This window comes from Symsagittifera roscoffensis, chromosome 5, assembly GCF_963678635.1.
Source record: "Symsagittifera roscoffensis chromosome 5, txSymRosc1.1, whole genome shotgun sequence".
Taxonomy (NCBI): Eukaryota; Metazoa; Xenacoelomorpha; order Acoela; family Convolutidae; genus Symsagittifera; species Symsagittifera roscoffensis.
This window is the reverse complement of record NC_087066.1, coordinates 51,953,836-52,025,287: the sequence shown is the minus strand read 5'-3', so window position 1 is coordinate 52,025,287 and position 71,452 is coordinate 51,953,836. Positions and strand designations below refer to the sequence as shown.

The 71,452-nt window shown below is 37.5% G+C and overlaps 3 protein-coding genes across 5 annotated transcripts in view; all 3 read right to left on the bottom strand.

The window, feature by feature from the left end:
- Positions 1–13,916: 13,916 nt before the first annotated feature.
- LOC134846457 (calpain-9-like) lies at positions 13,917–17,537 on the bottom strand. Its single transcript, XM_063863818.1, has 4 exons — positions 17,397–17,537; positions 16,766–16,977; positions 16,019–16,217; positions 13,917–15,623 (listed from the first exon to the last, which is right to left on the bottom strand). Exons 1-4 carry the CDS (start codon positions 17,411–17,413, stop codon positions 14,069–14,071), a joined length of 1,983 nt encoding a protein of 660 aa, XP_063719888.1. The 5' UTR covers positions 17,414–17,537; the 3' UTR covers positions 13,917–14,068.
- Positions 17,538–26,251: 8,714 nt separating this feature from the next.
- LOC134845572 (uncharacterized) lies at positions 26,252–66,682 on the bottom strand. Of its 3 annotated transcripts, none has more exons than XM_063862519.1 (20): positions 65,824–66,682; positions 61,547–61,684; positions 61,055–61,205; positions 55,283–55,470; positions 50,916–51,310; positions 49,111–49,269; positions 48,377–48,542; positions 47,554–47,724; positions 47,272–47,389; positions 44,686–44,870; positions 43,936–44,178; positions 37,793–37,992; positions 36,695–36,856; positions 33,333–33,495; positions 32,468–32,626; positions 31,157–31,319; positions 29,166–29,350; positions 28,457–28,875; positions 26,716–27,118; positions 26,252–26,569 (listed from the first exon to the last, which is right to left on the bottom strand). In XM_063862519.1, exons 1-20 carry the CDS (start codon positions 65,981–65,983, stop codon positions 26,310–26,312), a joined length of 4,188 nt encoding a protein of 1,395 aa, XP_063718589.1. In that variant the 5' UTR covers positions 65,984–66,682; the 3' UTR covers positions 26,252–26,309. The 3 variants fall into 3 exon arrangements, with proteins under 3 accessions (XP_063718589.1, XP_063718590.1, XP_063718591.1); XM_063862520.1 differs by having other exon boundaries at positions 26,252–26,566; XM_063862521.1 differs by having other exon boundaries at positions 61,055–61,196.
- A 4,520-nt stretch (positions 66,683–71,202) lies between these two features.
- LOC134846233 (testis-expressed protein 264 homolog) overlaps positions 71,203–71,452 on the bottom strand; it is a 3,079-nt gene continuing 2,829 nt past the window's right edge. The window contains exon 3 of the mRNA XM_063863501.1: positions 71,203–71,452. This exon is cut by the window's right edge and continues 57 nt beyond it. Within this exon, the coding sequence (XP_063719571.1) occupies positions 71,342–71,452 (111 nt within the window). The 3' untranslated portion in view covers positions 71,203–71,341.

Sequence of the window (71,452 nt, the reverse complement as noted above, 5' to 3'; positions counted from 1 at the left end):
TTTACCCTTAGCTAACAGCCATCCGATTAAGCTATTTAGACCTCATAACGAGAAAGGAAATACCTTTACTTAAACCAAGGTAACGATACCCAAGCAGAAAATACGCTAAGTCAAAAATTTGCTAGAATTACCAATTCTACAGTCTTCCCTTCTAGTCTATTATTCTCCCGAATAATGTTAGGTTTTTCTCTCCCCTTTTTTTACCATTAAATACTGAATTACTGACTATATACAATCTATACTTTATTTAGGTGTAAGCTATAGTTAACTTTCAGTTTAAGCTATAAGTTTAATCAGTTCCTTCCTTTATAAATTCCTTGGTTATTAGCGAGAGTTTATAAACTGTCCTCTCCTAACTTTCGGCCCCCGAATTGGTTGAGGATTCGTTATACTCGTCTGACCAATTTCCCTCTCCCCATTGGGCCTGGAGCGCCCGATATTCCTCCTCCCCAATGGTATGTCTGATTTCGTCAAAGAGGTCCCTAATTTTGGGCCTATCACTGGGTCTCCTCCTCCAAGCCCTTGCTATGTCGGAGAGGGAAATTGAGTGGGTGCTTGCAGAGTCCTCATCACTCTCCCAACTGAGAAGTCTCTCCCGCCCAGACTTCTCCGAAGGCGGTTGACCCTCGGTCGAGCAAGTGTCAGTTGCCGGGTCTCGGGCGGCCTCATGTACATGAAACTGGCCCGCAGTTGAGCAACTCTTCAGATCGGGCTCCCCCGGATTGAACTTCCAGAGAGCTGTGCTCACATCCGGCACCGTCTCTTCGACTCTAGGGTAGTGTCGGAAAGGCCGTGGGGCACCCTGCCCCCGCAGAAACAACCGGAACTCATGCCAGGAGGCGGTCTCTGCCAACAGGTGCAGGGAGGCACCACTCTTCAGTGAAAGAGTTATATACTCATCTTGTTCGTTGTAGTCTAGGATGGTGAAGAAGGCTCGGAGGATGAAGGATCTCCACACAATTGTCATTTTGGCGGCTTTTTTCTTTTGTAATTTAGAGAATTTACTAAAATTCGACGGTTTCTTAACGACTGAATTTTGATAGTAACAATGCACGGTTTCAGCCTTCGTGGTTCTCTTTTTCCCTTATCTTCACCTGTTCAGATGTTCGTATCGAGGCGACACAACGGCCCGTCAATCAATCGGTTGATTTTACTTAAGATTGTAAAATGTCATGTTCGTCGGTTAACCTGCAAGCCTGGCCTCGAAAGTCTTGTATGCTATGAATTAGCCTGAGCTTGCGCTAAATTAACCTGATTAAGTCTTTAATGACCCTCAACCATTTTAATGTTGCCTAACGCATCCTGCTAAATTGTATCGTGTGATCGCAAACCTCTAGTCAGTCCCCGTCAAATAAAAGCACGTATGGTTATACCATGAATGAGGGGTCAGCTGAGCTGACTCGGGGACATGACTGCTATCAAGTTACTCCTCACTGTGTGATTCAACCCCAACCGTTTAGATAGATATGAATGTTTGAAACGAAGTAGTGATATCCATGAGGTGGGGTCACACCCTAGTATAGTAGCACCGAATACGATGAGCATTATATTGAGTTCATGAATATATAAAATGTTTTAGACTCACAACCGGTCGGACTGGTTCTCACCCTCCTGGTCGCCTCATCCTCCCCTCCTCACAGAGTGGTGTCCATCAGCGCGCTTGTACCGATCCGGGGTCGACGTTCAGAAACCCCCTTTTACTTGCCTCGCACATAGTTAAAGCCTCGTCCCATCAGCGGTGTGCTCGACGCCGCACTTCCCTCTGTCATCCTTGTAAGGTCCATTTCATCGAATGATGAGCTAGCGGGTACTCTGGGGGGTAGGTATATCTGACCAGAGAACGAACCACCTCTGTAGGGTCCCTGGGGATAACTGTTGGGTCTCTGTGATCCACCCTCGTAGTTGGGGTCATATCTAGGTGGCGGCACCCCTCGATGTCGTCCTAGTGGCGCACAACAGTAGGAGTCCTCGAAGTCCGCGCCTCGTTGGCGACGCATATTAATTCCCAGTAAACGCGCCTTCCTTGAAAAACAACGCCAGTACACTCAGCCTAATATTAAAAAGACTGCGACCAACAGCCAGATCACCAGTCCCAGTTGCACAGGTCCACTGCGCATCATCTGCCAATGAAAAGGGGTGTGTTTGCGTAAAATTTCATCAGCAAAGGGCTTGGCAATCTCCGATAGGGCTTCTTCGTCCATCGACTCCTCTGGCAACTTGATCAGATTGAGTCGGAGTGCTTCGACCATCTCACTCCTCGCCTGATCTCGTAAGATCTCCGGTATCATTACTCCTGGGAGGTTCTTTTCAGCTTCCTCCAAAGTCGCAAACAAGGTCCGGATCAACGGGTGTTGTCTGATCGTCACCGTTAATCCAGTCTCGTACTGGCAGGTCCGTGGGTCTGGCACTAGAACCAAAACACCGTCTGGCGTTTCGATCCTAGCATCGCAACTGGGTCGTAGAAGGCAAATTCTGCAGCCGGATATGGGTTCACCCCTCTCCTTAGCTCTTCTGCTGTAGTCGAAAAGCGTATAATCAACTCCCGTGAAGTTACCAGATATGTTGAGTCGTCCAGGTACACAGCCGTGGGGATTTCTGACAGAACAATCACCTCCTGAGGGCACAACTTCAACGCATTTGTAAGCAAGTCGAAGAAGAGACTTGCTAGACAAGATGATTCACTACTTCGGGACATCGAGAAAGGTCGGAAGCAAAGCTTCAACCGGCTGCTTCCACTGCAATGAGCTGAGATCACTTCTCCAGATACTTCTGCAAAGTTGTCCCGTCTCTCCGACACCAGCAAGAGTGTATTTACAAACTTATACTGAGTCGCTGTAGATCCCCCATTCGCCGGCTGGGGAAGAGGAGTCGTCCGATAGACGTCGTGCAGGCCCATCGTGTGGTGTACAGGAATGTTAATCAAAACGTTGATCCCCATTTCCGTGATCACCGTCGACTGCACCAACTCGAATCCATAGTAAGTCATCAGTTCGTTCCTGGGTATAGCCTCTTGCATCTTATCCAACTGAATTCCATCTAAGATACTCGTCAGTACTTCCGGGGGAAAAAGAGTAGCGGGAATATATCCTCGCGTCAAGGAACTCAACGCATCGTCCAAGATATACCCGTAATTGTGTACTGCCATTTTGAACGCTATCAGTTCGGCTCTGATGGTGTCAAAAGTTGCTGAGTGGTTTGCAATCACTGTGGAATACTTCAATGTTTGTCCATAGAGAGAGTTCCAGTTATAAATCTTACAGGCATTTTTCTCCTTTCGTTGGTCGTCAGTCCCATCTAGAACATGCCTCAAAAATCCCCTGAACAGTTCGAAGTTTGCATTCGAGTCGTGCGATATCATTTTCAGCTGGGTCTGCGTCTTGTTAAGAGAGTGGCCCAAAAGATCCAACCTCTCCCCAGTCTCGAGTACGATAGTCCGGACAGCGCCATCCAAGAACGAAGCTTCGTTGCCCAGCTCATCCAAGTTCGAGTCTCCGTCACAAAGACCAAAGAAGGAGAAGTAGTGACAAAACCCTTCCTTGAGTATCGGAGCTAACACTATAGCCGCCGCAACTCCTCCCAGCGCTGGCTTGATCCACCTTTTTGCTCTCGTGGAGCTTCTTTCGTGCTTGTCGACGAAGGTGGTAGCTCGGTTCTTCATCTCGTAGAGCACGGCCTCTATTTCACTAATTTCGTACTCGATGCCTTTGAATGCCAGGTAGGTTAGATTCACAAATGCTTCCGTAGTGATGTTGTCACCACAGATCTTGCCATCCCATTCATTCCAGCGATCCGCCAACATAATCTGATGTTCCTGGAAGGCTATATCGAGGAGTGTCCGATGAATCGCAGGGACCACGGGGACTGGTACCGAAACCCAAGAAGTTTCCATTGCGCTCGCAATGATGAGGGGAGTCTCCGCCATGAACACTGCTCCGACGGTATGGTTGATCGTCACTGCCGATGAGGGCCATACTCCAAGTAGCAAGAGGATTGCTAGCCCGACCAGCCATGAGTTCAAATGTAGATTACAATTTACGATCTAAACAGCAATAATAATAAAAAAAGAAAGACTAAATGAATAAGACCGTCGCATCCCTAAGTATCTGATTTTCCCCTGTAATTTGGAAAGCCTATAACCATTAAAGTAAATCCATTAATTTCTTTAAAGATTTCCGTTAAGTTTTAAGTTTTAACAATTTTTTTTTTGGAGGTCCTAATTTATCTAGCTAATAGGTATAACGGGGGAAAAAGTTTTAATAGTGTTTGTCTGATTGGGGTTGGAGTTAGCCCCGCTCGAACTCGTCAATCCCAAAGCGAACAGGAGGTCGCCGTCTACGACTAGGTCGGCCCTCGCCCTCTGCCTCGTGCTCTCCCCTCAACTCCAAGGACTCGTTAGGTTCTGGTGGAGCAAGTTCCTAGTCCGCTGGCGCGTTCGGATGGTCGTCTTCCCTTCTGGTCTCCAGTTCGGCTGCGTCGTAAGTCTCCACTACTTCGGCTTCGTTTTGGTTCGGATCCTCTATTGGGTTAGGGCTCTCAGGGGTTTGTCGTTCAACCGGGCATTCGGAGGTAGTCGTGGGGTAGGTAACCTCATTGGTCTTAACTCGTGGGTCTCTCCAATTGCCATTTCCAACTCGTCGTCTCTAATTCCAGGGTCGTCAAAGAATCTGACCGACCGTGAAGGGGTCGGACGCTTAGGGTGGGAAGCCTCGTTGGATTGCGGGTTCTCCTCTATATACGGTTTCAACATGTTAAAATGCAAATAACGGACCTTTGCGGGGGTGGAGGGTTTGGCCACCTTGTAATTCACTTCAGAGACTTTGGCCAAGAACACATAGGGCCCATCCCATGGTAAGAAGAACTTCTTCGACTTTATCTTCTCTTTCGCCCAAACCCACACTTTGTCTCCCGTCGCGTACGGTTCTCCGTGAACTCTTTTCCGACATTGATCCTTCTGGCGTCGCTGATTAGTTCCCAGTACCTCTCGAGCGCTGCTATGGGCGTCTCGGAATTGTTCGTCGAGCCATTATACAAACCCATCCTGTGTCGGAACTTCGTCGTAGGGTTTTGGGTAGAACAGGTTGATTGGGTACTGGCATTCCTGTCCATGTACTAGATTGAAAGGGGTCGCACCGGTTGTTCGGTGATTGGTAGTATTATAGACGAAATTCAAGTAGGGCAATACTGTATCCCATGTCCGGGGATTGTCCGCGCATTACTTTGAAATGACGTCCGCAATTACCCTATTATGACGTTCTACCTGTCCATTGCCTTGGGGGTGGTACGGGGAAGTGCGGGATTTATCGATCCCCAGCAGTCGGCACATTTCGAGGATGAGATTGCTCCCAAAGTTCTTCCCTCGATCGGTGTGCAGGATGTTCGGTGCTCCAAACTTGAGTACCCAGTTCTCGACTATCTCCCGGGTTATCTCTGCCGAATCCGTGGATACAAGTGGGACGGCAATTGCATACTTCGTGAACAAGTCCGTCATCACTAATATGTGCTTCGCACGAGACTTTACTGCCAACGTCACGGGCCCTAGGATGTCAGCCGCCAATGTGTTGAATCGGATCCCCACTTTAAACGGGACAAGCCCAGCGACCCTCTTTTTTTCTCCTGAGCTCCGCGCTGCACAAGTGAGGCACCATTGTACTAGGGCCCACGTCTGTCCTCATGGTGGGCCACCAGAACCGTTGACGAATTCGAGCGAGGGTCTTCTCAACTGCAAAGTGTCCGCCGCTAATCTGCAAGGAGTGCAGCTGGTTGAGGATCTCCTTCCTCCCGGTTGCAGGAACAATTGTCTGCAATACCGGACGCAAGTCATCCCTTGGGAACCATTTTTTATAGAGCACCCCCGTCGGATACTTAGTTCGTTCCATCTAAACCAGTAAGCTAGGGCCTCGGGTCCGTACTGTATCACTTGCTCTTTGGGAATGAGGTTTGTCCCCAGAGATGGCATATCGCCCGCGTCGCCTTCCAACTCCGCCCAACAGAACACCTGAGACATCGCGTCATCCTCTTTTTGCAGAGTCGATATTTCAGAGGGCGTCCGTTCCCAGGTAATCGTTTCTTCCTCGTCCTCTTCCTGGGTCTCGCTGATCATTGTGACAGTTTCGACTTGGTGCTGCTTTGCTTTCTGTAAGGCCAATTCGAGAGACATGAGCTCTGGGCAAGACCCGAATGCCTTCTCCTTCTCCCCTGGCATCCAGTCGGGCCCTTCTTCTAGCAGCCTGGAAAGGCCATCCGCGTTTCCATGTTTAGCCCCAGCTCTGTGGACTACATTGAAGTCAAATTCTTGAAGTTGCTGTTGCATTCGGAAGGTCATTCCATCGGGTTCCTTCTGCCTAAAGAGCCATTGAAGGCTGGAGTGGTCGGTGCGAACGACAAATTTTACCCCCCAGATGAGGGTGTGAACCATTTCACCGCTTGCACCACAGCCAAGGCTTCTCGTTTTGTGGTTGAGTAATTCGTCTCTGTTTTTGATAGTACCCTGCTAGCGTACACAAGTGGTCTCTCCTCCCCGTTGATGACGTTCGAGAGTACAGCGCCCAAGCTGGTATTGCTCGCATCCGTGTCCAATATAAAGGTTCCCGTGTAGTCAGGAAATTCCAGAACTGGGGCCGTAATAAGCTCTTTCCGTAGTCTATCGAAGGCTGTCTGACATTCGTCGTTCCAGATAAAGGGCACCTTCTTTTTCGTCAAAGAGGACTGGGGACTCGCAATCCCGGCAAAGTCCTTCACAAAACGACGGTAGTAATTGCAGAATCCGAGGAAAGACCTCACTCCCTTAACTGTTTTGGGCACTGCCCAGTTCTCAACCACTTCAACTTTCTTGGGATCCACTTGGATACCTTCATTTCCAATTATGTGGCTCAAATAAGTCACCTCCTTCTGTACCAACCTGCATTTCTTCGGCTTCAGTTTCAAATTTGCCTCCCTTAATAGCTGGAAGGTAGCCTTCAGGTGTGCAAAATAGTCGTCTTCGCACTTGCTATACACCAGCACATCATCGAGGAATACTAGGGCCCACTTCCACAGGTGGTCCCGAAACAATTCATTCATGAGGCGCTGGAACGTTCCCGGAGCATTGAACAGCCCAAAGGACATCATAACGTACTCATAGAATCCTCCATCCGGTGTCACAAAGGTTGTCTTGTGTCGGTCTTCCTCGGCTACAGGCACTTGCCAATACCCACTCGCCAGGTCGAAGGAAGAGAAGTACTTCTGCCCGTTAAGAGCATCGAACGTTTGATGTATCTTCGGAATCGGAAATGCGTCCTTGACCGTTACATCATTCAGCTTCTGATAATCCACACAGAACCGCCAACTCCCGCCTTTCTTTGTTTGCAAGACAATTGGTGCACTATATGGGCTTTTTGAAGGTTGGATCACCCCTTTCTCCAGCATGCTCTTAACTTCGTCCCTGATGATCGGCATCTTTGCGGGAGATGTTCGATGGGGGGAATCTTGATAGGGCCCGAGTCTCCAGTATCAATCCGATGTGTCACCAATTTAGTTTGGCCAAGTTCGGCATCTGTCAAAGCGAACGCATCTCTATAAGTACTGATCAACTGTTTCAGCCAGTCTCTCTCCGTTCCTGTCACCTCGGGAGCTGCTAGTTCTAGAATCTTCTCTATATCTTCATCTAGATGTCGTTTAGCCTGTACTTGAAAGTCCATCGACCCTTCCTCTTGCATTCCCTGCACCTCGTGGTCCTGACTGACGGGGGGCCAACCTTCTACAACATCCCCCATTGCATATGATGACTCAACGTTTGACCCACCAAGAGGAGTGTGTGGTTCGGTTAAGGGGGTACTCTGCGACGAGTTTACGTCCCAGTAATTATCGTCCTCTGGCGGGTGTTTAGGGTATGAGGTCACCTTCAATATTTCATATTGCAGGGGAACTATAGATCCCTTTTTCCGTCCCGTCCAGAGGTTGTCACACTGGAAATCTAACGAGCATTCATGATCCTTTAAAGATCGAAGTCCTATGATCTTTTCCGCTTTCAGCTCAGGCACCACCAGGGCTTCGACCTCATCGTCGATTGACCCTAGCTCCAAGTTACCCGTCACCCATCCCTCGACTCCCACTTGCCTTCCATCCGCTGTTTGTAGGGCCGGATCGGTGGGGCTGTAGTCAAATTATGGTACACCTCGCTTCTTTTTAGGTTGATCGTAGCTCCCGTATCCACTAATGCCTTTACCGGTAGCCCGCCCAAAATCGCTTCCGCTATTAGCCCGAATGGTGCTTCGGGCACTCGGCAAACACTCCCGAATTCCAAGGAACTCTCTGTCTGACACTGGATACTCGTGAGTTGTTTAGGTTCTTCCAGTCGACTGGGGGTCGTTTGGTGGAATAAAGTCTGAACCTGCTCTTTTCCTCGAAAGCCTTCGCCTGTCATTTGCACCTCAGGGCTCGTCGTGGGGTCCAAGCGGTGCATAGAGGGGTTGGAAGTGGGGGATGGGTGATTTACTCGCTGTGATTCTTTATCTCGGCCGGGACAAAACCTCCCTGATGCATATTCAATGCCCCGGCCCTTGGTAGTTTAAATGATCCAAATTCTTCTGGGGGCACTCCTTCGCAAATTGACCCGGCTGGCCGCAGCCAAAACAGTTCCCACGGGGTATCTGGTTTTTCATTCCGTAACGACCTCCAAGGCCAGGAGATAAGTTCGATCTATTCTCGCCGGGTTGGGGTTCGTATAGTTGTCGGGGTCATTGGGAAGGTTCCGACCGCGGTAAGTTTTCCGGGTGGGGGACGGGGATGATAGAATTAACAAACCTACCCATCATGGCCGTCATGTTCTGCATCTGAGCTAACAGATCATTCTGGACACTCACCAGTTGGTCGATGCGGGGGTCATTGCTCGCCTGCTGACGTCACTGACTAGCTCCCACGGGTTGCTTTTGAGGGATCTGTCCGCTTACACTCCGACCAGCCTCAGCACCCGGCTCTGGGACATTTTCGACAACCCTCGCAAGGTGCATCTTTCTCCGGTTCCGGGCCCTGGACGTTTTATTCACACGATCCAAGGCTTGGGCGCGGGCAACTGCTTGCGCTAGGCTTCCTAGATCTTCTCGCAGAAGTAGGTCTTGAAGGTCCACGTCAAATAGCCCGTCTATCAACTGTTCTCGGTTCATTTCGTCTCGAGCTTGAGCTCCCACATTTCCATTAGCAACATCTCCAAGTGATCGGATTCGCCGAGAGAATTCCCTCAAGCCCTCCTTGTCTCCTTGCATCAGACTTTTGAACTCCGCCCTAGCCGCTGCTTGAGTTTGGAAGGGCATCATACGCTGGTCTAGTTCGGCCAGCATCCGTGCAAGTGTTGGCGCTGGGAAACCGTCTTCCTCCTCTCTGAAGTGGGCTGGCATGCTGGTAAATTCATCCAGAGCCCATCCTGTCAGACACGTAGGCAACACCATCCGAGCCTGTTCATCTTCCCATCTGTTAGCATCCGCAACCCAGGCAAATGCTTCCTCCAGTCGGCCCAGTTCTGATAGCTACTGGAGGGAAACCGATCGGGGCGAATGGTGCCAAAGCCAAAGACTCCTTGCTGCCTGTCCAAAGCATTCGCTGCCGCCATAGCAGCCTCTGCCAATGCAGTTCTATCGTCGTCGTTCATCATCGTGTTTGCTCACGGGATGGTTGTTCGTTTGTTTGCAACAAAGCCCACCCAGGAGCGCCAATATCGTCTTTAGGATTTCCACACACGGTCTTGCGAAGCTATCCCTTTTACCGTGCTAAAGCAGGGGGCACGAAGGCTCGGTTTTAACGACAATCCCGAAAGGGTTATGTTAGTGGTGAGTTGTCCTCTACTGTATTCTGTTGCTCCCCCTTGGTCAGTGATGCTCTTGCTCGCTATATCTCGCTTGAAGTCGCGTACAACGAATTCCTTTTTTGCAAATGAGTTCAATACATATAAGTCCAAAAACAAAGGGCCTACTAGTTCGGCCAGAGTATAATTTATTAATATACAACAGAATGGTTTGCGATATGTACACGCTTAACAATTTCTTCTGCGTACTCGGTCAGTACACGCGTCGATTAAGCTCTCTGACTTTTGCTAGCTTCTTCTCTAACTTATATTCCACAAGGCACTTCGACTTGCGTTCTTACTTCACTCGCTGTGAAACAATTAACTGATGAGTTCAGATAGCGACCACAACTAGGACCTACTGAATTTTACGTTCGTTAACTCGTTCTCCCTTTAAATTCCGCTCTCGAACCTCCACTTCTTATCTCTATTTGCGCTCCGTTTTTGTTTAAGTCACGCCACTTCATATCGGTGTTGTCATCCCCTTAAGCACAACCGCCCCCTATGGTTTTCCTTTTTACCTACTCCCTCTGTCAAAGCTGACGGGTTCCAAGTCCGGGGTTTTTATCGACTTGTTCACGTTTCGTAAATACATCCCCCTGCGGTTGGTATCGTACATCGGGTAAGTAACCGAAGTCGTATGATTCTTATCAATTAAATCCGCCCATACGCTACTTACTTAAATACCAAATGACTTCGGTGTCAAATCATGACCCAAGCAACAAAGTCGTACGATCCCAATAAACTAATCATAACCCGATTTTGAACCAAATTTACTAATATTTTCCCTATCATGTTAGGATAAAATACACGGTCGGGGATAAGTTTTGCTTTTATACTCGGTAGTACCCCCATGACCCAATTTACCCTAGGCACATAATTCCGTGCATGTACAATCCCATAGCAATTAGCTACCTCCAGGTATGAACCGTTTTCCCTTTTCTTAATCGCAGCCAGAGATAGAGGGGGAAATGTCCGGGTAAAAGTGCATTTTTCTTCGATTTTGTTTCTACTACTTTATTTAGCTTTAAGTCCACTTTTCAATCTTTCTACTTTGTTTACCCTTAGCTAACAGCCATCCGATTAAGCTATTTAGACCTCATAACGAGAAATGAAATACCTAAACTTAAACCAAGGTAACGATACACAAGCAGAAAATACTCTAAGTCGAAAATTTGCTAGAATTACCAATTCTACAGTGGGGGTTGAAATTATTAATTGATTTTCATCGTATTGATTTTTACTACATTAGGGACTATAATTTATAGGATATTTTACTACTGTGGGAAAGAAATTTTACTGCATCATTTAGAGCTGTTGGTTAAGGAAAAATTATAATTTATAAAAGAGTTTTGTATTTTTATTTGTTTTTTCTTATGTGCAGATAATCGTGATGTGAAGACTAAAAAAAAAGAAAACGTTCATAAAGAATGGTTAGTTTGTTTGAAAAATTTCTATTAGTCCTGGGTCTGAGAAAAGGTTGGGTAATGAATCGACGTTTGAGGTCGTTAAACACGGATGAGCCTTGATGATCAGGATATAAATTTAATGATAAAAAATTGATTAAATTAAATGTTTAACTGAGATCCAAGGAAAGCCTTGATGATCTGTTTTAATTTTAAATAAATTTAAGTTAAATAAAAGTAAAAATTAGGATAAACCTTTAGAAATAATTTTAGGTTTAATTGATTGAAAACTTTATTTTTGGATGATGTTAGTGGTTTTATAGTTTGCTGTTATGTTTAGGTGATGAAGCTGGAGATGACGAGATGATTTATTTATACTAACAATTTGTGTTTATACTAACTAGTGTTTATTTTTTTTCAATAAATTTTTTTGCAGATATCTTTTTTATTTTACTGCAGTTTGGAGGGAAAGACTAGAGATGTTTTTATCATTCGTTTTTGTACAATAATAAGTTTAGCGCCTGTAATGATCATTGAAGATTTTTCTTCAAAGTTTCTATATTTGCAAATGAAAACCTAACCTCATTGCCAGTAAAATTCTAAATAAAAAAGTTTGTTTTGGCTTTTGCCGTACGACCATGAAACTTAATGGTAAGTTTCTCCGTAGTCGTATGTCATCTCTTGTCCGAGGTCTTCTTCCAATACCGGGAAATTCTCGTATTGTTCGGAATAGTGGCTCTGATGTATTGAGTCGTAGAGACATTTCAATTAAATTATTGTCGTGTAACATTTTGAAAATGTTTTTGTCTAATTCTAATCTATTTTGTTAGTTCTTAGCTAATTTGTTTTTTTTAAGTTCTTGTTCGAGACTTTTGGGTCGCACCAGATGAGTTATGTTCTAGGTTTAACTCATAGAGTAATTTCAGATCGGGCACACCGTCTGCTCGTCACGCTATCTTATTTTCGGCCGGATAGATTCGTGCAACTTCTTAGTCTAATACCGATCTTAATCTTACTCTTATATCTGCTAGTCTCAATTGGTCTCAATAGATCTAGAGTTTACTGGTTTATTGCGAGTAGGTAACTATGTTCTTGGAGAGGCAACTATGTTTTAAGTTAAATTCAAATCTCTCTGGTGCTGAAATTACAAATAAGTGGGTTGTTAGTTAGATGGATCATGATTGGTTAGTTTTAAATATTTTATAGTGATAAAATATCCAATAATAAAATTTAGTTTAGATCTGGTTCCACTTGTGAAAATCCATTAGTTCCATTTTTATGCAATCGAATTCAATCTCGATTTCATTGAAATCGATTCAATCTCAAGTTTGTCAGCGTTTGGAGATTTGCCAATTTTGGAGATTTTTGACCAATCAATCAACAAGGGTTATCTTGCAAGTTACGGCAAGAATTTTGCTAGATTGTTCACAAGATTGTTGCATTTTGTTTAAAAATCATGCAAACTTTTGCAGATAGCTTTTTCTCAAGACAGGTTCTAATTGTCTTAAGACTTCAAGAGAAACAATTTTTCGCTGGAAAATAGTTTTACAAGCCTTTAGATTTTTTTCAAGTGAAGATTTATTTTATAGGAAGTTCTCTGATTCATGTAGGATCATCGCAGATAATCTCTCGTATATGCTGGTCTATAGCAGGGAGCACTAAGGCACGATCTTATCCACAACCCTGAAAAAGTTCTGCTGGTGATCATCTTATTTAGCTGATCAAGTGTTTTGTGAATTTCCCCTTTATCAAATTCTTTTGAACTTAAATAACATTATTGACCAAAGTTTCTACACAATTTAAAAAAAATCTGAAAAAATGAAAATTATTAATTTTGATTTTTTGAAATCTAAAATAATAGAATTAAACCTAACATTAAATTTTCTACATAATGAAAGCTAAAAACTGCGCATAGATAAGGGAATTTTGGCAACTTCTTCATCCCAAGCCGATTATACTAAGCTAAACTGACAAGTCTTTGTGAACTCACTCAAATAGAGTTTCCAAAGCGTTTTTTTTTTCTGGTGGTCAGAATGTCTTCATTTGAACGTTTTTTGATCTGGCAAGACAAAAGTAATCGCCAATAGTCACATCCTCAAACCACCCTCCAAGTAGTAATAAGTGGCTTCAAATGCACCTTTAGAAATTAAAGAGTTGGTCGGTCGACTGTCTGATTAAAAATGTAAATCATAAAACTATCCAAAAAGAGGACTTTTAATAGCCATAATGTCGAGCCCTGGGGCTGAGGAATAAGGCGTTCTACTGTTCAAAAGCTCTTTTTTCATTTACAAGAACTGTCTGAAAACTAAGCTTTCTTAGGCTTTTTTTAGAAATTTTAGTACCTCAAAAAAGAAGTTTTCCCGAAAACTTTTGGAAAATTTGAAGATAAAAACGGCCGGAACAGACAAACTGTTCTACTATCAGACACCATAACCAGGCTCCCTCGTTTTATTTATTTTTGAATACTGGCTCAGAATTTTGACCAACAAACTGCGTTTTTTGGTGCGCAACCCTCAAATTTTCTGTTTATTAGAGTCGGTCGGCCAAAAGTGGATCGGTCGGGAAAAAAGACCAAAGTGGGTCATCTTTGGATGACCATTGGATCAAATAAAAATAAAATCCCTCCCCCAAATACTTCCGCTGCTGTATTTAATAAGATTGTTGAATATTTCGATCTTGCAAAAAAAACTCAAAACTGTTAATAAAAATTTATATTCTTAGCCACGAATTAAATACAAAGTTCATAAAGTATATCCTGGAAAATGTGCAAAACTATTTACAAACCGTTTTTATATACAAAAATTGAGAACAAACCCAAGTGCTAGTTTGGTGAGGTTGATTTCTAATTTCACATAATGAGAGCAGCCATCACCAATTTTTCCCCTGACGGATCCTCTTGACTTGCGCCCATGATGACCTTGAATTTGCAGACTATCAGCAGAAAATCCATGAACGAAACAGTCCGTTTCTTCTCATCGCCGTATCGTGTAACTGCCATTCCCAGGATTTTTCTCGGGATGCTAATTTTCAAGGCAAACAGAGCCTTTTCCAGCTCCAAAGATGTCATATCTTTGCTAGTTTTGTCTGCGCAGTTCTTTGTGAAGATGTTAACGCATTTTTTGAAGAATCGGTTTAGATTCAGGAACTCCTGGAAATCCAAGTGTCCGCTCCCATCAACGTCGAAAAGCGCCATCAAAGCAAACGAATGCTCAACCTCCGCCTCTTCGCTGCTAATGTCTTTGCTCATCACTTTGATAAGAGCCCACAATTCTTGAACAGAAATGACACAATCTTCGCCCGCCACTTTGTCGAACTTCTTCTTCAGTTTCAGCAGTTCTTCGTTATCTTCGTTGGCGTAGTTTGACATCTGCTTGACCCTTCCGCCTTTCATTCTAAGTGGCATTTTCAACTCTACATTGTGTTTGTGATTAGCAGGGTATTTCATAACTACTCTCAAGTAGAAGTCAGCGTTGATGTCTGGTTTCTCGGTGCTGGGAACAATAACGTACTCGCCGCCTGGTATTTTGGTCGACGCGCAAACCTCCCGCATCTTCTGGTGTTTCCCGCCTGCCGAAGTGAATATCGGCTTGAAGTCCTTGAAATATTGTGCCGACAGTTTGAATCCGAATTCCATGTAATTTGCCGCTTCATCGTTTATCGGGTAAATTTTGTAGCCGATGGCAATGTGATTGTTTTTGAAAGCTTTTGAAGTTTTAAGCATCAGGGAAACAGTGATTCGGCACTTTCCGTCAGAGTTCACGTCTTTAATTACAATCCTGTACTGGGGGTTCAATCCTTCCGGATCCTCTTTTCCTCCAGCTGATAGCCCAGCCACCCAAGATCCGTCAAACTCCGTCTTGTTTTTTGCCGGAACCTTTGTATGACAAATTGCCAGTCTTGTGAACTGGGCGCAAAAGTCTTCATAGGACATCCAGAACTCGCCATCGTCTTTGGCAGTCTGGGTTCCTAGTTTCTCCTTTGTTCCCTCAGGAGCGGATTCCCAGAGGGGAGAATCATCGCTCCAGGCACCGGTCCATTCCAGTTTATCATGCATTGGGTTCCGCAGTTTAACTAGAGGTATTCCAGATTCCCCATCTCCTACCGTGGCGGTTCCAGTGACCGAATAAACTCTACCCTTCACTAATCCCTGCACGTTTTCGTCCTTATTCTCGCCGTCAGGTTTGACAATGCAAGATAGAAGTTTGCCGGAGTCTATGCTTTTGCCTATTCGCTTGTGCAACTGTTTTGGCGTGTTCTTCAGCTTAATAGTTTCCAGAGTTCCACCTGTGAGGTCGATCAGAACTTCGCCTAATCTGGCCTTCTTGAAAGACATGTAGCCGTTAAATAACTTGGCGTATGCTTTTTCAACTAGCGCAGGCCACATTTCCCCCTCATCATTGGACCTGACAATCATTCATTTTTCAAAAAAAGGACAAGATTTTGCTGTTAAATTTTTAAGTTCCTCGGAAATTTCTTACCACCAGTATTACCAGAAAAAATCGAATTTGAATATACTTTAGCAACTTGATAAAAAAAACTTGAAATTTTTTTTTTGCTTATATAGCTCCGCTACATTTTTAAGCCACGTGCATTGAAAATAATATTATGCGAGGAAGCTTTTGATTTCCGCGATTTCGGAAAAATAAAAAATGTCAATTTTTCATATTTATAGTTTCCCGATTTAGGACAAAAAAAAAGAAAACTTTTGCCTTTTCTGGATTCAATACCTCTTCCTGATCCGTTTTAGTTCTTATCTTCTTCCCAGAGAAAACATTAGGAAAAGATAATAGCTTCGGACCTGCAGAAGAGGAGTTTGCCGTCCCTAACTGGAAGTCTGTCGTCGATTATGACTTCGACCCACTGGCCGAACTGCCAGAAGTTGAAGCGGAATGCACCGCAGTATCCTTTCTTGAAGCCCTGATTCTGAGGACACACTTTCGCGAAGCTCTCCTCGTCTTCGGGGAGACTGGACAGAGCAGCTGCCACTTTCGAGCTGCCTGCACAATAAAAAAAGACAAAAAAAACAATAAAAGCTCAAACAAAACAAAACAAAACCCCGAATTTGGGCGCAATAAATGCAAAGTTATTGATTTCACTGCAAAATTGAATGATATTAGAAGCTACCAAAAAATAATTAAATAAAAACATCAAATTTTCGTTGCGAAAATTCGAGCAGTTTTATTTGTAAGTAGCCATTCAAGCATCTGAAGTTCATCAATCATCTTCAGACGGCATTGGTTTTTTTTCTATTTTCATCGAAAAAAAGCTAATTTAGTTAATTTTAGGGTTAATTGATTGGTTTTTTTCAATAACTTGGTAAATTTCCGATCCTTTGTGGCTGTTTTTTGGACAACCAATTTTTGCCGAGAAACTTTAAAACTCTGTAAAAAACTACACAGACGAGACGATAGTTGATTAGACGAATTTCATTTCGGTGTCATTGAGCAATATAGTTGGTCGAAAAGCGGTGTTCTTTTTAGTTTAATGATAGCTATTTCTCTGTCCGAGTTTTTTCTGTCCGAACTTTTAGGTATCAATAATTTACCGCATTCGCCAGCCACAACATCACCGCTCTCGGCGCCTCCGATAAACATCGCCGGTTTGGCGAAGAGTTCCTTGGGTCGCATCCACGTCACACCCTTCTCATTACCCCACTCCTCGGGATCCTTGAGGTCTATCGAGGTCCCGGCGGCGGGGAACTCCCCGTCCGCAAACAGAGTCCCGTTTGACAGGTGGAACTCTTTGATTTGGTTGAATCTGCAATTCAAACATGTCAAAAGGGGTTTAACCTTTGTTCAGCCTTACGATTGGTGCACCATTCTTGTCAGCTAAATAATGTGTTTGTAGCCATTAGTTCATTTGAGTTCATAGTTTTTCTCACTAAAGCTCAAAACAAAAGCATCTCAAAAGCAGATTAAATATTCTAGGAACTTTGCAAATTCATCCATGAAGTATCCGAAGCTTGTCCAATAGATATTTTCTGTCGTGTATAGATATAATAGATAAAATAGATATAGATATCTTGAGATTCAGGGATGGTAAAGTCCATTTTTATAGAAGAGATGAAAGATCAGTTAACAAGGGAAAATTTATATACAAGAAATAGATTTAACATTTGCCAAAATCAAATGGAACTGATTTTTTAAAGTTTATTGTACTGTGTTATGTTTTCTTACCTTTTTGAAGGTTTCATTTTCGTAGATGGCTAATTAAAAGAACTGTATCTACAAACTGAAGCTAAGAAAGATTACCAGTTATTATGAGTTGATAAAAAGCACGCTGAATCAATGTTATTGAATTAATTTAGTCAAGTCGAAAAATCATATTTGATTTGCCAGTAAATGAAGCTCATAACTCTGCAACTGATGCCACATTGTTTATGAAGATATGCAGATAAAAACATAAACTTTCAATCATTTTCATCATATCAATCACTGAATGATGCCTGGCAGCTCAGACAAACCATTGATCTTCGAACGGCACAAATTAAACTAAATACTTAAAAAGTAGTAGTCGTATATCAACTGACATAAAAGACCAATGCACCAAGGCGTTCAGAAGACTACCCGAGTTGATTAAAAATATTTGTCATACAATTTTTATTTATGAAAACAAATTTATGAAAACAGCGCCATTTAAAGAACCAAATACATTTTGAAAAATCTGAAACTTTCTGCAAAAAAATGAACCTTTTTTATTTTTTTTTGTTTTTCTAGCCGTTTTTCTGAAATTCTTTTGTTCAATTAGCCTATATTACTATCAAATATGCCTAAATTATTTTCTCACGTCAGATCCTTTTATTACACCACGCAGAAAAAATTACACTAATTTGAAAACAAAAATGTGTAGTTCTTTAAAGGCTATGATCTAAACATTCTGTGCTAGTTGCTATGATCTAAACATTCTATGATCTAAAGGCTATGATCTAAACATTCTGTGCTGTATGACAAGCTTTTTTCAGATGTGATTCTTCCATAACAGCATCCTTCTATGACAGAAAAATCAAACTTTGCTTCGGCTTGGTGTTTTGACGGAAAACACAATACCCTAGGTTTTCACTTTTCCAGGAAATCGCATATGTTAAGTGGCAAGAATCTCAGCAATTGAAGTTTCGCCAAAAATGTTAAAGCAATAAATATCAAGCAGATTTATAAATGAACTACTTTTGTATATGTTTAGAAAATTTTTACTCATTTTTGTGGTCGAAAAAAAATTGTGGCTTTTTTAACTGAAGATATTAAATTATCTTACAATATGAGAACATGAAATCAAAAATTTTGCGTTTCACAAAAAACCGCAGTAACTTTTTTTCATTTGTAAAAAACTTTCAACCTGGACTACGCTATAGACTTTGCACGCAATTTCCCTTGGAAATGGTGTTTTTGACCATAGAAGCGATTTTGCATTTGAAAATCAAAATAATCTCCGCGTTTTTACCTTGGAGTTTTTAAAAACCGTTAAGAAAACGCTTATCACGCGACTTTCTCGTCTGAAAACGGTATGAAAAGCAATTTTTCTACATATTTGTATTGAATTGTATGATAAACATTTTTTTTGTATGAAACTGTACGATAAGCAAGTTTTGGTATTTGGAAGTCAGCTGGGCACACATGGAACAACACAATATGTAAGATGCCTATGGGGCTTCGATGACCTTCCAAAAACATGGAAAAAATCTTCGAAACACGATACGAACATTTTATGTTACAATTTTAGGGACCTTATTATTGCAATACGAAAAAGAGTTTTTTTGGTGAAAATAAAACGTGTCATCAAAAATTTAAACCTAAAAGTTTTTTCATTATGTGTTTGGTGTTCTCTGCTTTCTGGCATATGAAATTGAGAAACAAATGAGGAACAAAAGTTTGATTTCCTTTTTACTGGTTATGATTACTGTGAAAGCCCTGCCAATACGATCGATATAGTTTTAAAGCGCGAAGAAAATTTGTTACTGTTCAAACATAGTCTTCTGATTCCTCAGTTGATATCCTTGCAACGTAAATCAGTCCTTATTTTCTTAGGATGGAGCCTAGCTTCATCAAACGGAACAATTCCTTTAATTACTTGCCGTTTTTTGGTATAGCATATACTATATTTGGAAGCTAAACGTTGTAATACCCATAATCGATCAATTATTGTCATTAATTTGGTCTCCTTAACAAAAACGTTACATATGATAAATTTTACATTCTGGCGCAAACGCCTTCTTGGCTGCGACCAAATCATTTTGAATTGTTTCAATTTTACCAACTATTGTCGATCAAAAATTTATATTACTCACAATCGTGCCCAAAAAGCTACAATTTGTTGGATGCAATGATGTAGTTTTTAGTCTGTCATGCCCACGAAACGCAATCTTTTGGTCAAAATTTTTTCTTGTTGATTTTTTTTCTAAAAATTCCGTCAAGTCAATTTTTCCTTTTGCAAAATTGCTACTGTGGATTTGCTGTTTTTCAGATAGAAAAAAAAAACAAATGACAAATAATTTAGGAAAACAATCTTTTGCTGGTTTTATTACCGGGTCATTGTAGGTGAAAATTCAAGTTAGTTTTGCATGAGCACAGACGCATTTCTCTGACGTGATGTTTTTCGAATTTAGAATTGATGCTTATCAATTTTCATAAATTTTTGAGGCGCCGGACTAGGACTCGGAAATTTTTCTATCGCTTTAGGCGTTAATGTTTTCATCTTTAAAACAAAAAAGGACCTCTTTAACAGTAGTAGATCGGTTGCATTCATTGATGATTTTTTATGATTTAACTTTGTTTGTTTGGTGGAATTGTTTTCGCACAATATCACAAATGAAACAGAAAACATTTGGATTCCAACCTTAATTGTCTTTTTCAGTAAATTTAAGTAAGCTTGAAGTTAAATCATTTTTGTTGCTTAAACAGGTTTTGTCTGATTTTCACTAGGTCTTATCAAACAGCAACAATCCAAAAAAAAACTAAACCTTTTTCATTTTTATTGCGCAGCAGTTGCTCACTCTTTTCTTTCTTTTATATTTGGAGATTTGTTCGCAAAATCAATTTTAACAGACAATTTTGTAACAGCTTTTGCTTCTGCAATGCTTAAAGCAAAAATTCCGCAAATTGAAGTTGAAACAACACCAATCGTTCAGCCGTGCTTGACTAAATATCAAGTTGCAAGTTTCGTGCTCCCTTTTTTAAAACTTTTGTAGGTCGTAAAACGGTTTCAATTTGACACGAAGTATGAATTAATCATCAAAACAACAAAAATTGAAGTGAAAAAGAGCTGTTTTATTTCTGTCCAGTGTACATCAAAAAGAAAATTCGAAGATCGGTGATAATTATTGAAATGTGCTGCCCAGGAAAATCATTTAGCGTTGCAACGTAATTTTTTTAATTGCAGAATTGTTTGATTATTGAGAAGTGCTGCCCAGGAACATCATCTACAGCTGGGCAAAATATTTTTTATATTTGCAAAATAAATTAACTATTCAGATGTGCTGCCCAGGAAAATCACCTAGCGTTTTGCAAAAAAATTTAATAGCTGCAAAACACATTGAATATTGAGATTTGCTGATCAAGAAAATCATTTAGCGTTTTGCAAAATAGTTTTTTTTTCTAAATGCAAAACACTATACAATTTTTCTGGGAAGCGTATCTCAAAAATTAAATTAATTTGTAATTACAAAAACTTTTTTGGAAGCGCTAGATAATTTTACGTGGGCAAAACATCGCAATATTTAACCTAGTTTGCAATAAGTAAAAATGTTTTGCAAAACTCTATATAATTTTTCTAGACAACACATCTCAATAATTAGTGTTCTGCTAAAAAATCGGATTAATTTCAGGACAATTGAATTATTGAGATGTGCTGCCCAGGAAGAACAACTAGCGTTTTGCATAATAATTTTGCTACTTGCAAACTATTTTTTGTATTGAGATGAGCGGCCCAGCAAATTCATCTAGCGTTTCGCAAAGTCATGAAGCTCTTTGCAAAATAGTATTATTAACTGCAAAAAAATCCGTCATTGGGATGTGTTGCCCAGGAAAATCATCTGGCGTTTTGAAAAAAATTTCTATTAAATGCCAAATAATTCAATGACTGCGACGTGCTGCCCAGGAAAATCATCTAGTGTTTTGCAAAAAGAAATTTATTGAGATGTGCTGCCCAAGAAAATTGTCTACCATTTTGCAAAACAAGTTTACTATTTGCAAAATAATTTAATAATTAAGTTGTGGTTCGCAGACAAATTATCTAATTATTTACAACTATGTTCAATGTCTTCTAGCATTTTGCGAAAAATTTAGTTTGTAATTGAAAAACATATAATTATTGAAATGTGGTACCCAGGAAAATTGTATTGCGGCAATAATTTCAATCCCTTTTTGGGATGCAGCAGACCGTTGCAGGTTTGTTTTTTAATTTTAACGTTGCATTCAATGCTGCAACTTAAACATCTGCTACGTTCTGGAAAATCAGGCTGGGTAAAAAACAAAGGTCGCATAATTAAAAAAAGAACTAATTAATTGGTATGTAAGTCGCAAGAATCGCTTGATGGCCATATGAAGCTGAGAAAACACTGGCGAAGTGTCCTTTTTTCTAAAGTAAAAATTTCCCGCAGCTTGACTCAGGCATCTACTTGTGCATACACGCAAGAGTCCTATAAAAAACAGTCCTAAGCAAAGCAGTCTGAAATATCAAATTAATTCTAAAAACAGTCTCAGTCTCATACAGAACAGTCCTAACATCATTTTTATTTTTTTAATCTTGATCTTTTGGCGCCGGCAGAATTGATTTACGCTTGAAAACATCAAACATGAGAGTAATAAAACATCAAACACCAAAAACCTAACGAGGAATAAGAACAAAATCACTAATCACTAATTAACCGCTAATCATGGTATAGTGGTTAATGCGCTCAAATCAGTGCCCTGAAATCACATGATCGAATCTTCATGGGCATAAAAAATTCTTATTTTCCAAACAAAAATGAATTTTGAGAAAATATGATATGGGTGTATCTAGGGTACAAAAAATGGGGTCAAACTTACGAAGTTAGCCGAAGGGATTATGAAAATCAACACCTTTCATGTATTCAATTATTTGCAGGTTCAAATCAACTCTAGCTCAATTTTGGAAAAATGAAGGGAATTTTTTATGTTGAATAAATTTCAGAATTGAAAAACTTAAAAAAGAAAAAGTAATCTTTATAATTTAATATTATAATATCATCCCCTAAGAACCCCAAAAATATCGTTTGGTTGATATGATCTAATTATAGCCAATAGGTTTTTGAATTACGAGGCCAAACTGTGCTTTTTGTGTATTGTAACGGTTTTAACCACACACCAAATTTAGCTTTGTTGCAGAATCTGCAGCACTGCTACTTTTTTGATCTTCTCTACTGTATTGGATTCCACAAACAAATAGTTAGAACCGTGTGCTGGTCAAATCGCTCCTATATTAGGCGAGTTTGAGGAACCCGCAACAGTATTTGCGGAATCCGGAACAGTTTGAGGAATGAACAAAAAAATATTGAACTATATGTATAGTGAAACTGAGCTGTCGCGGAATCCGCAAATTTAAGCGGAATCTTCATATTGCAAGCAAAATCCACAAATTGTCTGCAGAATTTGCATTTTGTTTGCGGATTTCAGTAACATATAAAGTTACGTCGGTGAATTACATTTTTTAATTAAATCTCTTTTTGTGGGTCATCAGCAAGACTGTCCAACTGTTCAATCTCATTTACTGTCAACAATCATTTTTTCGATCAACCACTGAAAGAGTCAACACTTTTCCAATCTCAAATACTGAAAGAAATAAAAATTTTGAGGTGAAATATTTCATTGGTTATAATGCTGATTTAGTCAAAAATTTCATTTTTTTCCAAACACCAAAGGAGTTCATCGACAATTTTAGTTGAAAACTGAATTGGGATTTGATTTTGGATTCTACTAACAGTAATTATGCCCTTTCTTTTCAGATTTTGCTGGATAAAAATTGTAACTGAAGCTCTTAATTAATCAAACAAGGAATGGTTCAATTCAGCATAACAAAAAAACACTCTCAACTTAAAATTGTCAAGTCCGCTTTCATTTGCACAATCCACTTACTTTTTCTTTACAAAGCCCGCATACAGCTGTGGAATCAAAACAACTGGCTATGTTCGCTTGTTGCGGAATCCGCAAAAAGACAAAAAAAGCCCACAAAGCTTACGTTACATATATTTGTACGCATAATTCGGGGAAATTTTGTGAGTGAAATCCACCGACTTTTTGTAACATGCTTGAAGAATCGTCTGTGAAATCCAGGAACATACAGACATCAAACTGTGTGCTTATCTAGTGCAAAGTTTAGCCTCGTAATGGGTCGAGTTTTGGTATTTTATCTTTTTGGGTCTGACTACTTTCGTCCTGCGCACAATTTTTCTGATACAATCTTCGCATTCTTTTGTTCGTCATTGATCATTTCGAAGAATTTTGGAAAAGGAGGGTTGCTGTTGACTACTTTCACGAAATGCAGCGTTGTTGATGCAAAAAAAAGGTCATTTTTAAATCTTTGACGGAAACTCAATTTTTCTATGTCAAATCTGGGCTTAGGTTGTCGCTCAGAATTCAGTCTTTCAATATACGTGACCTCGAAATCGGTTAATTTTCTTCGGATGCAATACCTTGAGGAAGTTAAAACGCAGCAATGACGTCTTCTACCGGCAGAAATGCCAATGACAGAAGCTTTTGGAAAAGCTCACAAACGTTTACCTGAAGCTCTTCTAAGAAAGCAAAACTTTTTGGCACATAATTTATAGAGAAATTCAACTTCATTTCGATCCCAAAAAGTTTTTCTGGCTCAGTTTTTTTTATCTGAAGTTACTTAAAGTCAACAGTTTTCATGCTTTGCGCGGTTGTAAGGCTTTTTTATCTGAAGTTTTAATTTTGAGGCTGAGTTTTAAACGTAGGTATTGTGCTTGGTGCTAGATACTGTGTCTTTGTTTTAAACAAACTAAATTCTCGTCTCAATTAAGTTCGTGACTTGTAAATATAACTGAGCTTGCTCACGCAAGATATAAATACTGAGATGGTAGTTGATAAAAATACTGAATTGGGGACCAATTTGTCTGGATGGCTCTCTAGGTTTGTATGGGCTAATTCGCTTATTAGGAACTGCCTGCTGGTTGTACTGAACTTTTTTTTCCAGCGTTTCGGCGTTCCAAATTTTCATGTAATTTACGACGAAGCGTGATTAGGGGTCTACTTACTCTCTTTTAGTCGACATTCTCCAAAAAAAACGCTCCAAAATTGATTTTTTCGTTACTTTTTTATGTCAATCAATTACTCAATTTTTCATTACTGGAGGCGGAATACACCCTTTCTGTTAATACCCCCCGCCACCGTTTGCCCTTCTACTGCCTATGTCTCTTACCCCGTCATGCCCCAGTTGATATAAAGCATATTCTTCGAGGATATTTTTTGTTCAGTATCAAGATTCTTAAGTGCTTAAATTTTTCTGTAAACAAATAGCTAAAATTTCTGCCTTTTTTAACTATAAAAAGCAAAATGTTTTGCCAGATTTGAGAGAAATTTGTTTAAAAAATCTGTCTCTTTTGTCAACCTTCAATTCGATTCCTGATAGTTGTTCTGGCTAAATGCTTTATTTGAATTCGATAAACAAAAGACAACATTTTTGATCCTTTATGCGAATGTAAGGCTTTGTTATCAGATAAAGTATTTTGAAGTTTAATTTTGAGGTTTAACCGTACGTATTGCGCCTGGTGCTAGATACTGTGTTTTTGTATTAAGATAATTTCTTGTCTACTTTAAATTCGTATCTTCTAGATGTATCTTCCCGTACAGAAATAAATATGCCCAGTGTTAATCAATTTATTTTAACTATTTTAACTACTTACTACTTCTGACTTAACCTTTTTTCGATTAAGTACCCTGAATAAGCATTGATTTTTTTAAAATTTTTGAACTAATTTTCATGCTCCATGTCTGGACAAGATCTGAAATAGGCAAGATTTTTAGGATGCTCAAATCTGGTTTCCAGGTTATTGTTAGGTAAGGGTTAGCTTGGACATACTTACCTTGTTTTAGTTGTTCTGGGAAGCACCTTATCTGGATGGCTATTCTATTTTGTATGGGCTAATTCGGTTATTAGAAATTCTCTGCTTATTCTCTGAAAATTTTTGTTTGCAATTTCGACATTGGGCATTGGGCGTTCAAAGTTTTCTAGTCTTTCTTGCAACTTACTAAGAAGCATGATAAGTGTTGATAAGTCATTTCAAATGAAAGATATTTTCTGAAAAGATTCGTTATTCGGTTAGGTTTTCAATTCTGACATGACCTCAACAACAACCTTATCATAACTCTCAACACTATGCTCAGAAGCTTGCTGAAGTTCTGCGTCTTATAACCCACAAACTTAGCTTCTTTTATTAATAAGTGGAGTTTTATCTGAGTAAAAATAATTTGCGTGTATACGAAAGTTTGGGAAAGGGTGATTTCGCGAGCATCATTTATCTTCATTTTAGTATAAAAATAGCAATTTCAAATCCCCAAAAACCTTAGAAGAAATTTGTTGAAAAAAAAATTATTCGTTAACTTTTCAGAGCAAGTTCTCAGCTTTTCTGGAACGTTTAGAACATCCTTCAAAAATTGCCTAAGTTCCTACTATAATCAGAGGTCAAAGTTTGTCCAAAAGCCCACCGCGCAGAAATTTTTCGTCACTTTCTTCCACATAATAAATATTATAGAAAACCAAATGCAATAAAACAAATCAGATATCATAAGCATATCACGGCAAAATATGGTTTCAAATTTGTGTTTTTTTTTTCAGGCCATGCGAAATTTCATTCCATGCAAAAACTATGAGCAATTTTTACAGATTTCAGAAAAAGGTTTTTTAAACTCTTCCAAATCAACTTAAATTGAATTCAGGCAAGCTAATAATCAACTTACATTGATTGGAGGGCTTTCGTGGACTAAGCTTGAAGATGCGACAAACGATATTTTTGATTATTTTAATTAATTTCATTTATGTACACAAGCTGCTATATATATATAAAAGTTAGCAATTCGTCATATTTGTTGAGAATAATCTCAGTTTTCAATCTTTACTTATAGAAACAATTTGATGAACTTTCTGAATTTTTTTCTGTCCATCGGACATTTGCGGTATCCAGTCAAATTCTGATTGGTCAGCAACTCATTCGCACAATTCTCACACAAAACGTGTCCACATTTCAGAGCAACAAGCGAGTCTGAGTTGTAACACAGCACACACGAGACCGTTTTAGGGGTCATGCTTATGGCCCTGTTGGCTATAGGTGGGGCCATAGATGCATCAGAAGATTGTTTAGGCTCTTCTTCAGCTACTGCTAAAAATGACGAAAAGTTTCTTTCAGGGAACAACTAGAGCCATTTTTCTGCTAAAAAAGACGGGAAAAAACCAAAGTTATAATTTTGTGGATGTATCGCTTATGCGCTTGGCAATAAGAATTGGTTCAAAATTATAAAATCATACTTAAGGCTTCCGAGTCGTTAGATGCTGTCGCCGTCAAAGTTCCCGCTTGGTCTCCGGGAACTCCTTCGGTAGTCACACTGGATTCATCTCGTTTCTCGTCTTCAGATTTAGAATCACTTGACGACGACGATGACGATGAACGACTAGTTTGTCTTCGGTTTTCGACTGAAGCAGCCAAGTCTCGAGCAAATTCTTCGCTGAATCGGTCCATAAGCGAGGTAAAGTCTGGCGGTAATCCGGAAAAAAGTTTAGAAAACCCAGAACCCAGATGGCCGGATGCTTCTGATTCTGGAACTTTAAGGACGAATTTCGCTATGTAAGTGATTTCAATGCCTTCGGGCGGGTATCGTACAGTAACCAAAGCGTCATTTTCGATTCCTCTCACTTTAACTACTTTGCCAGCCTAAGCCAAAAAAAAATTAGATTTACAATTTATGAAAAAAAAATGCATAACAAGTTTGACTTTTTGTGATAACGTACTTTTTTTATAACGTAGCCCAGCTTGAGATTTTATCACCCAAAAAATCCAAAAATAATAAGCATGTTTTGTTATAAACAAAAAAAAATTTTGTTTTCATGTGCTGATTACGAGGACAAACTGTGTATTTTGTGGTTTGTAGGCGGATTCCGCAACAAGGATGCTCTCCTTGAGCTCCGACAAAAATTGCATTTCTAGGTCTGTTTTTCGACTCTTCGCTCTGTTTAGACTGTGCTCGACCAATGTTTTGACTGTGGTCGACCTATATTTCGACTGTGCTCGACCTATGTTTGGACTGTGCTCAAACTATGTTTCGACAGTGCTCGATATATGTTTCGACTTTCTCGACCGAAATCGGATATGTATACGGATGCCCACCAAGACCTATGCCTACCACAAATATATTTCAGATGACAAAATGAAGCAGGACAAAATACCCTATTTCAATCTACCCTACACCATTCTAGCCTATGACAATTACATTTTACCAATCCAACCTAAGCCAATTTGCAACAAAATTATTATAAAATTTTTTCGTGTTAATTGGAATCGGAATGATAAAAACACGCGTTAACTTATTTGAGTTTAACATTTTGATCTCAAACTGAGTCTTTTATTTAAGCGAATTGTTCGAAAGACTCAGTCACAATTTGAGCCTGAAACTTAAAAGTTGCTCGCGATTATCAGTTCATATTCCTTTTTTCAAATTCTCGCACAACAATGAAACAAAAACTATATTATTATATCAAGTTTTCTCGGACAAACTACAACCATAGAGGGTCCCATTAAGACAAAACACAGCAAACGACCAAAATAACGATCTATTTCCTCGAAAATGAGCACACACGCGAAGATTTTGCTGGTCATTCAGATGTGAAATTTGTCGCTCAGAAAAAGAAATGGGACTAAGAAATTCAGCAAGTCCCAGTCAAACACAGCATTATAGAAAGTTGCCTGCTGTCTGTTTTCGAAGAAAAAGACTTTCAGTTCGCTCTCTTTTGGCAGTCGGCCATTAAACGGTCCATCAATCGACAGAAGATAAATTAAAGAGCCTCAGCCAACTTGAGATTCTAGATAACTGGGACTAGGATCTATTTAGTTAGAATTTATGAAACAATTTAGATAGATATCATACAAAATCACCAGAGATTTATAATATGATATCCTAAAAAAATACAGGGATGTTCTTTTTTCGTTCAGATCACTTGAACAACACACTTCGAGAAAAATGCAAATTAATTTATAACGCATTAGTTGGCTCACCTGCATATGTTTATTTCTCAGATGCATCAAACCGTTCATCTGATGATCCGCGGGTAGCACCGAGCTCAAATCATCGAAGGTCAAAGCACACACAATTTTATCACCCCTTGCAAACACCTCTGAAACGCCGACCAGACTTCGAGTGTTCAAAATCACCGGAATAACTCGACCAGAGCTCGCAAACTTCACTTTTACGTCTTTGACTCGACCTGTGCTCGGATTATTGATTACGTAAAAGACCGACCCGACAAGACCAATGGACTCTTTGATCGGATCAACCCACTCGCCGTGGTTTTTCTGGTTCGATCTAAGACGGGACTCATCCGGGATCAGCTTAACCTTGTCGCCGACTCCGAAATAAATTGTCGGCGTAGCTTTTCGGACAAGTTTTGTGTTGACAGTGATTGGATCTGATCGACCTGAAATCATCACCAAAGATCAAGATACAGTTTAAAAGAACCAGGAAAAACCATCGTTGCACCTTTGGAAAATTATCTCGGCCGTGCTTCATGATTTTTATGGATTTTTAAACGACACGCCCTCATAATTGCTTAACCATACTAGCTGAAAAATCAAGACTTACAAAAAAACTTAACAACTAAAGACGTTCTGTCATGATAACAGTGCTAAATTCAACATTCATAGCTGAGTAAACTTAAACTTAACCGACTTTCGTTGCAAAAGTGTGAAAATTGAAACTGTTTTCAACCTTCAAAGACGATGCTGAGTTGACCTCTGGTAGTGATGTCATTAACGTATCCAACTTTGCCGAATAAGTTCTCAATTTCGGGTTCAAATTTGAGACCAGCTCTCAGTTGAAGTTTCTCTACGAGATCCATGCGTGCATATATAATGACCTCGTCTCCAACAGTTAGTTGGTGCGCACCCGAATATCTGAAGGAAAAAAACACAACAACTGCAACAGCTTTTACAGAGCAACTCGGGCCTCATTGTTAAAAACTACCCGCATTTTTGTCCAATTTTCTCCAATTACCATCAAATTTGGTGATAAAGTGTTTGTTTAGTTTTTTTCTTTCAACGCAAAACCTGCCAACTTTCAAACTCTCAAACCACTTCTGAAAGATTCTTGCAGATGAAAACAGTTAAAAAATTGTTTTATGAGCATCAGGAGCTTTTTAATTTTTGTCGCATTAAAAGACACTGAGTAAATACTGAAATAATAACATACCGAAACTTTGTGACCCAAAAAAGTTATTGGGTCACACATATTCGGCACACATTCTTCGAAAGCTGAAAACCTAACTTCCACCGACACTTTTTTCCAGAAGTATATTATAGTAATTTTTAGTTTGTAAGTCAATGCAAACGCATTGTAAAATCCAGAACTGAATTTAGCACTGAATATTGCTGTTCGAACAATCCAGATGGTTGCATCATTTTTTAATGATTACATGCAGGGGTGGATTTAGGGGGGAAGGGGGGGGGGGGGGTCTTCACTAAACGGTCAGTTCACCAACCAAAAGGTTCGCCCTTTAAAATTACTATATGACATCCATTTTCCGCCAACCAAGCCTAAAATTGTTTGTTCTGAGACTTTTCCAACCCTACAAATTTTCAAAATACACTAATTTTGAAAAGGAGCCCGCCGAAAAACGCAATTGCAATTTTTTTGGACAAAATTTTCCAAAAAGTGCCCAAATACGGCATTGTCGCCATCCCAGCGCCCCCACACCCCCCGCCCCCTCCTCCCACAAACACCCACACACTTTTCGAGAAAATCCTACCTTGCATAAAACTGGAACTGCAAAAAAAAATCAAGTTTTTTCAAAAAAAATTAATATTTTTCTTATTTTTTTTATTTTAGGGACGAAACTGAGTTGATAACAGGGATCGGCTTATCCTTCTATAATAAGCCAGCTCGCTTGCTTTAACCACCCAAAATTGCACAGAAACTCGAAAATTTTGAAGCAGTATTTCTCGACACTGGGACAACGTTTTGAAAATGTTTAATTTAGTTCGAATCAAGGCTAAAACGGCTTTAAAACTGATAAATCATCCCATCCATTCCAATGATTATTCGTGGTAACTGCTTTTGGTTGAAAAACAAAATAAGCCTGATCATGCTCACTTCATTCTCTCAAAAATCAAAAAATTCAAACGTGTTTTGTCGACGCTGAGAAACTTGTTTCGAAATTTTTATTGTGGTTCGAATCACGACTGAAAGCTTTATTATAATATATCATTCGACCTGATTATTATTTGTGGTACCTGATTTTGCGCGCAAGAAAAAAAACAAAAAGGAAAAAATAAAACACACCTGAACACAAAGTTCCTCCCCATTTTCAATGGCCGGAATAAAACAAACTAAAACACATTCGATTACAAAGTTACAACCCATTTACAATGGTCGAAATAACAAGATACAGAAATTGTGAATAATAGCTGAAAAAAATTTAAAAAGCAGAATAGAGAGTTGCAAAAAGTTCGAACAGATAGAATTAGTAAAAAAAGAGCAATCTCTGCAGTTTTGCGTGCAATTTTTAGGTTTCAAATTTGGTCTAAACATTTTACTTTTGCATGCAAAAATTTTTTTCCAAAAAGGTCAATTACTCATTTTAATTAATTTTTTCCGTCTGAACTTTTTGCTTCTTATAATATATCACATTGACAGAATTATGCGTAGAATAATCAGCTGAGAAAAAAATCAAGCAAAATGAAATGTCTCTGAATAATGCTAACCTTTTAAGCTGCTCGACCGAAACACTGACTTCTGTCCATTCGTGGTTTTCATCGTCGCCCACAATTGCAACTAGAAGTTTGTGGTTGTCAGGTGACACTTGGGACAAAATTACCGCCTTCTTAGAAGCGTCTGCATGTTGAGCGCCGTCACCGTTAGCTCTGTCTGAAAAGTCTAATTGATAGTTTAGGGTAGATGTTGCCAATAATGTGCAGAGCGGATTTAGGGGTTGGTGGACGTTTTCTGGATAGTAATTGGGCTCCCTAAAAGCCCAAAGAGTCCTTCCTTTGTTGCTATTTTAGAAAAAGCGACTCGCTTCGGCATATTATCCGGGAGAACACAAAAAAATTTCTTAAGACAAGTCGACAAAAATCCACCATGTCCCTGCATGGCTGGAGCGCATTTAGGATTTTTTCGATGGGGGTTTTCAAAAAACTCAGGCCAAATAAATTAATTTTATGATTGATCCTAAAACACAACAAAAACCTGAATTTGCTAAGATTTTCTATGGGGCATGCAAATTATTGGAGACAAAAAATCTGTTTAGGACAGCTTTTGGTATTTGTAGATTTTAACATAAAAATTTCGATTTTTAGGCTCGCACTCTTCACTTAAAAGTTTAAGGCTTTTGGGGTTAAAAATAGGGGATGTTCTGAAATAGTACCGAAGGGAACCTTTTGGGTGAACAGGGGGACAAATCCCTGAGCGAGGAGGGGATGTGCTTCCCGCTCCCCTATATCTGTCCCTTCTCAAGGCTTAGATAACATGGGAGAAAAAGGGGAGCAAATTTTTTCCTGTTGTTATAGAAGGACTTAGAAAATGATATTACCAGACCTGAAACCTTTTTATCAACCTTTTCTGGAAACCAAACTCAGCGCTAAAAGATGCTCAAAAATCATTGCCAAGCACAAAGCAAACATGGCTTTTTAAGCGGACCCCAATATAACCCTCTATAACAGATGATGTTTTTTATAACAGTTTTTCATATTAAAAGTATAAGATCACAAAGATTTCCAACTGCTTTTAAAGAGTTCAATTGGATGTTGATTATATGTATCGTTGATACCGGGATAATTGTGAATTCAACCAATCAAACAACGAAAAGGAGTTCAACTGTGAAAGGACTCGTATGATCTCTTTTCTGTTCAGCGTTTTACTTAGCCAGTAGACCATACAATTTTGATAAAAGTTAGTCCTTGAGCTTGAAATACCAACCAGTTTTTTTTTACTTGGAAAATCTTTCAAGGTATCTCGCCAAGATTTTTTGGCGGTTTGTTACTGTCGTACATCATCTAATTCAAAAAGGTTCCTACCATTCGCTGGTTCTTCGCCGACCATGACCACATCGCCGATTTGGAAGGCGTCATTCTGGGAATGTTCTAGAACCTTCCTGGACACTTTCCAGTAAGTATCTGCATCAGTGTCGTCTTTGCCAGAAGTTGCAACCAATACGAAATTTTTGGTCGAAAATCCTAAAAAAAACAATGTTCGTTTCGCTTACATTTAACGCAAATTGGCTTGATCAAATTTTAGTTTGACACAAGAATAGTGGTGCACGTATACAGAATGTTCCGAAAAAAAAACAATTTAATCTTAAAAATTATATGAAAACAAGTTTTTGGCTGTTTGAACAAAAACAGAATTGTCTTATAAACTTTTTTTCTCTTAGTTATTTTTTTGGCCCAAAGTTATTTATTATATACTTTTTTCTCTTATGGGTGGTATCATATTAAAGCCCTTTGGTCATTATTAAAATTTGAAATAAAATGTAAAGTCTGTATCAGTGTCCAGAATAGCTGATCTAAATTAGTTACACTTTTCAGACAAAATTATACCAAATTTTATGAGAGGCTTAGCCATTCTACCACAATTTGAACGTTCATCCATTTAATTTTACCGCTCCGTCTTGTATTTTTTAAAAATTTTAATAAATTTTTATTTTTTTTCTATTTAATTTTGTTTTAAATGATTAGTTGATTTTTAACTTCTTTTCATAAATCAGTTTGGTCAGGATATTCTGTGCTGCTTGTACAGCAACTGCCAACTCTTTCTTGCTATGCCATTGAATTATAGTGCTCGCTTTTTTTATTCTAGTATATGCTCGATTCGATTTTTTTTGTTTCGTCGCTCAAGTTATCGAGATACTTTAAAAAAACTGCGCTGATAGTCTTGATTTACCTGCTACTTCTCCCGATGTTTCCAGAGCTTCAAATAGAGCATCTTCCTCGTCTAGCTTCTTCTTTTTTTGAAATTCCATGAACTTATCTTTGCTCAACTTCGTGCAAACTTGATCTCCAACACTCAGTTCGCGATGAGAAGTGAGGAAAATGTAGTCATGCTCCTAAATATATCACTAATACTAATAAAAAAAACTTCCCGAAAAAAATGTCGGATCTCTTTAACTATCCCTTTTTTTTGCAAAAAGGGGAGATTCGTTACCAGGTACAAATTGCGCATATGCTTAACCGTTGAGTTATTTCTTTATAGGAGTGGCAATTCGTTACTAGGTACCAAAAGGTGGAAATAGTTAAAGAGATCCGAAACTTTGACGGGAATTTTTAAAAACCATTAAATGCACTGAAAATAATGTAACTTATTTTTTAAAATTCACAAGCCAAAATCTAGAAGCAGTTATCAAAAATGATGCATTCAAACCGAATGGCTACATATACTTTTACTTTACGAGAGCTATCTTGACTAAATTCTTCGTATTTTTGAAGCTCGACAGGATTTTTGTTTGCTAGACTTAGAACATAACCAACAGACAGTTGAAAAGAGTCAGTGAACTAAAAAAAACGTACATACATTTTTAAAAAATACAAAATATTACAAAAGTAGGTATAATCTAGCCATTTTTCAACAGTTATGCTTCGTAAAAATTGATTTGACAAACTCAGATCAGGCGATTGAAATGTTTGTGAAGAAGGAAAAAATGGAACAATTTTGATAAGCCGTAGCACTGGCATTCAAAAATTATTGCAACTAGAAAAAAATCAAAAATAAAAAAAATGGAGAAGACACTACTCATTCATTTCAAAAAAATATATATCGAAAAACATCAGCAAAAAATCTAGGAACGCTTCATTTGCACATAACAGGAACTCATTGAAATAATTAACAATCATATTAAAATGCTGAAATCATTCGCGGAAAATTATTGTTTGGGGGCAACTATGCCAAGAAAAGCAGACAATCAGATCCAGCCCGAATTCAAACCACGTCACTCGATCTTCGCAGGCAAGTGCGTTATCTCTCAGCTAACATGCGGATTAACGGCTTGATTATGATTTATTTTGAACCGAAGCGTCAAATAAATTAAGTGATTTTGTAAAACTAGTGGTTCACCTAAAAATATATTTACTCAGATTTGAAATCACATGAAATGTGAAGGCTTGCCAATCACATGCGTAATAAGAAAAACGCCTCTCCAATGTTCTAAAACTTTGCTCAACATTTTCAGAAAACAGAACAAAAGGTTAACTGTTACAAATTACTTAGATTCAATTTACACAGAGGCCAAGCTGCGCTTCGCAAACACTTGCAAGAACACGACCAAAAAGCAGCTCTAACAAAAAAAGTAGAAATAAACCTCGAGTTTGCAAAAACTCGAGGCTTCGCAAAAAACCGATTTTGCAAAAATCTGCGACCTAGCAAATTGAGTCTCACGCACAAACCATTCAGCCACGGATGCTTTGAGTCTCACGCACTAACGATTCAGCAAAAGTAGCACTATATACAAAAAGATAAAATTTTGCATGAAATAAGTCGCAAAACATTATGTAACAATTATGCATTTCAAAAAATTGCGAGATATATAGAATTAGAAAATTTCTAAAATCGAAATTTCATTATTGTTATGTTGTTTGAAACAAATAGCTTTCTTCGGTTCACTTGATGAATTAAAAATGCATCAACTGTGTAAACTTAAAATTATTCGAATGTCAAAGCACATGTTATCAATAAGCTGTAAAGGTGCAACGATGCCCAATTCGATGCAGCAAATATTGTTGCATCAAGTCGCAACAAAAGTCGCAACAATATTTGCGACTTAGGTTGGAAAAAAAAGAAAGTTCGTACTATAACACTTTGCTTCGCTTTAATTTAACACTATAACTTTTTGTTTTGGGTTTTTAGACTTCAGCGCATGTAAAAAGCATTTGTTTTTAGAAAATCGGAATTAAAAAATCATAAATGCTGTTACATTATATTTCAATTATCAAATGGAGCGAAGAGTTCAAATACGAACTAAGGCAAGTTGTTTACCAATGCAATTAAACTAACAAAAGCTTGTGTAGCAGGTTAAGTAACTGCTCAACTAATTCTCGAAGCTGCCCCAACAAAAAAAGTCAAGACTGCTCGTATCAGGGCGAAGCCCTGAATGTTCCGACTGCCTTTTAAGGTTTATGGAGCAGTAATAACTTTAAAAAATTTAATGAAAATAAAATGAAATTTTTTTTTCTAAAATTTGAAATTTTTTCAATGAAAATCATCCCCCCACACGCCATATAAAGTACAAAAGGATAGTTTCTTTCCTTGTAACAAATCAGTTATGGTGAATAAGCTTCGTTCAACCAATTTGGAACGATTTCTAAGACGGATTAAATCTCCGCTTACGCGTTAATAGCTCGAATTATATCGCGCGTTAATTGTCCCAAATTGGTCAAAATGGCAACCTTTAAACCCTCATAACTTTACGAAAAATGATCACAGGTGAAATATCTTTTCAAATTTAAGCTCAGGACAACAATACTTTTTGAATGATATAAAAAAATTCCGTGAAAAATGGCTAGTTAAAAAGTCGAAATTTGTCTGAAGAAAAAAAAAACCCACCCCGAGATCAAATATTCCGTTACTTTCGTATTGAAAGTCGGAACAATAAAATACATGCTGACAAAAATACATAAATAACACAGACACTGAAAACGAGCCCTTTTGCTAGCATATTATTCAATATGCGAGTAAGCTTGGTGGAAAAAGAACTCGTAAAAAGACTGTTTAAGGAAACAACTTGAGTCAAACTATACTTAGTTTCACTGCAAGATTATTTTAAACAACCATCACGGTACCCATTTAGGATGCTCCAAACTTTTGAAACAGACGCGAAGCCGAGCTTTGCACTACTTGGGATACAATATAAACATAGCATTGCTAGCTGGTAGATAAAAAATGAAACAATAGCCAAGAAGCTGAAAAATCATTTTTAAAAATTCCAAATTTTGTCTCGAATGATGTTCATCTTGAATTTCAATATGGAGTTTGACTTCCTTTTGTCAAAGGAAAAGAACTTAACTTAAATAGGAAAAAGTCAAACCGCAGAATAATATTTGATGAGACTTGTCGACCAATTTCACACGCACGTTGTTCAGGGGTCTTTTTAGACTTCGGCGCATCAAAAACATAACATAGGTGTGGGTTTGAAATGGGTGAAAAATCATTAAATTTGATGGAAAAATTTACAGCAACATTTGGTTTCTTTTTAAGAGCATGTTCAAACACAGAAAAATTTCGTTTAATTGAACGAGGCAATCGTCTTTTCTTACGTCGTCCCCCGAGTCTGAATCGTCGTCAGGTTTTGAACTCTCCGGGCCGGAGGGAATCTTGAGGATGTTCTTGGCGATGAATTTGATCTCGATGTTCATTCCGTACACCACAGAAATGACTGCTTCCACTCCGCTCCCGTGCACTCTTGTCACTACACCCATCTAAGCAAAAGTATTTTCATTTTAAATAGTTGACGAACAACTTAAGGAGGAGCTTTTATCTTTTATCGAAGCACGAACCAGGAGTAACGGTTTAGGGATGAATGCCTGACGTCGCTGTTAAAAACTCTACGCCTTTCATCAGTCGAATTGTTGGTGATTTGAGACACGGCCGATTATGAACCCAAAAAAAATACGGTGGTACATAATTAGAAGGCGGCTTTCCATAAAAAAGCCGGACAGCTCGCATGTTCGACTTTTCCTTTGTGGCTTAGGGCTAAAAAAACACAAGTTGGGAAATATTTGAACGATTGGCTAGATTTCGAACAGCAACGACAGGCTTTTAGGAAAATCACTCCAACTGGTTAGCACGCAGTTTCTAGTCTCACAAACTTCATTTGTTTCGAATTTTTTCTAAATCTCAAGCAACTCTAACATTTCAAGCCAGTTTTTCCCGAAATTTGGACAACTCTTTGAAATTTTTAAAATGTCGTTCGAATCACAATTGAAAGGACTTTAGTATGATATATCACTCAACCCAGTCCGATAATTATATTTGGTACCTGTTTTTGGGTGGAAAACAAAAAATTGGTTTTCCAAATTTTCAATAGTCGGAACAAAAACCTCAGCTAAGAATTACTACGTTTAGTTTGAGTTCCAAATAATTGAGTTCAAAGCAAATTTTCGTAAACAAGATAATTTTTTCGTTATTGATTACAAAAACTGTTTTCAAGCCAACTTTTGTGAAAGATAAATTTAACCATGAAAAGTTATAGATGTAAGAATTTTCTTCGAAAAATTGTTTTGAACTGGGATTGCCAATGGAACTCGAAAGATACCCAGTAATTATTTACTGAGGATGTCCTAATTTGCTTTTGTATGGGCAAAATCAAAATTCGATTCAAAAAAGGAAACATAACAAGTTCACGTTTGACTTACCGACATGTGTTTAATTCTGAGATGATGTAGACCTTCCATGTGATAATTATCAGGCAGCTGACTTTTCATTTTGTCATAGGTCAAAGCACACACTACTTTATCGCCTCGTTTAAACTCGTCCACGAACTCAACCAGACTTCTCGGGTTAAGAATCAGATCAATCACTTTACCCGAATCCGCGAACTTCACACGGACGTCGCCTAAGCATTGACTCAAATTTCGGCAAAGCTAAATAAAACAAGGATTGGGCTCAAAATAATTCATTGAGCCCAATGTTTTTTTCTACCGAATTCGCTAAATTCACAATGATTTAGTCATGCTTGACCTTGTTATAAGCGCCGGAACATAATTTTTTTTAAAACTTTAACTTGAATAGATAAACAGTAAATAACACGCAGGCATTGCTCGAGGAACGACTTAAGTCATGCTTGACCTGTGCCGGAACAAACGTTTTTCTAAACCTAAATTTAAATACAGAAACTGCAAATATCACGCAGGCACTGCTCAAGAAACGACTTAAAATGTGGAGCGGTGATGAAGTGGCTACATCTCCGCCACTCAATTGAAACCTCGGAAGTTAGAGGCCCACCATAATCCGTGCTCCTTCCTTGAAAGTGAGGCAGCATTAATCAGCCCAGATAACTAGCAAAAATCATGTAGATCTTGCATAAAGACCTTAAATATGGGGACAAAAGCGGTTCTCCGCGAAGAGCTGAACAACTCATATGTTGGTCTATTCTCTTATGGATAATTAATCTTCACTAGATTTTTGGCGCCCCAAGATGATTACAAAGCCAAATCTGATATCCCGGAAACCGCGAAAATCAAACATACGTAGCGCAAAAAATTATTCTAAATTACATCAGAAAAATTACATTAAGTTATCATGAATACTGAATCCGAAAACTCCACAAAGACATCACCTAAAAATCGATACCAGTTTCGGCTTTTAAAGCAATTAACATCGAATTTTTGTAATTTTTTTCTAACGTCGCCTACAGATCGACCTATTTTTCTACGCTGAAAATTGATTGCTTAATCCAACTTATTTATTTATTTATTTATTTAAATATTCATCATGAGTAATCAAATTATCATAACACAATAAGCAAAAATTCAAAAATAACTCATGATAGGACAACCAGAAAGCCAACGAGAGGCTTGTTGAAGGTTGCCCCGTAAAGGAATCACATCATATGACATCAGATCAAAAGGTTCAATAATTAATTTAGGTCAAAGAGGCAAATTTAAAGCGAAAAAAAAAAACGAGACTTAAATAGTGCAATCACTCTTTTTTTTTTTAATTCAAGAGCTTTATTCTTTAACATGAGAACCAGAGATATGATGCAAGCTTATACTTACAAGGGTATACAACTGACAGCGGGCGGATGCGAAATAATGACTGTTATTTAATTAGCGAGCAAGTGGGCCCAGTTCTTAAGAGCTGGTAATCCAGTTGTTCGCTTTTTTCTAACTCCCCCTTCCCAGAGTCCACTGCCTGGTACCTTCGACGAGAGGTTATCAGGTCTAACCGAGGACTCAGGGAAGTTAGAATGGATTAATTCAAGTCTAGCGATATAATTCATCAATCAAATGGCAATTTCCTATTATATATGAATCTAAGATTGAATGACAGAAAGCATTTTTTGAGTGATGGGTTTCAAAGGAGGAAGGTATAGTTACACACCAATTGGCTAATATATTAATTAATTTGGCTACACGATGGGAAACAGAGTTATATTTAAGCTTACTTTTCATTGATGGTAAAATACGAGCACCCTTTACTGATGACCTCGTTGAATAAAAATTAGTTTCACATTTCTGAGACAATTCTTCATTAACTATTTTCTTTAGAATTTCATATACATGTAACTCGTATACAGTAGCAATTTTGCTTTTGGCCATTATTTCCGTTATCGAGTCACGATAACTTTTGCGAAAAGTTATACGAAAAAATCGTTTTTGTAGTTTATGAATAACATCTAATGCACTTTTGCAAACTGCTCCATAAACAAGAACTCCATATTGAACACAAGGTTGTACATAAGTTTTGTAGTACATGACCATTTGTGAAATGGTCATCACATTACGAAGCCGGTATGCAACTCCGCAGAAGCGGGTTAATTTTTTCCGTATAGTCTCAATATGATCTTTGAAGGATAGTTTATTATCCAATTCAATGCCTAGGTATTTGCAGCTAGCAACGGGTTGTAGACAAGTGTCTGCGAAATATATAGCATCAGCTTTGGATTTTGAAAAAATTAGTAGCTTAGACTTCGATCCTTCTACGGTAAGTTTATTAAACTTCATCCAATTATCTATTCGATTTAGATCTTCTTGAAAGTCATCAAGGGAAGCGTTTTTGTTTTTAATAACAGATGTATCGTCAGCAAACAAAGTAAGTCGGCAATTTCTTACAATTCTGGGAAGGTCATTGATATAGATCAAAAAGAGCAACGGTCCTAAGACTGAACCCTGTGGCACCCCGCACAAAACATCTTTCAATTCGCTTTTAAATTGATTAAGGACAACATACTGTTTCCTATTAGACAAGTAACTTCTTAGAATTTCCAGCGACTTTCCTCTTACTCCATACCGATCTAATTTATCAATTAAGATCGCATGATTGACAGTGTCAAAAGCTTTTTTCAGATCTAATAAAACTAACATAACGTCTTTTTTCTTCTGATCTCTCAGGTTACGAACCTCTTCTGTTAGATCTAGAACCGCTTTAACTGTGCTTAATTTACTACGGAAACCATATTGATTTGTACTGAGCAACTTGCAATTTTCCAAATAACTACTTAATCTGATATGAATTGTCTTCTCAAAGATTTTTGACAGCGTTGATAACAAAGATATGGGTCGATAATTTCCATATTCGTCTTGCAATCCACCTTTATGAATCGGAAAAACTTTAGCAATTTTTAAGTATTTTGGATAGCACCCATTTGTGTAGCAGGTATTGAAAAAGTTCGTGAGCCATGGCGTGATTATTGGTTTACATAATTTGACTATTGCTGTATTGATGCAATCACAACCCGAGCTGAGTTTATTTGGTAATTCTGTTATTATTTGTTCTATTTCTGTTTCCTTTATACTCGGAAAGAACATTGAATAATCAACATTTTCTAATGAAATAGGATCTGCAACTTCAATTTTATCACTTAGATTTGGACCAATATTTACAAAAAAATTGTTCATATCTTGAGCTTTTTTTTTCATTTATATCATCTGGCAACGTTACATTTTTATGTTTTCCAAGATATGCTGCAACCGCTTTGTGATACTTATGAGAGTCTGTTGTATTTAGCTTAGATCTCCAGAATCTTCTGAATGATTTCCGATTCAGGGCATTGGATTTGTTTCGTAATGAGTTATATTTGATCTTGTTATCTTCTGTAGGGTTTTGTATATATGTCCTGTATGCGGATGCTTTTTTGTTTGCTACTTTTTTCACTTCATTTGTCACCCAGGATTTGTTATTTTTCGGCACATAACGAGTTTGAGAGGGAGCAAATCTATCAATGCAACTGAGAATTATTTCAGAGAAATTTTCAGCAGATTTATGCAAATCGGATAAGGTACCATCAACTTCCTTCAGTTTGGACTGTAAGAGGAAAGCAAACCTTAACCATGTATCATCATTTTCGAAAACTTTCATATTTCTAAAGCTAAATGTTTCTTTATATCTACTAACCAATTTCGGCATAGAGATAGAAACTTCAATCATGAAATGATCGGCTGGACCCCAGCGGTGTATGCAACTATTGTTAATTCCAATATTTCCCCAAATATGATCGATACAAGAGTTTGTTTTTGAAGTTACTCGTGTCGGTAACAGAGGTGACAACAAATGATAACCGAAAGAACTGAACATTTCAGTAAGATCATCTCTTGCCTTGTGTTTTTTCATCATATCAATATTAAAGTCTCCCATAATCACATGTCTCTTTTTCGACTTGGCTTCGGTTAAGACCTTTTCTAGGTTGTGGACAATATCCTCGACCCTCATTGACGGTTGACGATATACAACAGTTACAGCCGTTGCCGTTTTATCACCTGCTACAACCTCTATTTTTAAAATTTCTCCTGCAGACACCTCCACTAACTGGCTTGTATTAAGCTCCGTTCGTATATATAAACCTACTCCACCTCCTCTGCTCAGCCGAGGGCTCGAGAAAAACTTGTATCCTTGCAAATTGAACAACTCGGCTGAATCATTAGGGTTCAGCCAAGTTTCAGTGGCAGCGATAACAGATGGGGCTATTGCAAGTTGCTCAAGACTGACTTTAAAGGCTTCAAAATTAGATTTGAGTGATCGCACGTTAACATTTAGTAATGAAACAGCCTCAAGAACTTGGGTAAATGACGTTGGGGACATAAAACGAAATAAAATAAAAATGAGATTGAATAAAAGTCCCTACTGAGGCTGTCTTGTCTTAAATACTTAACCACTGTCTTCTACAGTAAACACACTTGAAGTATTGCTAACATTAGAATGAAGCTCAGTTTGAGGAGATTGTTTTGCTAAGTTATCAACATACTGCACAATTTTCTCAGGTTCATTTCTGTGCTTTTTAACATAATCAAGGATTTGCTGATCCGACCCGGGAGTTGGCGGAGACACTCTTTTTGGCGTTGTCGTGTTGACATTTAGCCTCATCGTTGCATCTTGATTTCCTAATTGAAAAATTGATTTTCTCTTCTTTGCTAAAATTTGCGCTTTTCCAGAAGCAAGCAACGTTTCCGCATCAACCGAGTCTGCAACATTATGAGTGAACACCTTCCCGTTCTCACGCTTTATAAAGACTTGCGGTGCGCAGTTGTTCGTTGTTGTTTTCAAATTAAGGCCTTTCATATAGTCGAGTAAATCCGAATCTCTCTTTGTCAGTCTCTCAAAAAGGTATACAGGTTTTTTATTGATCTGATTGAGATAATGTCGTAAAAAATGCTTCCTTGCCCAGATACGGTCTTTGACATCAAAATAGACAAATTTCACAATAACGGCTGGGGGGTTTTTGATGTCGCGAATTGGGCCTAGAGGGTGACACGCTACCATGGAATCACGAGGCACATAGATGTCAATTGCTTCACGAAAGAATGCGATTACATCTTCTACATAATCAGAGCCATGTCGCAGAGGTAAATTGTTTATAATGATACAATCTTTCGAGGAATAGCGCTCCAGATCATTTACTTTTTTCTTCAGAAAAATTAATTCATTTTTCATGTTTGCAATGGTGCCGCTTTGAGTTTCAACATGGGATAAAAGATCTTGCAGAATTGATTTCAAAGATGGATCAATATCATTCGACAGTTGGTTGATATTTTCTTTGATAATGTTCAACATCATGACAGCTCCCAGTAAGGTGTAAGAATTATCTCAGTGTACAGTCCAAATCTATTTAATAAGTTTATCACAACAATTAACTTATATACCAAACACCTATTTTAAGACGTCTTCTAAAGATTGATTTTAATTTCGAGACCCAGAAAGTCTAAGTCCTTTTATAAATACCCGGGAACTTCAGGTCGCTAGTATTTAAACATAGAAAAGATCGGATGTACAGAGCCAAATGTTCAGAGCCAAATTATTATTTTAAACCTTCTCAATTACCTAATCTGCGAAATTGCTCGGAGATTGTCATTAGATCAATGTAAGCTTCAGTGCACAAGAAAGTTCTATCAAACCAAAGAAACTTACGCGGAGCTCGCTAAGGGATCGATTTAACTTGATATACCTAAACTTGTAAAACGAATCCCCAAGTTACACACCGAACCAAATTGAGGTTTTTTGTTTGTTAGTTCTCAAAAAACATACAACTCCTTGAAATTATTGACAAATTTGTCCACAGAAAACAGCAAATAAGGACCAAAAAGGTCCAAAGTTTTGAAAAATTGAGGCCCACTGATTATTTCAGCTAAAATTAGTCCAAGTTGTTCATCAAATAAACTGAACAACCAAAGAGATAAAGTTTCCGATATCTAAACTTATAAAGATCGGGCTACTGAATCCCTCTTGCTAGAAATATCGATCACCCAAAAAAAATTATCGTCCAAAATTGTGAAAAATAGGCGCGGGTAAAATTTTTCGCGCTTTTGGAATTTCTGTCAAGCGAATGGGCCGTAATCCTGTTCACCTTTTCTGCCGGTCCCGTAGCTGTCAATCACTTGAACCACCGAACCCACTTTACCGAAGCCTTCTTGTATCCTAGGCGACCACTCGCCATGGTTCTTCTGATTCGACTTGATTCGACTGACGTGATCGATAAGTTTGACTTTGTCTCCCACTTTGTAGAATTGGGTCGGTTTCGTTTTGAATACGGCATCGTGGCTTAGAAGAATTGGTTCGGCAGCGTTCTCGAAATTATTTTCCTCGTAGTCTAAAAATTCAAACCCGGTCTATCAGTTTACCAGCAGACTTTTAATTCAGAGTGAAATTTAAATCATAAAAATATGTTGCCCAGTTTTTAATCGGCCTTGATTTTTCTCTCGCTATCACTTTTTTCATCAAAGGAAAGAACTTAGCGTCCTCTGTGCTATGTTTAAGCAGCTCTTGTAAAATACAAAAAAAATCATAATTTAAAATTTTCGTTTTGTACCTTAATAATTTTTTTGATCAAAAAGTTCGCATGTTTATTGCAGAAAACTCGAGAGGGAGAGAGAATGAGAGAGGCGAGTCTAAAAAAAGCGTTTTTCAACAAGATTGCTGGAAATAGCGTTGACAACGGCTGCAAAATTTTACGACATTCTCCCTAAACTGGTTTAAAAATTTTTAAATGCATATTCCTTGATTTTTTAAATTAATTTCTTATTACATTGAATGTTCAGTGGTGCTTTTTGGAATTTGCCAAATGGGTTCGACTGTTTAAAAATTTAACTTGCGCAACCTTCAAACTTGACACTGAGGAATCCTTTTTCGGTGATATCCTCAACGAAGCCAAAGAGACCAGACAGTGTAGAAAGATCACGAGGCACCGCCAGACCATCTCGGTTAAGAAGCGCTGCAACCACCCTCGCGTCTGGACTCAAACTCACTTCGTCACCAACTGTAAGCTCCACGTCATGTTGTATCCTAATATTTGAATGAACACAAGGCTAACTATAACAGACCGATAGCATTACTAAGCTCAGTGAAAAAATTTTTGAACGTAATATTTATAAAATGTTGATAGAGTTTTAATGAAGTTTCCGTGTTTTCAATGTCAATCAGAGTTTCGTATGACAACGTGTCCTCAGTTGATGGCACGGCTTCTGTATTGACAATGTTCAGCTTTCGTTAGTGAAAAATATCAAACCGCGGGCTGCTTTATAGAACGAAGAAAAAAGATTGATACTATAAATCAAGCGGAGCCCCTTTAAAGCTGGAAATATACAGTTGCGAAGGCATTCTAAAAAAACTTTCGTTTAAACGTTTACACAAAGAATTAGCAAAAAATCGACTACTCGGATTCAAATATGCGACCTAGCAAAATTGAGTCTCATGCACTAATCACTCAGCCACGGATGCTTATAAATTCCAAAAACTAGCCACCAATAACAAAGCTACGTATGCTAATAAATTGCTCATTCGATTCAGCAAAAGTAGCACCAAACACAAAAAGACACAATTTTGCAAATAGAACTTCGGAATATTAAAAACTGAAGGCATCCACACTAACTTTGCATGTAATAAATCGGAAAGCATAGAGCCACATTATGTAAAAATTATGCATTTTAAAAAACTGACTAAGAAAAAGTTGAGATATATTAAGTTAGAAATCGATTTCTGAAATCGATTTTTTGTTATTGTTATGTTGTTTGAAACAAAAAGCTTTTTGCGGTTCATCTGATGAATTTAAAATGCATCCAGTGTGTTAACTTATTACTATTCGAATTTCAAAGCACATTCTATCAAAAAGGTGTAAGCGGCCATATTTAAGACTTAGGTTGGAAAAGAAAGAAAGGTCGTAATGATACACTTTGTTTCGCAAGTGTACAGAAAACGATTGCAATTAGTAAATTTAAGAGGTTTCTCTTTTCAATAAAAACCTACATAACTGGTGCGCCCTGAAGCTCAGTCCTAAGTCCCATCCTGTTGTTGATTTATATCAATAATTTTCACCTGGGTATTGTGATGGTAAAAAAGCGATCCTGTTAGCTGATGATACAACTAAAATTCAAAAAAAGATAAGAAATGAATACTTTGAGACTCAACTAGAGAATGTTGATCGTTAGTTCTACGCTGAACCAAAATGAAACTTGAGTTGGTAAATGCAGAAAGACATCTACAAAAAAAGGTCGTGAAGAGGAATAAGTTAAATCTAGTGAAAACTTGGGTATGTAGATAAGAAACTAAACTTAAGAGATCCTTTTCAGATTACAGTATCAAAGGCGGCTAGATGTTGTGGCCTCAAGTACTGTATGAAAAACATGTTTCATCGAACTGACAAGCTGACAAGCTCATGTATAGATGCTCGTGTATGGATTCAAACTGCCAAGCTCGTGTATGGATGCATAATAATTAGCAGTTTGATCCCATCTCTGAAATTGCAATGGGAAATATGCCAAAAAGTTTTCATCAAAAAATTTGGTGATAGCGTTAAAACTCAAATGGAACAAAACCAAATTGCGAGAAATTTCGAGCTGGATATATATGAGCCAGTTAAAAGAGTTGGCAAACAAACACTTAGAACCAGCGACCTAAACGTCAGTGAATTTCATATAAAAATGAAATTGAATAATGTATCATTTAAAATTATACCGAAGTAAACCAGGGCACTAGAGTGACATTCATAAAAAGACGTAGACTCAGTTAAGTATTCGACTACCTTCAAAATTTTTGTGCTTAGGAAATTAGGTTTCACGAATAGTAGAAAAGATTGTGATAAATTTAGGTTTCGTAATTAGTAAAAAAGATTGTGATAAACATAAGCATCATTTGTTTGAGAACTCGTGGTTGTTTGGAGCAATTAAGAATTTTTAAAATCGAAGCCATTTTTGAAATTTTGAGTCAGGTACTCCATTTTTATTGAATATCTGTTTTTGTAAGAAGAAAACAATTTTTTTGTCTTTTTTTCATGTCATTTCATGCGAGCATCAAAAAATGATAACATATAGACAACAAACATTTGAAAAAAAGGTCAAAGAATGCACGGAAATAAATTTTTTTTAATTTGTCATTTTCTCGAACTTCGGAGAGCAATAATTCTTCATGGTCTTTGAAATTTAAAAATAAATTGTGATTGACAATTTTTTCATAAAACTAACCAAAAGTTCATAAATGGTAAAAAAAGAAAATTTAGTCAATTTTGCAACTCAAATCATTCATATTTTTTTTCACCATTTCAAAGATTATAAGCAGAAAGCGTAATGTTTCTTGCTTTTAGCAGAATATGAAATCAAAAATCAAACCAGGAAAAAGTAAAATCGAGCGTGATCAAATTTTGATAATCATTTTGTTCATGAACGCTTAATTATTCCTTATTGATTCTCACCTCGAAACTTCGTTTCTGCAACAAGATTTCGGATCCTCATTCTCCCCCAGACAGACAAAAAACTCGTCTCCCGTGCTTTTAGAAACTATTTTTCCAGTTCTATCCGCTACCTCTGTCTCTGCAAACAACATATTTCATCCATGGGAAAACTTAATATTACAATTATTGTTTTTCAATATAATCAAAATCTCAAAAAACGGACAAATTGGACTTCAGATATTTAATCAACTCAAAAAGTTTATCGATTTTTTCGCACAGTTATTAAACATATAATACACATACCATTTGTTGACGCGGCAATTTTGACTGTATCCCCGACGAACAACCATTCGTTCTCAGCTTTTCTTTCATCTTTTTCAAGGCCACTGCGGCTAACTTTCCCGATATAATGAGCCAGTTGTCCAGGCTCGTTTGGTTCGCTCATCAAAATCACTTTTCCTTTAGTTGTGAGTCCTAAAAGAAGATTCAAGACACAAAACAGCTGATTTACTTTTCAGATAAAAAGACCAAGCTTCTTTCAACGAAAAGAGTAATTCTATAAAGCAATTACATGGCCAAATAATTTGTTGAATATCTAATATAACAACTTTATGGATTTGATAAAAATCCAAATCAAATCAACAAGCTGCGATTACTCAAAATAAACAAAATTTTCCGTAAATTATTAATTTTTTGCGAAAAAAAACCTTCGCGTTCGGCATGAAAGCGTTCGGTAATTCTTATCGGTTTATCATTTGAGTTTGCAGTTTGATTGGATAGAAATACAAAACATCAGCTGAAAATTCGCACAAATTGTACATTGTCGATTGATACTTTCATATAACAGACTTTCCACATTGGAACTCAATTGCAATAAATTTGAAAAAACACAACCGGTAGTGAAAAAACTTGTCTGCATTCTCGCTTTTTAGACGTATCAAGCGCTTAATCGCCGTTTCATGATGATCGGCTTTTGATTTCCAGATACCAAAAAAAAATTTGGCCTTTTCGTGGTTTTTTTTTCTTCAAAATTTTAAGCATAATGGCGTTTGTAGCGCTACTTGTACAGCAACCAGCAACCCTTGTATGTAATTTGAAAAAAAACTCATGATTTTTCACCACTGACCTTTCACGACCGCCCGGCCTTCTTTCACAGCTTCGAATAAGTGCTCGTTGCGCTCCCCACCTTTGATCTGCTGTACCCGATTGAACTCAGCCTTCTCCATGTCAGTTGAGACCCTGTCACCCACAGATAGGCCACGACAAGAACCCAAGAACGTGTACTCTGGTATCTAATTAAAAGAAAGGGCGGCTCTTTGTCCGTCACCCCCCCCCCCCCCACCCACACACACACACACACACACACACACACACAAACACACACTACCTTAAGCTTTTTTAGGGGAGCGTTGGTGAAGTGGTTACGTCTACGTCTATGCCTCTCAATCGAAAGCTCGGATGTTCGAAGCCCACCATGATCCGTGCTCGTTGCTTGAGGGTTAAAGAACATTACCCAGCCCAAATAATAGCCAAAAACAGCATGTATATCAGATTTAAACCAAATAATGCCAAAAAACAGCATGTATCTTAACCAGGAGCGAATCAGCGGTTCTCCGTGAAGGACTAATCAACTCATGTGTTGGCCCCTTTCTCTTGAGCCCAAAGCATTCTAACTTAAATTGTACCATATTAAACGAATGTTCTCACCCAAAATCGAAACGCATTTAACCATTATGTTACTTAGTAAATTCAATGATTGTTGACTTACAAAATCTATTTTAAACGGTCCTAAACTGGGAGAGTTGAAAGAGGCAAACAGTTCAGTTCACATTATACTCTTAACTTGATTTTTATTCTTACCGCGCTGGGTGTCGAGTCCGAGTCGTCACTGTCGGGATCAGGCAGCACACAAGACAAAATCAGGCTAGTTGGGAATGTGAATTTGGTGCCATTGTCCAATGCGACTTCGGCAACTCTCGCTTGTGGTGAGTCATTTCGAAGTGACACGATAGTTCCTTCCTATTGAACAGAACATAGCCAACAGACAGTTGGAAACGAGTCAATGAACGCAAGTAAACAGACCAAAAAATACTGACCTCTTTTTTTTGAAAAAATCTCAATTTTCGAGAAAAAAAATAGAGGCTCTTTGAGCTCTTTGATTTTTTAGTACAATTTATGATTGGCATATTTCTGATAAAATTAACCCGATTTGAGACAATAAATATAATGGAAACCTGAAAAACCTATTTCGAAACTAAATGTCGATCACATTTTTGAAGACTTTTACACTTTCGCTGTTCGATAGTGGAGTTTGCCTTTCTTTTAACAAAGGAAATGAAGTAAAAGGAATCAAAAGTAAAATCGCGAAAAAAAAACTTGGGCCTGAACAAATTTTGAGGCTTTTCCTGAAAAAAATCTTTGCGACCTATATAAGAGCCTGAACTGCGTTCATCGACTGCTAAACAGAACAACGTTTTTTTTACATATATCCTTTTGTTTCGACTTTCAAAGAACGTGACGGAATATTTTTGCACCGGGTAGTTTTTTCTAACAAAATCTAACTAGCACCTTTTGACGGTTTCTTACATCATTATAAAAATTTTGTTGTCCTGAGATCACATTATATAAAAAAATTTACCTGTGATCATTTTCTGTTCCGACTTTCGAAGGAAGTGCGGAAAATTTACGCTGCGGTGTTTTTAATTCAGTTAAGTTTCAACTTTTTAATTGAGCTATTTTGACGGAAGAAAATAATGTTTTTCTGAGCTCAAAAACAAAAATATATATCACCATCATTTTTCTTAACGTTATGACGGTTTGAAAATTGCTTATTTGACCAATCTGAGATAATTGACGCGCGATATATTAAACCATATAACACGCATGAGCAACGAAATGAATGCGCAACTGCTGTACTATTAAGATACAAGACGCTAACTACATCCCTTTCTAATTTACATTAGCGTGTGAGGGGATGAACTTTAAGAAAACGAAAAAAAAATACTTTTTTTTCCAATTTAGGTCAACTTTTAAACAAAAAAATATTCAATTGGCCTTAAAGTGCAATCGAAACATTCAGAGCTTCGCCCTGATATACGAGCAGTCTTGTAAATTTATGGCGGCTTAAAGATTGCCAATTTGGGGTAATTAACGCGCAAAATGTTTCGTGCTAAGAACGCGTAAGCGGAGACTTAACCCGTCTTATATGCGAAGTATTAGTTCCAAAAAAAATCAAAATTATTTCAGTGTTTTTTTTTGAAAATTTCATCAGTTTTTTAAAGCGAACACTTCTCCATAGACTTTAAAATACAGTCGGAACATTACAGGCTTCGCCTTGATATGAGCAGTTGTAACCCTATTTCATGTGGAAAGAAGAAAACAAACGTCAAGCCGCGATTAAATAAATTTGAGCGTGAATAACTTCTAAAATTTTATTCTAACAAGAACCTAAATTAGTGTCTTCACAATGGTCTTTGATACGTACATTTTTTTCAGGCCAAATTGGTCGTGCGCAAATCTTCTGAACTTTCAATTGAAATTGATTTTGTTTTTTCGAGAGAGCGCAAAAAAGAGCACACATATAACCAATGCTGTTTTAGAAGCCCTAGATTTTTTTTCGAATATTTAAACTGTTGGAAACTAAATTGTTTTTAACTATAGTATACCTCATTTTGGTACGCTTTGTACGTCTCGTCTTTCAACAAATTTTCCAGCTGATCACTGGAGAGCAGACACACCACTCGCTCGCCCTCAAAAAATTCTTCCTCTTCATTTCGGTCAATGACCTTTTTGCTTGTTGTCACCACCTCGTCGATTCCAACAAACTTCACCCCTATTTTGCCAGAAGTGAGGGAATCATCAACGACAGTAGCCGAACGACCAGCGAGTCGCTTGAAGGCGTCTTTCCAGTTTTGAACTCTGTGCTTTTGAATTCTCTTGAACTTTTTGGCATTGCTTGTCACTTTGATCTTGTCCCCCACGGCGAAATGGATATCGGGGGGCGAAACATTGCGCAGAAGGGAAGTGTTAAGAATTAAGGCTGCGCCAGTAGCTCCGAGCTCTGAAAAGAAAGCAAAATACAATAGTTTGTCTGTCCATAGAGACATTATTTACGTTAGAAGTGCAAACGAACTGCAATTTAATTAGCTGCAAGTTTTTGGCAAAAACCGGTGTCCTTTTCTCTTGTGAACAGTACAAACTGAGGCTAGCAACTGAGGCTATTGCACGATCGTGGCCCGGGTCGAGGTTTCACCACACAACCTGCCCAATAGTCAGAACCAGCGGAAACCAGCAATGTTTTTTTTTGCATTTGTTGATTTACGTGTCATTTGACTGAAATTGCGTTCAACCTAGCTTTTTTGTGATTTGAATGTTTATCAAAACGATCCGATAAACAAAGATAGCCGGCTGCTGTGCAAGTAGCACAGAATGTTCCGACCAATTACTTTTGCAGAAACACATCAACAGAAAAAGAAAAGACAGTAGAATTTTTGCTTGTTAAAATTTTATGTTAAACTTTTCAAACCTCTAATTGACAAAATAGTAAAAACAAACACAAAATGGATCTGAAAAACAAGTTATATTGAAGCCCAATTTTTAAAACAGTGTTGCTCTAAATTGGTCTGAATAGTAAAAATTCAAAACAGCTTAAAACCACAGTGACACACTGGGAAAACAATTTTGAATTTCTGCAAAAAAAATACAAATCACGAGTAACAGCATGGTTTTAATATGATGAGCCCCCTGAGATACAATAAATCGGCCGGGGAAAAAAGACCTATGCCGCGGTTTGTGAGCTGGGTGGTTAAAGATTAACTATACAGCACATGGTTACGTAGCAAAAAGTAGACAAGTCATATAGTAGATAGACCATAAAGTAGACAAATACTATATTAACCAATCAGAACCGAGAACAGGAAGCAAACTTCAGAAATGAGTAATTATTAATTATTAAGGTGGTGTAGGATCGGTGATCCTAATACTTTTTTGTCAAACTTAGAGTTCAATTGGGAGTTTACCGTGAGCTAATGCATGCTACGTAGCTCGGTATTGACAAATCAATAAGATAACTAGAAAGGTAAACAAACAGTCAAGTCCAAAATAAGTTGAATCTTCGAAAATATAGTCCCTCTTATGGCGGAAAACTCAGGTGAAGTAAGATCGGCGAACCCCTCCCCCCAAATGAAAACTAACGGGGCTAGCCTTGTGAAGCTCATAGAACGGATACAAGAGATGATTTGACCAGGCCCCAAGTGATAACGGTTCCAGGAAGTGCAAATGGCCCTATTAGAACTCGGCAACTAGGAGTTGGATAGGAACCAAAATATAGTATGCTATAGACCTAGTTGGGGAAGCTCAAGTTGAGGACCCCAGACCCCCAGGACCCCTGCTTCCGGTGCTATGTCCCATGCGAGTAGTCCCCACTCCGACTTCCGGGAGTCGTTTCTCGGACACCGCTGAACGCAGGAAGCTAGAATTTTAAGACATCATAGGTAGTAACGAAGTATATCATGTGTTATAATTTGAGCCATATCCGGCGGTTGGACCTGAAGTTATTAGCACTAAGGAAAAGTACCCCTGAAACCGGAAATAGGCAACTTACGCAAAAAAAGAGCAAGGGCATATTGATTTTATGGCGGCAGTAGACAATACAAATCATTCTCGAAAAAAGATCCTTAATGAGTGAAACCGATGACCCCTAGGCGACTCCTTTAGGTGCTAATGGCCTTTTCCCGGGAAAAGTGATAATTGACATCCTGAATGGGATAACTTGGGAAGTATTAACGGGATATGGATTAAACTTGGTAGGTAGGACCCTTATGGAATTCTAAACCTGAATAAGGAAGATTGACTCCGGAATAACCTTTAAATGACCTTTGGGCGATTAAGACCAAAATTGCGTAAAAAACCCTGGGATTCACATCGGAAAGTGGCGTATTACTCAAACCCAACCCCAGCCCTTGGGAATGAGAATAGGTCACCCTACTATTATTTGGGAGGGAACTTACCTATTGGGAAAAGGAGCAGAAGCTGAGAGAGATATAACGCATTCATTGTATGATTAAAGTAGTGCAACTAACTAAAATGGGCTGGCAAACATTGAGTTCAACTTAGCTTGGCGAATGCGCTATTAATAGAAATTCAATCTGACTATAGACAAGTAGTTCCAGAGGAAATTGCGGTAATAGGAACATAGCATGGGAAGTAGGTCTGCTAAATAAAATGAATGGACGAGATTTTTACCCAGCTCCGGAGATGGCTTTTTAGAACAAATTGACCCCTAATAAGCGAATTAAGTTCCCCTGATATCTAGAACGTCGGAATTTGAATAGAGTATAGATCGGAATTTTAGATGCTCGAAATGAAGTAGCGACCCATAGAAAGGATCTTCCCTTTCCCTCGGGAGGTCGGAACGTTAATGGAATAATCAAATAAAAGCTTGGGAGATTGGTTAATTAAGCATAACTCGGTTTGGAGGTGAAATTGGACTTGATATTGTTATTTGATATTACCTTAGTTAGAGATACCTATAATAAAATTGGAATTTAAGAATAGTGTCGTACGAGTAAGAATTCAGTTAAAACTTGCGAAATGGGTACCAAAGTAAATGTCAGGACTTGTGGGGACGACATAACTCTAACTATAACTCAAATAGGCAAACATTATAGAGAATAACAAATTGCCTACCCTTAGGCAGAACAGTTGAGCTACTATTACGAGTAGTTGGTTCTCAGTTAGTTAGAGAACAGTCGAGCTTCTATTACGAGTAGTTGGTTCTCAGTTAGTTAGAGAACAGTTGAGCTACTAGTGAGAGTAGTTGGTTCTCAGTTAAAGTGAGAACAGTGCGAGCTACTATTAAGAGTAGTTGATTATCATTAGTTAGAGAACAAAAATTAGCTATGAGTCAGAAAGGTAGGGTTCTCAATAATTGGAGAGCAATTGATAGTGAGAGAGAGTCTAGTTGGTTCTCCGAGTTAGAGAATCAGGAATCGCGAGTTAGGAGTTAAGAGATCAGTCAAAGTACCTCAAAGGACGAGTGATTCTTAGTGACACTACTGTTTTAGCAGGTCAGACTGAGATTGACGGAATTACTGTGTATAATTCGTTAATTAAGTTTCTCTAGAGAAGAGAGAACTGTTAGCTAAGTTAGTTGGAATTTGAATTTCAATTAGGTAATTGTGTTGATTGATCGCGGACCGTTTCTTTTTGATTAGATTACTAGATTATACTCTGGCCGCCTAGAGCCTACTGCATTTGGACCAATATTTTATTTGAATTAAATTATAACTAGAATTTCTTGCGATCGGTGATAGCGGACGAGACAGCCACAGGAGCACTATCAAAAGGGCAGAATCGAAAGTAACAGAATACAGTACAGAACAGTTGCCACCAACTTAACCCTTTCGGAATTGTGGATAGTAGTGAATCTCCGTCGCCCCGCTGAATTCATTACCATAGGGACCACTTTGCGGTGCCGTTAAGTTAGAGTGTGTGAACGGACCTAGAGAAGCAATCCCCAAAATCTACAGGTGGAATCCCTCATACTCGAAGGACCAAATGCGCAAAAATGAAAATCAGCCAATCAGATTTCAGTAATCTAAAATTTGGAAGGAAACTAAACATTTCCAGGGACTGAATATTGATATTGGCCGAATATGATAACGGCAGAAATATGCAAAATTTCAAATTGTCACTGACCGCCGCCGAATTGGAACAAATTTCTAATCCAAGGGCTGTTTCGTTACGAAAGAAGCAAAATATTGCTTCATTTAAATCATTTTAATTGAATGGCAATTGCTTCTTTTTAAAAATTGACTTTCGACTAATTTTGTTTTCGGTCCTTCGCTCACGAGTTTTTTCGCCTATTCGGTCCTTCGCGCATAAGAATAGCCCCCATTATTTGTTTCACAAGTTTACTTAATGTTCTCGATTCTCGATTATGATTGGTTAATATATTATTGTCTATTTTTGTCCGGCATGAAATAAAGGTTGTCTACTTTTTGACCGCACTCCACAACTTATTTTCTCAAACCGGAAACTGAGTCGAAGAGAACGACTGCGTCTGCCCTGTCGTTGAATTTCTTCACTATGCCTTTCTTGCCCAGACAGTGCTTCATGGCTTCATGGTACTCCCCGTGTCCCTCTTGCAGTGTCTTCACGGCCTCCTCACAGTTCACGACTATGACGTCATCGCCTGCTCCGATTACGTCACATTTCACCCTGCATGAAGACAGCATTTACAGAGGTAAATTTCGAAATTAAAAAAAAACGAAAATGTCAAAGAACTAAGCTAACAAAATGAATAAAGCTAGTTTTGAAACGAAAGCATGCCAAGACAATAAAATGAGAATTTAGCCTCGGAAGAAAATTTAACAAGCGGTAACAAAGCCGAAATATTGTATCAGAAAAAAATTCAAAAAAACAAGACATTATTAAGTTCCTAAAAACACACACATGCACAAAAAAAAATTTCGCTCGTTGAACGCAGCCATATGAGGCCACGAAGCCGACATAATGTAGGGTGAACCCTGTTAAACAGAAAAAAAAGAAAGAAAAACAAAAAAATGAAATTTAAACAAATCGATTTGCTGAAATCACCATCAAAATATGTCTGGTGCAGTAAATTTGTTGCTAAAGGAAGCTTCCAGGAAATGAGTTCAGTGAACCCTGTGAACAAAATTATTTGTGTGGAAAAAAGCCTAGCAGCCGATTGCAATACACTTGCTTACCGCAAGGGTAATAATAATATAATTTAAAATTTTGAAAAACAGGACAATATTCAAAACGAGTTTTAGAGTTTTTGGTCAAAAACGGCATTTTTGGACTGTTGTTTTTTTTTAAATCGCCTGCTGCGCTTAAAATTTTATAGTAGCGTTTTTATAGTTTTAGGAAGAGCTCGGAAAATTAATTTAGCGACATAAAAATGTCGACAAATTTTCCAACCTTTATTTAGAAAATCTGCCTTCCCTCAAGAAAATCCTAGATCCGCCCCTGATTCAATGTGACTAGCGTGTAACGCACCTCCGGTGCTTCGAATTTTTGACAAATCATAAAAAACGGCACATCTCGTAAACTAAGATGATTTGAGCAGTCAAACTTGGAAACAAGATCTGCAACATCTGATAGTACCCTGACAGCACCCAACTACAGGGTTGAGAATTCCAAATTTTTAAAAAAATGATAAAATCAAATTTTCTGAAAATTTTTTTAATGAAAAAAAGTAACACCTCAGATAATAAAAGGATTTGAGCAGTCAAATCTGGAAGCAAGATTTGCAATGCCTGAAAGTACCCTGACAGTGCTTCACTGATTCCAACTAGTTTTTGCTGTCTCAAATAGATTTGTGTACAAACATTCTGTACTTATTAGGAACAAACAGTACTAAAAACACAGTAATACCGGAAAAAACAGTACTAAATGAGGTTTTTCGGTACGACAAGAGCCTGTTTTCAAATAAAATCAATGCTTCTTGCATTCATCTCTGTAAAATTATTTAAAAAATTTTGGACATATATTCAGTAACTTAACATACGTACCTTGCATCAGTATAAAACAACTTCGAACACTGCGGCGAAAGTGCTTTTTGCAACCAAGCGAGAAAACTATTCAAAGTAGCCATCAGAAAAATTTGAACGAAAAAAAGCGAAGGACTTTGCCCAAATTCTTAGTTGTTTTTTTTTACTAATATAAAAGAAGAGTATAACACTTTGAGATACTAAATTTTCCCAGAGATAACATTTTTATTTTAAAAATATTAGGGCGTCGCTGTTTCTGCAAGAACAAGTATCACAGCCAGTTTTTTCAATTGAACTTTTCATTTCAGATTTGAAGGTCAGAGTAGGTCTTCAAAAAATTTAGCTATCTGCCGGTATAAAACCGCCGATCTGGAAATTGGAAGCCACAAATGCAAGCCACCAATGAACCCGATAAAACCAATGCTAATAAAATGCCAACTCTTTGCGCAAAATAAGCTCTTTTATTTTCGTGTTGGGCTGGAAAAAAATGCTTTTCCAATATAGCATTATGTTTGCTAGCTCTTTTGTGTAAACATGAAGCTCAAAAATATCAAAGTCGGTTAACTTAGTGAAAAAAGTTGAAGCTGCAGTAGCTACGCTGTCAAACAATGAACAAGACGCACGGTAGTTCAAAAAATTCATTTGTTCAAGCCAAAAAAGAAAATTAGGTCATGATCGGAATCGAGCCCCAGGCCCTTCGAGTCTCAAACAGGCGTTCTACAATTTTTTTTTGATGGGTGAACGAAAGTAATAGATTTTTTTTGCCTAGCTTTGCACCACTTGCGACGCCGCAAATTTTCAATACCCAAAAACCACTACAATTAACACAGAAAACAACAATCAGTTTTTGCGATACAAAAAAAAACAATGCATTATAGATGTTGATAAAAAATCATGTTTTGAAAAAATAAAGCTGAAAAAAGTGATAAATAACTATATCTACAAAAATTCACATTTCAAATTTGATTGTGTGGTTCTAGAGAAAAATAGATGTTTCAAAAGTCGAACAATTGTTTGATAAAAAGTGGGTGTAACTGCTTAGGCATGGAGACTGTCCGAAATAAATTCTATCTATTGAAACTGAGTTCCCACATATGGGTGGGTGGTTTCGAGAAAGCAAAAAAATTTTTAAAAATTGGGTCAACTATTCCCTCCAGAGAGTTTGAGAGGAAATTATGCTATAAATATAATTAATTAAAAGTTTTAAATCCCAATTTTCTGAAAATTTTTGGAGAAAATCATAAGAAACGTCATATTTCGAAAAATTAGGTTTTGAGCGGTCATATTTGGAAGCAAGATTTGCAACTCCTGAGAGCACCCTCACAGCATCTAACTATAGAATTGGGAAGTACAAATCGTGAAATTGTTTAAATAATTTTTTTGAGAACTTTTTAAGAAAAACATAATAATATGTAATACCTCGAAAATTAAAAGATTTTAGCAGTCACAATAAGAGGAAAAATTTTTAAATTCTGCGAATACCGTAACAGTCTGAAAATGACTTTTTATGTTTTCAAAAAATAAACTGCAATAAGCTTGTCAGCATGAACAGATGGAAAAACTTTTACAACATTTCTCTCATGCCAATTGCCGTGTGCACAATTTTGAACGGCATTTTTTATAATTTGATGAGGGGAGTGAGAAACTGGAAAAGAGACTTTAAATTTTCAAAAGTAGATTTTCTGACACAAAGGCGAAGCGGAGTTTTGCACACTTGCGATACAACACAAGCATATAGAACATGAGTCGAAAAACAATTTAATGTTACGAAAAATAGTTGAAGCAAAATTTTCGTATGTCTCGATAAAAATCAACAAAGGACCCACCTAAAGCTAGAGGTACGCGCTTGAGTTTGAATGAATTTGCTATACTGATGCGACACGAAAACTTGATTTCAAAAATTTGACTTTGCCCAAATTCTTAGTTGTTTTTTTACTAATATAAAAGAAGAGATACTAAATTTTCCCAGAGATAACATTTTTCTTTTAAAAATATTAGGGCGTCGCTGTTTCTGCAAGAACAAGTATCACAGCCAGTTTTTTCAATTGAACTTTTCATTTCAGATTTGATTGTGTAACTTAAAAGAAAATTCAAAAAATTTCTATAAAACGGTCAAAAGACTTTCCAAAATCCACAACTTTTTTGCAAAGGCAGGTTGTGACCGCTGAAACTGAGAAGGTTCTCTAAATTGGGTTTCTCGATTGAAGACAACGTGATAAATAGCACTGTAGTTTTAGCGTAAAGTCCAAAAGATCCAAACAACCGTCGAAGTTTCGATACTTGTTTGCAGGTCATAACTTTTTCTTACACAAACTGGGCACAGCCAATCATAAACGTCGGTTTTCAACAATTTATTCTTCCGATTACACCTATGATATCAGATTTGGCAAGATAGCTAGCGAGAAAAGTCCAAAAACGGTCAAAGAATCAAAAATTTACATTTACTATTTGCGAGAATCATAGCTTTTTGAGTAGAATGGGGCGTAGCCGCTTAAGTCGAAGGAATTTGTGCCATCTGTAATTTCGATTGAATCCAAAATTTCAGAGTTGGCAGGGTAGTTTTTGAGAAAAAAAAACGTTCACAAAAAAAAACTGTGAAAAAATCAAAAGTTTCCAAAGACCATAACTTTGGTACCAGAAAACTTTGGGCGTAGTCGCATGAACATATGAGCTTCCCACCAGCCGTTTTTTTGAATTGAACCCAAAATCTCAGATATGACAGGGAACTTTTTGAGAATATTCGAAAATATTAACGAACGGTCAAAAAATCAAAAATTTGACTTTTAGGAGGAAGATAACTATGTGTGTAAGAAATTTTCTGAATATAACCTAAAGCAAGGGAGCATCCCACCGCCCATTATCTCCATTGAACCCAAAATATCAGATTTGAGAGGGTAGTTTTGGAGAAATTTCAAAAAGATCCACAAAACGGTCAAACTCATAACTCAAAGACTATTCCGAGGACCATATTTTTATGTGTAAAAAACTGGGCGTAGCCGCATATGCAGAAAACTTTTCAAAATGTTCTGTTCATTGAAATAAAAACTCAGATTTGCGAGGGTTTGTTTTCGAAAAACTGAAAAATAAAATATATGGGTCGACCATTCCCCTAAAAAAAAAGGGTCAAATATTCACCCACAGACATTTTCGAAAAATGTAGACAGAGGGTGAAACAAAAAGACCCTAGAGGAGCATGCAGGCTCACAGGGGATTAGGCGGTCCTTCAATTGATACCAATTTTTTGAAAATCAGTAGAAGTTGCTGAGAAAAACTAAATAAATTGGGAAACAATTTTTCATTATAAAAAAATTCAACAAACCACCTCACCACCTTGAAAAGTGCGAAGAAGAGTGTTGAAATTATGTTAAATCTAAAACTAAGTCAATATGACGATAAAAATTAGGCCGCATTAATTTGGTCTAAGGAATTTTTCAGCGAAACAAAAAACGAAGAACACTAAAAGAAACATGAAAGAAAAAGCGCGCAGTAAAAAAAACTCTCCAAAATGTGACAACTTATCCGGGAACAAGTAAGCATGCAAACAATTGGCCGACAATTTTAATTGAAACAGAATATTTCCAGTTTAAAAAAAAACAGTTCCTGGTCAAAACCTTTGCGGTCCAAGCTCCAGGCTAAGTTGGCTAGGAACCTCCATATTCGTTACCTCCAGGCTAAGTTGGCTAGGAACGCATATTCATATTTGGAAGCCAAACTCGCAACCACTACGGGAACCGCGACAGCAACCCACTGTTGGCTTGCTAATTTTAAGCTTGGTGATATAATCACGAATTCAAACGGGAAAATTGAAAAAATTTCTTAAGCATTGCAATATACGATGCGAGAAATTTTTTTGTTAAACATGCAAAAATGTACGTTGAAAAACCTAAAACATGGCGAGATAGCAAAGCTCACATTTCATACAGAGGTGAAATTCGTTTCACAAACACTTGCGAGAACACGAAAAAAAAAGCAGTTCTATAAAGTGCAATAAGAAAAAGTAGAAATGAGACTAAAATTAGTATAAACTCGGCTATGTATCAACTGTGTTAACTCGTTACTATTCGAATATCAAAGCAAATTCTATCAAAAAGCCGTAAAAGTGCGCCAGAAGTGGCACCAATATTTGCGACTTAGGTTAGAAAAAAGAATAGTCGCAGTATTACACTAACGCTCACTAAAGTCTAGCAATCGATTCATAAAAACCGGATTCATTGAACATGAAAGCTAAAAAAGTTTTTTTTTTGGAGACCCACCGGTGTTGCCTTTTCGAAACACATGACACTGCTCACCATTTGAGATGCTCTCGTTGTATCTCGGCGACTTTCGCTTCTGATCCAGCAGTGTCACTGAATGCAACTTTGCAAGTTATGACATTGTCGTCAGTTACAATTTCAAACACCACACCGACCATGTCAGAAACCTCAGGGTGATCTGCAAAAGCTAGCACATAGCATTTGCTAATTAATTTATTGTTTACAATTGCCATCTTTATGGTACACAAGGGTGTCCAAACCCACAAACCACCCCCCCCCCCCTCCGTTTGGCCTATTTTTTCGAAATTTTGCAAGCGGCATAATTGCAAAATTTGGTCTTTTATTGTTTTGGAATAGAATCGGAAAATGTATTTGGTCAATCTAAAAAAGATGGAGGCAATAATAATTTTGATTAAAAAAATCCCTAGATTAGCCCTAGATTAAAATACCATTAGATAAGCCCTAGATTAAAATACCATTAGATTAGCCCTAGATTAGCCCTTGCCTTAGAATAAACAAAAATCTCACCTTCTGAACTGAGTAGTCGGGCGTTGTCTCCCTTCTCTGGAATTACTTCATCATCTGGGATAGTCGACAAAACTAAGGGTTTCAAAACGGCCCGTCTGTTGTTGCACTCAACCATGGCATCCCCATCCCGATCGAAACCTGAAAAAAAACGTTGAATTGGTAATTTATTTGACAGCCTTGAACAGATAAGAAAGCTTTCATAAGATCCCAAAACACTATAAACTCAAATCACAACAAGGATAGCCGGTTGCTGTGCAAGTAGCACAGAATGTTCCGACCATATTCATAAAAACTACAAACAAAAGTTTTTCAAATTTTTAAGTTCTTCAAACTAGTGTCGTTTTTGTAAAAAGTTAGTAAATTAGGCATAATCGATAGCAGTTTTCTTCAAAACAAGAACAAACAAAAAATGAAAAAAGTCGACATTTTTTGAACTATATTTTTAACTATTCTTAAATATTTTTTTTTTGCCGTGGAAGTGCCAAATATAGCTTTCAAAACTGGTTTCTGTTAGGTCTAAATAACCAACTTAACGAGTTATTATCACTTTATTCGGTCAAAATTAGGCGAAAAAAAATTCAAACCGGTTCTCCTCGACGCTGAGATTTTTTTCGGAAGCAAAAACACTTGAAGCATCTGAGAGAGGGTCAAGATTTTCTTAGAAATCAGCTTAAAGGATCAAATTTGTTTAAAACAGCAAAATATAAACATCCAATTATGCAAAATCAGTTTCGTTAGCATATACAATTAAAATATCTGAAGGAACTATATAAAAATGTTCAAGAGTCTCCGAGGAAACAATTATTGCAAGCAAATACGTTTAAAACAACTAAAAATTCTACAAGCAGTTCTGAGATAAAATATTGTCGAACAAAACGTTGAAAACAGCTAAAAGATGTACAAGCGTTTCTGAGACAAAAACATTTGCTGCATCTAAGATGTACCAGCGTTTCTGAGAAAGCAATCTTTGTAGGCAAATACGTGCAAGACGTCAGAAAGGTGTGTGTCTCTGAATAAACAAGAGTCAGAAGAAATTATATTAAAAGCAAAAAAGATACACAACAGTTTCTGAGAAAAAGATATTGAGAAGCAAGTAAAAACGTTTCTGAGAAAACGAGTTTTGCAAAAAAAAATACGTTTAACACATCAAAAAAAAAATCAGACACTTTTCCATTAAAACAACTTGTCGAAGCCCAAAAGTTTCACTTATCTGAAAGACGTCCAAGCGTTTCTGAGAAAACACAATTCGATAGCAGAAACGTTTAAAACATCTAAAAGATGTATTTATGTGTTTGAGAACACATCTTTGCAAGCAAGCACGTGTAAAAAGTCAGATAGATTATAAAGCTTCTCTGAGAAAACAAGTTTCGGAAGAGTATAAATTCAAAACAAAAATATGTACAAAAAATCTAAGAACACAAGATTCAGGGGGAAACATTTAAAACAAACTTAATGATATTCCAGTGTTTCTGAACAAAAAAAAAGTTTCGGAAGCAAATAAGCTTCAATTATCTAAAACAGTCTCAAGCGTTCCTGAGAAAAAAGGATTTGGAAGCAAAAACTATTTCTGGAGCAAAAACGTTGAGAACAGCTAAAAAATGTATAAGCATTCCTGAAAAAAAAACAATTTCATGAGGCAAAATCATTTGATGCATCTAAGATGTACAAGCGTGTCTGAGAAAACAACCTTTGTAGGCAAATACTTGTAAGACGTCAGAAAGTTGTTTAAGCGTCTTTGAATAAACAAGTGTCAGAAGAAAAAATATTAAAAGCAAAAAAGATATACAAGAGTTTCTGAGAAAAAGATATTAAGAAAAAACGTTCAAAACATCTAAAACCTGTACAAATGTTTCTGAGAAAACGAGTTTTGCAAGAAAATACGTTTAACACATCAAAAAAAATTATACGATTGCTATTAAAACGAATTGTTTCATCTATCTAAAATACGTCCAAGCGTTTCTGAGAAAAAACAATTCGGAAGCAGAAACGTTTAAATTATCTAAAAGATGTACTTATGTGTTTGAGAACACAATCTTTGCGTAACAAAGATGATTAAGCTTCTCTGAGAAAACAAGTTTCAGTTTTAAATTTATATTATTCCAAAATATGTACAAAAAAATCTAAGAACACAAGAGTGAGGGGAAAGTTTTTTAAACAAACTTAAAGATATACCAACGTCTCTGAATAAAAAAACAACAAGTTTCGGAAGCAAATAAGTTTCAATTATCTAAAAGTTTCAAGCGTTTCTGAGAAAAAAGGATTTGGAAGCAAAAACAGCTATAAAATCTAAAAGTCTTAACAACCCATATTTTCTCGGAAAAACTACCTTGGAGAGCTAAATAAATAGATCAAAATCTGAAACAAAAATTAATATTTGAATAAGTTTGAGAAGTAAAAAAAAAATTGGAATGCAGTTGCTGGGATTCAAAAAATGCTTCGAAATGAATTTAAATTGCGAACAATAAAATACCGGTATTGGTCCGTTTCAATTTTTTTAATTCAATTGCGGGCGAGGGCCCATTCTCAGAAATTCCGAAATAATTATATGAACAGATGCGATGAGGAGCTTCAAGCCACTTGCATTACAAAGAAAACATAGCATGACACACAAGCCGACAGAAAATGAGACGAAATCTATGGGGTAAACGAAAACAGAAAATGTAATGGGAAAAAACAGTATCTACCAAAAACTTCATACTTTGGATTCGATTTGTTGAACAAAGCACATTTCAAGCGCCAGAAAACAACTAGGACACTGAATGTTAAACTATCATCGGAACAAAACTTGCAAACCGTTAAGAAAGCGAGCAATTCTTGACCAGACCTTGCGACGTTAGTGCAGCATATTTGAAACACAGAGGCGAAGCGGAGCTTTGCAATTATTGCGATGCACAAAAAAAAACATTTTGCGCTACAAAATAATAAAAGAAAAAATAAGTTAAAAAATCTGAAATAAAGTTGGAAAAAATTACTTGAAAAGAAAAAAATTACAGCGAGAAAAACTTGTTTAACGTATTTGAATCAGATGAAGCTCATAAAAAGCCCTGAAAACGGAAATCATTTACCGAGCGGCAACAAATGCGACAAACTTAAGGGCGAAACTGGTTGAGCCGAAAACTAAACTGTTGCCACAAAAAAAATTTCATTAAATTTTAAAGTTTTTAGGCCCCATCCAAACTGCAACACATAATCCCAAGCGGATACATTCTGCCCTCTAAATTACGCAAAATGAAATAACTAAGTCAATATAACAAACTGAAACGGTTTGAATAACTAAAAAAAACTGTAAAGTTTTAGTTTTAGTAAAAACTGTTTAAATTGAAACAAAACCCATGCTTCAAAAAGTAAACCAATACAAACCCTACCAGATAAAAAGAAATGGTGTTTAAAGAAAGCGGAAAATGAACCGACAGAAACTACGACGAAAACCAGGAACCCGAAAACAAATGAGAAATTTCATTACGAGGCCAAACTGTGGTTTTTGTGAATTGCAAGCGGATTCCGCAAAAAGTATTCATTTTTGTTCTTTCATTCTCTTTGACAACTCCGACAAAATTTCAACATGAATAAAGACTTGTCTCTGGAATCCAGGAACATAGACACAAAATTGTGCCTGTGCGCCTATTCAGTGCACAATTTGGCCTCGTAATGTTTTTTTTTTGAAAAGATAATTACAACCTGAAACGGGCTTGAACTAATGACTAGCTTAAAGACAGTATTGTTATTTAAACTTTCAAGAAATTGAGCATGTCAGATGAAAGATTCTCTAGAAGCGAAGATCCTATGGACAAAATTGTTTACTGGAAAAAAAGTCCGATTGCAGTACCCTTGATTATCGCAAGGGTAAAATGTTTGAATAATTTACCAAACATTTATATTTTTGACTAATTCGGCTTATTTATTATTTATTAGTTGACCTATTAGGCGTGAGCTGAAATCAGATTGAAGCAAAAAAAGTTTCAGCTCAAGAAAGCTATTGAAATATTAATTTTTGGACGGAATTAGTAAAAAGACAAACTCGGTGTAAATCTGAACCTTGAGTCACTCAAATGTTGGTTTCAAAAGCAAGTATGATACATGGGCCCAGTCGTTTTCATGGCAACTCTTAAAAAACTTAACAGCAATTGCAAAATTTTTTTCCGAAAATGTTGAAGGGCTGAAGTATTTTTCAGAGGGAAGTATCTATACTTTGGGTACCAAACTGTCAGATTTGCAGTTCAAACTGATTGTTCTCAGGGGAAAATTGATTATTTATCTGGAAGGACCTTATCGCTAACCTTTGAGTTTCAGCTGTTTGCCGATCAACTCCTTCAATTCAGAGTCCCAGCGGTTGGCAGCCAAGTGCACGCTTTTCAAAGTTTTCTTGTCACAATTGATCTTCACTTTGGTACCCGGTTCGAATCCGTCTCGGGCTTCACAGCTTATTTCTGCTCCCATCTTTTTTTCACGACGTTTAAATCAAAGCTTAATAAATAAAATCAGTTGTTAGTATTCTGAACTTTTGACCAGACCAAAACGTGATTGAATTGCTTAAAACTGAGTGCAAAATTGTATACAACAAATAGTCTATCAGAATTTAAACATTAAAGTAGTTTGCATTGATCCATATATAGAATTACCATGTCGACATAATGACGCAAGGACTACATTTATAGAAAAAAACGAAGTAATGCTGCTCTTTTTTGGTTCGATTGATCTCTCGGTTCCCGACTCCTGCAAAAAATAACTAAGATAACTTCTGAGAAAACGTTTCTCAGACTAATTCTGAGATATGAAAACTGACTGTAATAGAGTCACAGATATATTGGCGGTAGGCTAACAAGCCGAAGAGCCAACAAGCCGAAAAAATACCATTCCAACAAGCCACTTGCCACAGCAGATCGTCACTTGTTATGTAATGATTACGTAACAACTGCAATATAATTTCGGAAACAAGATATGGCAGTTTGTAGATAAAGCGGCTTGTTGAACATCCGCCTATGTTTTATTGGTTATCGTGTAACTTGACCGTAAAATAAATATGGCGTAGCTTTTAGCGCAAGGTATGAAAAATGACTATGAGTTAGTCACAGAAGTCACATATGTAATATTTGATAGACGGTAAATGAGCGGAACGGTTAAACAGCAGAAAAATAGCCAAATACAGAATTATACGAGCTTATCAATAAAGCGAGTGCTAAAATTTTCAATATTACCACAAACGGAACAAAATATACACAAGTTGAGTTAGTTTAAAACATGCAAAGTTACTTGAAAAAAACTTCACGAAGTTATTCAATTTGTTTACAATTCAATTTATTCATATCATTTGTAGCATTGACAACTCTAGAGACTCTTTGGGACCAAATTAACTCCCTCCCCCGCCCTTTCTCCCAAGCAGTTTGGGGAGGAGGATGTTCACTTGGTTTTCATTGTGAATTTTCAGCCAATCAGAATCAAGCATTTTATAAAGAAGAAAAGTCTTTTAAAGAGAAAAGTCAAAAAGTTTCTAAAAATGGTCCAAAAAGTATCAAACATTTGACTTTTCACTAATCCATAACATTTTTGTTTTAAATTTACGGCCTAACCGCTTGAGCAGTGAGGCTTTTCGCAACCATTGTTTTGATTAAACCATAGATATCAGATTTAGACTGGTAGTTTTCAAAAGAAGTATGAAAACCAAATGAAAAAATTCATGTTTCCGGGGATCATAACTTTTTTGTGAGAAAAAAATTGGGCATAGCCACTTATGCAGGGGAGCTTCATAGAAAGAACCTGACCTGTTATTTCGATTGAACCCGAAGCCTGGGGTTTGAAAGGGCATTTTTGGATCTATTCCCCCCCCCCCCCCCCCCCCCCCTGTGGTATCTACTTAAGAATTGCCACCCCTATTAATAAACGCAGTAAATTAGCACTGAGCTTTCTATTGACAATTAGAATTTGCTGCATTCTGATTGGTCGAAAATGCGTTATTTCAATCTACTTAACAATTGCCCCCCCCCCCCCTTCTTAAAAGGGGGCAATTGTTCAGTAGATCGGTATTTTTTTGAAAAAAAAGAATAAAAAGCTTCAAAATTAATTTTAAAAATCAAAATTTGACTTTTGCGAGTACAACATTTTTGGGCAAAAAATTTAGACGTAATAGTTTCTGCCAAGGGCGGATTTAGGGGGGGGGGTGGACGCCCCTTCCCCCTAAGGGATTCGACCCCCTGCCGACCCAAAGATTCCCCCCTTTGATACTTTTTCAGAAATCCATTTTTGCGGACCGACCCTAAAATTTTTTTAAAGGCGCCTTTGGCGCCAATATATACTAACTTTGAGCGGGAGTGCGCTCCAAAAGAAACGCGATTTTTTTGTCAACGTTTTTCAAAAAGTGCCCAAAAACGGCTTTTTTGACTGTTTTTTCAAAAATTTGCCTCCGGCGCAAGAAAATTTTGCCAAAATAGGCGCAAAACATTGCTTTGGGAGAGCTCGAAAAATCAATTTGGTCGACCTAAAAAAAAGGTCGTCAAAATTTTGAAAATCCGCCCCCCCTCGAGAAAATCTTAGATCCGCCCCTGGTTTCTGCAGAGGAGCTTTGCACAACCCGTTCTTCTGGAAAACAAAATCTCAGAACACAAACTTTTTAAGATGTTCACAAAAAATCCCTCATTTTTTGAATTTGATGTCTCACAAAATCATGTTAATAAGCCGATAAAACATCAGCAGCAACCAATCAAGCCGAATAAAGCTTTTAAGCAAACTGCAGGAGCAAAACAAAATCACTTGCATCTCTGAAGAAAGTTGCTGACAGTACTATAAAATTTCTCGATATGGCAACTAAGCGACAAAACAAGCAGACAAACGAAAGTCCAATAATTCAAATTTTCGTGGAAAAAAACAATTTTATACATATTGAAAAAAAACAAGGTCCGTTGGAACACGAAACCCAGATCTTAGGGTACAAAGGCAACCGCGTTTTCCCTAGGCCAAGTTGGAAGTAATCTAGAAATTTCTAGAGTTTACTAATGAAACAAATTCACAATTTCGTACAGATATGTAAGAAAAGTTTTTTGAGTTGGATCAAAAATTTTCTTCAAATTCGCTTCAGGAGGATATGCTAAATAACTATAAATTGAAATAAGTTACTAGACAAAATCACAATTTTTTACACAGGCAAGACACGACAAAACTTAAATGATTTCTACTAAGACTTTTTCATTCAATTAAGGGCCTTAAAATCAATTTTACTTTAGCTTTCTAATAACTAAAACGCAATAATTGTTAGGCTTCAGATTGGTGTAACAGTATCGAACACCAATTGAAGAGTTTTTCCTCGGTTAACTCAAAAAATGAACCAAAAAAATTTAATGCATTCAAAAACTATGAACCCAGAATGATCATCTGGTGAATAAACCCTTTCTGAACATGTTACTGAACCTAGAAAATAAAACATAGCCAACAGACAGTTGGAAAAGTTTCACGAAACTCAGCTAAAACATAAAACAATAATAAATTTTTACAGAGGCGAAGCTTAGCTTCGCTTCGCAAACACTAGCCAGAACATGACGAAAAGTGAAGTGCAATAAGAAAAAAAACCTCGAATTAGAAAACTTCAGCTGCGTCTCAGATTTGCTCCAGCGAACTGGAGATAATAAGTCTCACATACTAACCACTCAGCCACAAATGCTTGATACGTCACAAACGCTAGCCAGAAATACAGCAGAGAACAGATGCTATGAAATTCCTTATACTGCAGATCGTGATTATAACAAAAAGGCCACTAAATAAGCCAATATTTCTAATGAACACTTTTATTTAAGTGCAATGAGAAATAAGCATAAAATTAGTTAAAATTCTGCTACATCTCGAATTCGAACAGCGACCGAAAGAAAATGAATCTCACGCACTAACAATAACAATAAGATACGGACGCTAAAATAATCACAAACAGTAGCCTCAAAGAAAGCAGAGAACAGATGTTATGAAATTTCCAGAACTACAGGTCGTGATTATAGCCAGCATATAAGTGAAAAAATTCAATGAAAACTTCTATTTTCGAGTTATCTTAGAAAAAAGAGGGTCTCTACATATGCATTACGCTTCGCAAGCTCGCTAGTGTGAAGACTTTTGAATTTCGAAAAACAAATAGAGCACATTGAACCTCTTTGACTTCCAAAAATTGTTCATTGAGAAAACTGGATCAACAAGTACTTATTTCATTTCGCTGGGAATTCCGAAAATTAAAATTATTCAAAAATAGAATCTAGAAGTTACACACATTTTTGGGAGCTTAAAGCTTTTGCTATTCGGTGGTGGAGCTTTAAACTTTTTCACTCCTTGCAACAAAGGAAAACAACTGAACTTGAAAATAAATCAAACAACTGAACTTGAAAAAAAATCATATGTAGAAAACAGCAATTTTTTTCCTGAAAAGAGACAAAAAAATCACGATCTACTTAAGTGTCTTCATTACGTTCAATGACAGTACATTTCCTCCAAAGATTACTTCCCAGAGTAGTATTAAATTCAGCAATGATTTAAGAGACTTTACTAGAAAGACATTTAGAAGCTTGGAAACTCAGAAAAATCTCAATATAAAACCGCGCTTAGCAAACTTTGCCTAATATAACTTTTACCATTGATTTACTATACACTTGAGTAGAAATTAATTAGTACACAGAGGCGATGCTGCGCTTCGCAAACACTTGCAAGAACATGGCCAAAAAGCAGCTCTATCGTGAAATAAGAAAAAGTAGAAATAAGCCTCGAATTAGCAAAAACTCAGCCACGTGTCGGATTTGAATCTGCGACCTAGTTAATTTGAGTCTCATGCACTAACCACTCAGCCACGGATGCTTAAAATCCCTAAAAACTAGCCACTAATAACGCAGCTACATATGGTAATAAATTGCCGATTTGATGCAGCAAAAGTAGCAGCAAATTAAAAAAAAGACACATGTTTGCATGTAATAAATTGTTAAGCATAAAGCCAAATTGTGAATAAATTATGCATTTCAAGAAAAAATTCGAAATACATTGAGTTGGAAAGTTTCTGAAATCGAGCTTTTCATCATTGTACTGCTGTTTGAAACAACTAACTTTTTTGGTTCATTTGATGAATTAAAATGCATCAGCTGTGTTAACTTTTTACTAATCAAATGTCAAAGCACATGATATTATACTGCTACCGCAGCCTGCTGATTCAAAATTGCCACCAAAAGTAGCACTTTTATTTGCGACTTAGGTTGAAAAAAAAGAAAGATCGTACTAATAGACTTTGCTTCGCAAGTGTAAACAAATAATCACCTACAAAGACAAAACACGCCCAATCAATAAGTTAAATTTTTAAAACCACATTAACCTCTTAACAAAATTATCACTTACAAGACAATAGTAACCTTCTACTGTGAAAATAGTATTAAATGTTCCGACCACGGTATTAATTGCAAAACACGTCAAGAACTGATTTTTTGGCTACGGTGGACCGAATTAACTCCAAAAAAAAACAAGGGAATAATAGCTTAAACATGTGAATAAACCTCTAAATAAGACAGAATGGATGTCTTCGAATATGTTAATATTAAGGGTCCACTATGTACCCGCCGTAAAAAAGATTGAAAATGTGCTTCAAGTACGAATCAGGAATAAAAAGACTGTAATTTGATACCGTATTAGCCACCCCACGAGTTTTCGTTGAGGTGTCTGTGAATGGGTGAAAAAAAAAAAACACCTAACCTTTACCCCCTACCCATTTTTCCATTGTGAAAAAAAATACCTTCCCATTTTTCGAGAGTGGTCGGAACGGTAGCAAGAACTGAAAACAAGTACATTCTTTCAATGTTTGACTAAATCACTGTACTTTTCTGCCGCAAACTGTTTGTTTTCTTCGCAGAACTCTGGCACAAAGAACCTCTGGTTGTCCAGACAGGGCACCAAGAAGTGAAG

What these genes read in the sequence shown, in the direction of transcription:
- LOC134846457 (XM_063863818.1), bottom strand. An exon ending in TGTTGTGGCTGGCGAATGCG is followed by an intron (nt 16,218 to 16,765) that starts GTAAATTATTGA and finishes TTTATTGTGCAG; the next exon opens with GCAGCTCGAAAGTGGCAGCT. An exon ending in GGCAAACTCCTCTTCTGCAG is followed by an intron (nt 15,624 to 16,018) that starts GTCCGAAGCTAT and finishes AATGATTGTCAG; the next exon opens with GTCCAATGATGAGGGGGAAA.
- LOC134845572 (XM_063862519.1), bottom strand. Translation starts at nt 65,983, where the DNA reads ATGGGAGCAGAAATAAGCTGTGAAGCCCGAGACGGATTCGAACCGGGT. An exon ending in CAACGAGAGCATCTCAAATG is followed by an intron (nt 55,471 to 61,054) that starts GTGAGCAGTGTC and finishes GTCTTCATGCAG; the next exon opens with GGTGAAATGTGACGTAATCG. An exon ending in TGCAGAAACGAAGTTTCGAG is followed by an intron (nt 44,871 to 47,271) that starts GTGAGAATCAAT and finishes TTCAAATATTAG; the next exon opens with GATACAACATGACGTGGAGC.